This window comes from Furipterus horrens, unplaced genomic scaffold, assembly GCF_987537825.1.
Source record: "Furipterus horrens unplaced genomic scaffold, mFurHor1.1.pri manual_scaffold_5, whole genome shotgun sequence".
Taxonomy (NCBI): Eukaryota; Metazoa; Chordata; class Mammalia; order Chiroptera; family Furipteridae; genus Furipterus; species Furipterus horrens.
Window position 1 is genome coordinate 32,194,543 of NW_028327175.1, and position 72,089 is coordinate 32,266,631.

The 72,089-nt window shown below is 38.3% G+C and overlaps 1 protein-coding gene across 1 annotated transcript; it reads left to right on the top strand.

Moving 5' to 3' along the window:
* The first annotated feature begins 40,574 nt into the window (after positions 1-40,574).
* EFHC2 (EF-hand domain containing 2) lies at positions 40,575-53,052 on the top strand. The gene is given in 11 exon segments (XM_090279311.1): positions 40,575-40,749; positions 40,752-41,420; positions 41,423-41,660; positions 41,662-42,296; positions 42,299-42,388; positions 42,391-42,449; positions 42,451-42,591; positions 49,336-49,391; positions 49,539-49,790; positions 50,290-50,441; positions 52,928-53,052. Coding segments are annotated over 11 exon segments (2,592 nt in total).
* The last annotated feature ends 19,037 nt before the right edge of the window (positions 53,053-72,089 follow it).

Below are 72,089 nucleotides of genomic sequence, written 5' to 3' on the forward strand. Positions count from 1 at the left end.
AGGTGAGATGATGAAAACACAACTTAGCCATGTATAAAAGCTAAATATTTAAGGAGTTATACTTGTGGTAAAAAGAGGATTGGTAAATTATCACCAGATTATTTCAACACACATGCACACACATGCACCCAAACACACACACACATATTTCTACTGGAAGAATGCAGTGAAATCCATTCTGACTCCCATTTGCCATTGTTCCTAGTTTTTATGAATCACAGGAGGATGGGGCAAGTTATGAACTCAAAGCCCAAATGGTTCATACAACATATTCCATAAACATGAAGAAGCCCCAGCTTTTTTACTTTTTGAAGTTCTCTCATCATTTCTTGCACACAAAGTTTACTCACATATGACCTCATGGTTGATGTAACTATATCCTGGAAGCAATTTTATGTTATTTTTAGAATCAGCACAAAACAATAAAAAAAAGTATTTGGTCTATTAGCTGGTTATAGTCTTTTTAGGGATCAAGCTTTGGACACTATATATATATAGGTGTGAGTTATGGAATTTTCACTCCATGTTAATGAAAAGGTGGGACATGCCCCCCAAATATATTTAGTTCACATGCTTGAATAACATTAATTTTATTAATATATATTTGACATATTTATTCTTCAAGGTGCTATGAATTTGGATGGCAGTGTTTGTACAAAGTAGTTCAATTAAGTTTTTCAAATTATTGACCTCACTATGTTGCATTAGTAGGTCAAGAGGGAGTAGAAGATGACCAGAGGGAGGGAGATCATGATGCAGAAAGGAATTAAGTGAAACAACCATTGTTGACAACCTATTGAGAAGGCTACCAAAGGAAGAACTAAAATGTGAGAGTAGTTTGTGGAATCTTAAAACCATAGGACATACTTACTGGTGATTTTTCAAAAGAAACAGTTCTAATGAGAGCCCATTATTGACATGAATTATGCTGATTAGCATGACCCTAATTTTTGAAGAAAAAGCCACCTCTGGTGTTTAGAACTTAAAGTAGAAACATAGCTGGTGATGGTAAGTGGAACATCTTTTTAACAGCAGTGACCTCTAAAGTATAGTCTTCCCAGTTATAATACTATCTTAGCTAACAACCCCTTGTATGTAGATTCAAGATTCAGAGAACTAATTTTCTCGGTAGTTCAGCTTATAGGAACTAACACACAGCTTGCATTCTATGCACAGTCTTATACAGCAAATTGTTGGGGTGATACGTGGATTCTTCATTGTATGTGAGTATATACAAGGTATTAATTAAAACTCTGGATTGAGCCGCTGAGTGCAGATTTTAAGAGTGGCATTGAGTTATTAGCCACCTTTCTCTATGTGCAGACTTTATAAGAGAGTTGAAACTCACCCAGCAGTGTTGGCACAATGCCTAGATTCCAGGTCTTAACTATTTTGACCAGAATCTTAAACTAAATGAGAAGCTAATATTATTCCTTTATGTGAGCCCCTCCTGACCTCCAAACAAATGTCATAGCAAAGATGATGACGACAGATTAGTACTTACTGTGCACTTTAAAACCTCTGGTTAAAATCTGTCTACTTATGTTTATTTTTAGTTTTTCAAACTGAAGTCTGTGTGCACATTAGTGCATATAAATTATTCTAGTCTTGATATATATTTACCAGGAGATCAAATTAAATCAGCAGATATTCATTTTGTACCCAGTAAGTACAAGGAAGCACTTTCCATGTGGTATGAGAGTATAGGTTATTGTCTGGTAATTTGGCCAAGCAGGCACCCAGAGAAATGTGGCTTGAATAATATTCCTGTCTACTGACCTGGCTAAAACAATAGTGTTTTTCTTAATTGGAGAGTGGAATTAACTACCTGGGTAAGAATTGATTTTAAATTAGTAAGATGTTTTACTACACATGTAGGGTTTTAAAACTGTTGGCCAGATATCTGCTGTGGATAGTAGAGGAAACAGAGAACTTTTTGCTGTTCACCAAGAACACAGAACCCAGCTGGGAAATAGGACAGGCAGAAAATACCCAAACACAAAGCAGTTCACAAAACAAAAGTCATAGAGAAGAATAATACAAACACAGGCACCACTGAAGCAGCCTAGTCAGAGTCACACAATGTCATCGCTCCATAGCCTGGGGACAAGCCATGTTTTTTCTTTGGGAATGGATATTGAAACATGTGCACAGTGACCAGACAGGAGGAGGGTAATGATGGAAAGAAGGGGAAGGAACTAATTATAGGGCATGTATGAATGACCCATGAACATGGACAACAGTGAGGGAACTGACTGTGGGAGTGGGGTCTGGAATGGGCAGGCAGGCAAAGAGGGGAAAATTGGAACAACTGTAATAGAAGAACAATATCAAATCTTAAAAAATAAAACAGAAGAGTGTTTGAAATGTTATTTTTATTCTTTGTGAAGGAATTTTACAACCCCTTTGTTTAGGGTCATGATCCAGTCTTCCTCATGTGGCTCTGCTATGATGTCCTCTCAGTTAACAAAACACTGGCACCCAGAAGCTCCTGACAGGGTACTCCAGACCACTGAGAGTGAAGAGTTTCCTAACTAACAGCAGTTTTCTTTTACAAAAAAATGAATGAAATCATATTGTTAAGTCTTCAAAGGTTATCAAAATATATTCTACTACATTTAAATATTTAAATTCATGTGTCAAAGTATAGAAAATTAGGATTTCTTAACTATGTTTCTATTCCAACTGTCTTGTTCAAATTATTGGTATAAAAAAAGAATGTAGAAGTGTGTTCTTCATATTACCTATGGATAAATTCAAGCTCAAAGATTATATAACTTGCTCATGACCACACAGCTGGAATTTAGAAAGTCTGATTCTTGAGCCTAGACCTGGTTCCAAAATTGTAGCTCTCTCAACTGTAACACAACTTCCTGAACATTAACATCATAATGACAGTTCTCACCCAACTCACATAAAGACTGCATTACACAGTGGTTTTATGTCTTCAAAAGAGTCTTCATTCACTCTGAAGTTTGAATTCTAGTATTTTTACACCAATACTCAGGTTGTCCTTGTATATTTTATTAATCCTAGATACTTTAAATAAATCAGTCTTTACAGGCCAGTCAATATTTTTCCCTTAAAAGGTATTATTTTTTAAACTTCAGGATAAATAGAAAAATATAATTTTTAGAAAACCTAAAGAATTGACACAATTGTTTAAAAATAATAAACATACAGAGTTACGTGAGAAGTTACTGTTTTTCTGACTATTTCCATGGGATAGAGAAATAACACCATTCTTTAATTGTTTGCCTTTTTACTAAGCAACTGGGTTCATGAAAGAACGACTGTAACTTTGTGAAGAAACGAAAGGTTATATACTCTGTTCTTTATTCCTCACACACATCTCCTCCCTTCAATGTTGAAGAGAAGTCTGGGCAACCAGCCTGTACTCAAAGTTACTTTTCTACCAACAGAGAGTTTTTTCCTAAATGAATCACATGTTAAACAGAAGAAATACTCAGAGAAATATTGTCATGTCAGCTCAGTCTGAAAGACAAAGTAGGGCACTACTCATGACTGAACAATATTAGTGACTAGTTTCAGGTAAAAGAGGGTTCAATTATCTTCTTTAATATAAACACATAAGTCTAAAAATTATTATATTATCATTGGTGAATATTTTTAGTGAGTGAAAGCATTATAAAAACAGAAACAAGTCTCCATTCAGCTATTAGAATTATCATTTTTCATTTATTTTTGTATTTTATAAAAATTATTCCCTTTGTTATCACTCACATAGCACTATTGGTATTTTGGCCATGTGATTCTTCTTGGGAGTCTCTGTCTTGTGTGTTTTAAGGTGTTTAGCAGCATTTCATGTCTTCTATTCACTAGGCACCAGGAGTACTGCCATTCCAATTGTTACAATCAAAATTGTCTCCAGATGTTGAAAAGTGTCCCCTCAGATCAAAGTAGCCCCCTCTCTCTGTAATTAAGAACCACAGTGTTAGGTAATACTAGGTTATGATATTGAGCATTCACTCTGCCAGACAGTGTTCTACACACTTAAAAATTAACTCAATAATCAAACAACCTCATGAGATAGGTATAACTGTCATCCCCATTTTATAGAGAAGAAAATTGAGGCGCAAGGAGGTTTGGAATCACAGTTTATAAATGGTGAAGCAGGGCTCAAGCCAAGTATGTCTTACTCTAGGGTCCTAAGTCTTGAACACTACTTAACTTTTCCACCCTGACATTTACAAAATAAAAATCAGAATAAAAAAATGGAGTATAGTCTAGAGATTTCTAACAATTGTAGAAAATAGAGAAATGTAGTACACATATTTGCATGAAGAAGCATTGGAATGGTAGCCGGAAATGAAGCAAGATGGCTGGATGCAGTTGGTTTATACTTGAGGTTTCTCTGAGTATTCCACTTTATACAGCTTTACTATTTAAACCATGCAAATGTATGACCTTAGAAAATTAAAACAAAAAGAAGAGCCCTGGTTGATGTGGCTCAGTGGATTGAGTGCCAGACTATGAACCATAAGGTAGCCGGTTCAATTCCCAGTCAAGGCATAGACCCGCATTGCAGGTCAGGTCCCCAGTTGGAGGTACAAAAAAGGCAACCACACATTGATGTTTTTCTCCCTCTCTTTCTCTGTCCCTTCCCCTCTCTCTAAAACTAAATAAATAAAATATTTAAAAATAAAAAATAATAATAATAAAAAGAAGAAAAAACTAAAATCTTAAAATAAAGCACACTAAAACACACAAAGCCAATAACATGTCAGATTGACATAACCAACCAGGGAAAAGAAGAGTTCCGTATTCCATTTGAATACCATGTCATCTTCAGTGGAACAGATTCTAAGGACAACAAAATAATTAAAAATATTTTAAACCTTACTCATTGGTTTTATTGAATGCATTAGCAATGATATATGGTTTTTCAAATAATTTTATGTATTAGATAAGGCAGAAAACATATACTAACATTAGAAACCAGTTTAAGGAAAAAGAGATGCATACAAATACAAACTAAAAATATTGTCAATTTAAATGCTATTTAGAAATATTTATATATTTCCATGATTTTATTTGCCTTTTACTACTTTTGTACACTGAAATCTCTAGAAGTTATGACACCTAGTAGCAATGAGCACACCTTGTACCTACATCTAAGATTCAAAATCCAATCCCTACTAAATGGATCCAGTGTTTTTTGCAGAAATGGATGATTCTAGATGTGAGGTACACAATATACAAAATGAACCTGGATGTCTTGTTGTGCCAGAAAGACTAAACTTGACATATCAAAACAACATTAAGGCTAGATTGAGCTAGTGACCAACAACAAAACCAGACTGACTTGGCAAGACAATGTATAATAGATACAAGTTATTGTTCTAAAAAGGTATTTGAGACCATGTTACATGAAGAAAGAGTAAAGAGGTAAAGAGTCTCATTTATCCAAATTGGGAAGCTTACACCAAAACGTTGTTGTAAATGTTGATGATTAAAGTAAGACAATTAAGTGTAGATATTGATGACTTTCTTTTCTTCTTTCTCCTGAAAGGAATAATACATCATCCACAGTTGATGAAGGAAAATTCTTCATAAAAGAATGTTATCAAATAGTAGAATTAGAAATTTACTATTTGGTACCCCCCACCCCCCCGCAAAAAAGCAATTGATGTTGCCAAACTTGTCAATGGATACCAAAACCATTTCTTGTGAGTTGCTAATGAAAAAAATGCATTGACCATGGCGAGACCAGTCTGTTATGATCTTCAAGATTGGTGTCACTAATGATGAAACCACCTGGAATTATGTGCCCCCTGTGATTCAATGGGAATCACACAGCTAACAAAGAGTTCTTAACAAAAGTATCTAAGCTGAATCTAATTGAGCCATGGACCATGGCTTCCAGATTATTTTAGAAAATACAGGGGATGGAGGCACAAGTTAAATGACACTCTGTGAAAACAAATAAGAAGGGACACAGGGTGCACCACAGCTGGTTTGTTTCATTAGAAGGTCAATGTTGGGGAGAGAAAATAAGTGAGATTAAAAGGAAGAGTGATGCATAAAACTTGATTGCATCTTTGTTGAAAATGTAACTGTCAGAGAATTAAATAATGATTTTAAAAGTCTGGGGATTGATAGGAAGTAGACAATAAAAAGTTACTGTTAATTTACTCAAATGCAATAATGTGTACTGGTTTAATAAATGCAATAGTTAATAAAAATTTAATAATTATAAAGATTAATATTTTACTTAGACATATTTGTATATACAGATGTTAACATGTTTCCATATTTGCTTTAATAATTAAATATAGGTATTGTATGATAGGCGTTAGGGGTGGTTGTACTATTATTTTAACCTTTATGTATATTAGACTATTTAACTAAATATTATAATGTTAAAGATTACTTAAACAACTCATCATTTTGTGGGGAGAGAAGACTCTGATACCCAAATCCTATATATAATTAGACAGTTTTCTTACCTCTGAGAGTCAAGGAACAGAATCTTTCTCTTAATTCCTCAACAAAATGAAGTGACTAGTGATGGCCCTATATTCTTCATGACACAGACTCTCATGTGACCCATGCCTTTAGAACTTTTAAGCTAGTTCCCACTCTCTATTTCCTTGAACTTTTTTGGCACCAGGCTCAAGTTAGAAACGATTGCACACAATCCCATAAGTGTGTTAGTTCAGCAAGGAAAATAAAGCAACACACTGAAGGTATCTTTGCAGTGGTATGTAGCCAACTAACTCTGGGCATGTGATAGGTAGGATGGAGCACTGAAGAAATTAGCAGAATATTGATCTGGTGACGAATTGGGAGGAAGGTACTTGTGAAGGTTGCCATACATGCAGGACCTAAGGAGTAGCACTAAAGAAATTTCATTCTCTCGGGTTGTGATAAGACATGCCTTCTAGACAGAGATTTGTGCTTTTTGGTCTAATAAATAACAAAACTTATTTGGGGTAGAAGTTCAACATCCAAAGACTATTTCTTCATGGGATTGAAATTAAGTGATAAGATGTTTTGCAAAATGAGGGTGTTGTGGAGGGTTGATATGGTGCGAGGGTAAAAGAGCATCCTGGGAAAAAAATAAGGAGCAAGTCTGCCTGAATCCCACTCAGAGGAAATGCCAACCAAAATGGGCCTCACAGAAGACAGGCAAAGCTGACATGCCTAGAGAACCCAGGGGCACCAGAGAGAGTCTGATATTCCATCCCTGTCTTGGGAGTATAAGTGGGCACTTTTTTTCTCTCAACGCTCATAAAAATAATCAGTAAATTTTTAATTATTCATCCAAGGTTTTAAATGTGGAGATGCTTTGAAGAACCCAAAAAAGAAAACAGAAGTCAGATAACAGATGGTTAGGACAATAACTCATTCTAATACATGACTTACAGTTGTGCCTCTCTTGCTTCCTTGTTGGAAGGACCATGCTTTAGTAGGTTCTGTGTCCTCCTTGGCCATGACAGTGCCTGGAGTACAGTCAGCTATAAACAAAGGCTTGATGAATAAACAGAACATTTTTTTTTTCATGGAGGTGAAGAGTCATGAGACAGCTAATACAAGTAGGGGAGAGGAGAGAAAGAGGGAAGCAGAGAGTGAACTTTAGTGTATTTAACTGTCCTGGATGTCTCCCATAGGTACCCTTGACCCAGCAAGCTAAACTGCACTGAGTGGTGTTTGTCATATCTGTGGTGAGAAAGAAAAGAGAAGGAGGGAGCGGTGAGATAGGAGGAGGAATGGGAGATAAGGAAGGAGACAAAAAGAATGAATGAACAAGAAGAGAAGGAAAAAGGGGGAGTAAAAAGAAAAGAAACCTTTGTGTTTTTAATGAGCCCCAATTTTCATGTGCCATATCCATAATTCAACTTTAACAATGAGATAAAGGGAGACTCAAAAAAACCCAGACTTTATTTATAAAAATAGTGCATTTATTCTTACACCTTCAGTCACCTTCAAAGTATTCTCCATCTGATGCACTACACCTATCAAAATGCTTTTTTCACTGCTCAAAACAGTTTTTGAACTCATCCATTTTGATGCCTTTTAGTGCTTCTGTCATTTTTTGTTTCACTCTTCCACATCAGCAAAACATTTCCCTTTGAGGACTTTTTCATTCAGGATAACAAACAAAAGTCACTAGTTGTGGAGGTGAGATTGGGTGAGTAGGGAGAATAAGGCATGGAGGTGATGCCATTTTTGGTCGAAGGTTGCTGAACACTCAGCATGATGTGGGCAAGTGTGCTCATAAGTCACCCATCATGAAATGGACAAATATGTTGAGTCTTCAAAAAAATTTACTGAAGCTGAATTGCAGCCTCTCACAACACCACCAGCTGACACATTGATACAGATGGGTTTCTAGGACATTCACTTAGCAGGGGAAGCCAGTACCAAAGGGTCCTGCTCTCCAGAGGATAATTCTGATTTTGGGGGGTCCCTCTCTCATATAGGTTGAATAACTTTTATGGATTATGATGATTTTCTTTTAGGTGATGAATATACTAGGCAGAAAAAAAGCCAAACTAAAATTACGCTAAAAATAGTCTTTAAAAAACTCTCCTCTGTAATATCCCTGAACTATACTTTCTTATTTAGAAAATGTAGACATTATTTTTCAGCCTAAATTTTAGAATAATCACAAAATAAAAATTTCAAAATCTTCCCATGTTGTCTACATGAAGAAACTATTTATCAACCTAAAAATGAACTATTCATAAAAATATTATGAATATAAGTACAAGGTCTGCCTGAAAAAAGTTCAGTCATTGTTAATATAAAAAGAGTTTGTGTGACATCAATGTAACCTGGCAGCCAAGGAGAGTGGACTGAAATGTGCATGAGTGAACAATAATGACTTCATGTACTAGTTAGTGGGGGCAGTAGATGAGATTGAGTGATAATGCGTACTGTGTGACCATCAAATTCAAAATGACTGAGCAAGTAAAGCAATGAATCTGCATCAAATTTTGCATTACACTTGAACATTTCTCCATGGAAACATTTTGGATGATTCAGAAGGCTGCAGCTATGGGCAACTAGTGATTGGCAGTTTCATCGTGACAATGCACTTGCTCATTCATCACATCTAGTGCAGAGATTTTTGGTGAAACATCAAAACACCCAGGTGATCCAGCCCCTTTACAGGCCAGATTCGGCACCCTGTTACTTCTTTCTTTTCCCAAAACTAAAATGACCTTTGAAAGGGAAGAGATTTCAGAACATTGTTGAGATTCAGGAAAATACAACGGAGCAGGTGATGACAATTGGGAGAACTATGTGAGGTCCCAAGGTGCCTACTTTGAAGGGGAAGGAGGTGTCATTGTCCAGTGTACAATGTTTCTTGTGTCTTGTGTCTTTTTCAATAAATGTCTCTATTTTTTTATTAAAAATTATTAAAATTTTTACATCCTGATAAGTTGACTAGAATAAAGTTATACTGCAATAAATTAGTACCATATATAAAGATCAATGGCCAAAAACTTTACGTATGAGACCATTTTTTTGCTTGCTTTGTTTTAAACAGTCCCTCTCAATCATCTTTCCTTTTGCCTGTATAACTTTCAGAGGTAAAACTGTGGCACGGATTGACACTAAAAACGTGTAACCTGAAACAGCCCACTCTCTAACTGCATTACGTTGTCTGTAGGACCTATTTCCAAAACCTGTTTTGAGTGTTTAAGATTGCTTTGTAAACATAATGGCTTTAAAAAAAAACAGTGTTTGAATATAGGAAACACTGCCAAGCCCCACCAGCTGAGAATACCTTGCCCCCCTGGAGATTACATCCTATTTGCAAAAGCTCCCCTTTCTCTCATTCTTCACGTGCATTAAGGCATAAAGTTGGAAAGAGGGTGGATGTGGGAGTGCTCGGAAGTGTGTTGAGCTGCACTTGGGCACATGCATATGTGCACCCACATGCATAGCTAGAAGCCAAAGGGGCTCTCAGCAAGCGAACAGGGAGCTGAAGAAGGACAGTTTCCATCCTTGCGTTTCCCATTTTGATATGGCCGCGGTTTTATTTCTGCACATTGACTCGGCCTTTGTAAACATGATAGAGCTTCGATTGTGTTCTATCCAATTAGCCCGACCTGTGCCTTGGTCGTAAAACTTTATGCAAACTACTGCTCACAGGCTTTGCAGTCCAGGGAAACAATGATAGGCTTATAACTCTTGAAGATTTTTTTGGCAAATTGCTAATAAGAGCTTTTTTTGTTTCACAAGACCTTCAGCTGATGGAAAAGTAACAGAAATAAACAAGGGCTGTAGTCTTATACAGGCAGTGATGATGACAGCACCATTAATAACATGGATCATTAAAATTTATAAAAAGCTATTCTTAATATAGGATATAAATACATTTCTCAGGCAGAGCTATGAAATTTATAACATTTTTATTGTCACCAGAGGACCTTCCTACTGCTCTAGCCCTGCCACTGTCTGCCCTCTGTCATAAATCACTGTGTGGTTAATAACCTAGATTACAACTACCAGTTGCATTTACAGAATTAAATATTGACTATGTGAAAATGTTATTACATTTTTACTGATTGGAAGACCACAGAACAGCGCTGCAGGACATGTAGCTAGATAAAAATATCTGTGTAATCTTTGTTGGAAATACAGTTATGGGACACTCAGTAACAACTGACACAGTTTGCAGCAATGAGGAAGGAAGAGAGAAAGTGCTCCCACCTTAATATTACATCAGAAGGAGACCATTCTATTGAAATATTGCACCTTATTTTCAATTAAGGAGGCTCCAGACCAAATGCATGATATAACTACAAACCTCAAATGTTGAAAAGCTATAGTATCCACACAGTAAATTTATTAAAAATATTGTTAGAATTCGAACAAGAATCAGATACTGTATATTATTAAAGTGGACACATCCCAACTTCTGCTGATTTAAAAAGAAACACTGGTTCCTAAAACTCAAAACATTTAATAGTTATTTGTCATTCACTTGGGAAATGACCAGAACAAAAACTATTGTTTCGAAAGAATTTGTTCCTATAATTACGTATATAAGTGGCTAGCATATCGAGAATGTTATTGGATACATCATGAATGTTTGGCAACCCCAGATCTGGCAGCTCAGTCTAATGATGGACATGGTTTTAAGACTGATTACAATTTGGTCAAATGAATCAAAAAATTTCAGAACATCATACACATACACTACACTGAGAATGATAAATGAATGGACAATTAGATATACTTAAAACAAAGAATGAAAATCCCACTGAGTTACCCAAGAATTCAAGTTTCATTTAACCTCTTTTCTTAAATCCAAGGAGGATAATTCACATATAAAAAATGTAACAGCAAGGCTTAATTGCATTGTCTGAGGACTGTATATGTCATCTAGCATTTTTCCTACACTTTTTCAATAACTGTCTTTTTATTTTATTGAAAATACTGAGATTAAGCACTTATTCTGAAAAGACCTTTAAATTGTCACTATGAATAACATGTTTCAATAAATGCATAGACCTAGAAGGTTTATGTATTAATTTATGAAGTTTTCAAATTTACAACCTTGAAAGGAAGCATTAACACATATTATTAAATTAAAGGAAATCGAATGCACCCTACCAAGAATTAGACAATAACCACCTCATAAAATGTAATATTCCAAGTATTTTATAATTAGATACAAAAGAAATTAATGACCTGCACTATATGACAAGTTGGTTACATAACCACACAGAGAAAATAATAATTTCAACCACCTTAGAGTTGACAAAAAAAAATTGACTTATTTTAAGGACAATATTTTTAACTGTACTTGTTTACTAGAATATTTCATAAGAACATATGGAAAGACAAATAAAACAGACCACTCGGTAATGTTATTTTTAGTGGTGATATTGGCATTTCTTGAAAAATTTGAAGCTGTGTGTGTGCGCGCATACTGTAGAACAAAATAAATAATACTATTAATAGTACAGAAACATTGTTTTAGTAAGGAGAAAAGGAACAGAATTATAAAACCAAAAATTAAGTCAAATAATAAATTTTTAATTAGAAATGTTCTCATGAACTCAAGTTTTTTTCATTTTAAGAAATATATATATCTCTTTTTGGTCAAAGATAGGATCATTTAGACTCACAAGGAGAAGACTTCTTCATTTCTTCTCAGTTTTCTTGAAGATTCTCAGAAAGGTTTAAGCCTCGGAAGATGTAAATGAACCAAAAACCTACATTCAACTTTCATTTCTTGTTATTTTACCATATAGGCATATTCTTTGTGAATTTCCTGAACACAGATGGCCTTTCTGGAGTAAGGTCTAGAGGACATAGAATCTCAAGGAAATGGAAGGGTTAAGTATCTGAGAAGTTCTATTAGTCTTTTACTTGAGAGTAAAACTCCAACTCTGTCTGGCTGAAGAGAGAAAAAGGGTAAGAACTCACTAACTCTTGAACTGTGGGTGAGACATTGCCTTGGTTTCTCACAGGCTCCAGTCACCCTCTTCCTTATTTGCATCTCTGCCTTCCAGAGAGTGACCCCACCTTTAGCCCCAGGTGCCCACAAAGTGTATGTTGCAGCCAGCGCTATTCTCCTGTTGGCTTCAGAGTCTCTCAGAATTCAAGCACAGTGTGGTTATGTCTCCTGAAGTCTGTCATGAACACGCTGGTGATAGATTGGAAAACACTGACTGAGTAGGACTCCCACCCAAAGCTCCTCTTCTTCCACAATGCTCACAGTTGGAGAGGATGGTTCCCAGAAGTATAGAGCAGGGTTATTATTCTATAGAGAATATACAAGTAAACCAGAGTTTACTAGAGGAGTCAGCACTGATCATATAGGACAAATGGAAATAGCAAAGCCTATTGTGCAGATTGCTTCTAAGTTCTTTTTTTAGTCCTGTTTTCTCTGATTGGAAAACAGAATTAATTTCATTTGGGCACTAACTTGAGGCCTTTTGAAATTTTATCCCTACAAATTGAAAAGCCTCACAACTTTTGGAAGCAAACAAGAGCAACAAAAAAATCAGAAACACTTCCAAGACTCAAGGTCTTATTAATAAGCTGTACCAATGGTGACTCAAAAATGGAATGCCATAAGCAGGAAGGGAGAATTTATGAAAAGTGTTAAGTCAATGAGTTAGTGATAATCTGTTTGATTTGCTTTTAACAATTACAACCCTTCAATAATTGTGATAATTGTGTTTTTTTGTCTTTCTTTAAATTCAAAGTTAAATTGTTAAATTTAAGTAAAATCCAAAGAAAAATTCTTGAATGGAGTGAAAATGAATAAAACAAGCTCATAAATCAAAATCTCTCTGTCTTTCTTTGTTCTATGTCTCTCCTAAACAAAATATGTCTACTTTTCATCCATCTCCATTAGTAATAATTAAAAAAAGTGATAACTCATAACTTTGCAGGTCAGTACCACAACTACCTTTAGGAAGCCAATAATGTCTTGTCCCTCTGAACTGGTTCTCTTTTACTCTGGATTCAATATGAAAACTAAAGACCAATCTTAAGTGAGGAAAAATGTATTATGTGTATGTATCCATGTATGTATGTATGTATATTCAGGAATCAGCTATTTTCCTTTGAAACCAGATTATCTATTGCCATGTAAAAAAGTCCCTTTTTCAGAAGGGACAACATTTCTTACACCTGGGTTCATATTTTTTCTCCTTAGTGATTTCCTTCTGGACTCCTCTATCTCTTTGCTGTAATCTAGATGTTTATTTTCTAGTCCCTTTCCATATGTCATCCTGGAACATCAAGAGTTGTCTCTGTTTCCCTTTTACATTACACCCCATTTCAAAAGCTGGTTTATCATTTTCTTAATTTTCACTTTTATTTTGTAGAGCATGGCTCCAGGCAACTTTGACTATACTGCATATGAATACTTTTGTTGAGATCTTGATGCCTTAAGTTGCCATTTAGTTATTCTTTACACTTGATGATTAGTAGAGCTGGGTATAGAATTCTATGGAATAAAGAGCTTCACACAGAGGCTTGATCATGTTCATTTTTGATCCACTAAGATCATTTTAGACTATTTCTCCCACCCCATATTATTTTATAATCTTCTCTTCATTCCCAGAGTTCTAAAATTTTATAAAAATGTGTGTTCCTAAAGGTGTTGTTTTTTAATCATTCATTGTATTGAGTGGTCAGTGGAATCTTCATGTAGAATCTGATATAACCTTGTAGTTTCTTTAATTTCCTCATTTTCTATCTTCTGTTTATGTTTTTTTTTTGTCAGATAGTGAAGCTCATGGATTAATCCTCTAATTTTCTCTTTTTTTTCTCCTATTTTCTATCCCTTTGTGTTTTGGTTTACCATATAAAATAGTTCCTCAATAATTTTTCTCATACAGTTATTTCAATTCAAATATACATACGCATATGTATAATTTATATATTACATATAAACATATTTGTATATTATATATAATTTACATATAACATATTTATACATAACATTAATTTCACAGGACATTTTCTTCTTTCTTAAGTGTTTATTTTTTAAAATCTGGTTGCTAGTATATGGATAAAAAGTCTTTGAATGGTCTTCTACTTTTTGCTCTGCCACTGTTTACTACGTTTCTTTCATCTGTTTACTCTGGTATCTGTTTTTCTTTGAATGTCTGGTGCTTTTTGGCTCTCTATTCATGTTTAGGAGCAGGACATGGGAAAGTCTTTCCAGGCTCTGGATGAAAGGTGGAGTCTCTGGTTGGTGGCTTTATTTTGAGGTGATAGAGGTAGATAGGTCTGTTTAACTCGGAATATCCAGATGTCAGGATCTTTATGGTTTTTCTCCGATTTCAACCTGTTATCACAGAGAGAGATCATCAGTAACTTCTGAGGAAGAAAATCTGAATTGGGAAAGCTAAAGAAGAAGAGGCCATGGATTTTCATATTTTGGGATGCAAACTTTCACTTAATCACGAGTTTGGGTACAGTTAATATTATTATTGACCTCTCATCTCCTAGAGAACTATGACCCATGTTATCCTACTCAATGATCCCAGAGATATTCCAGAGAAGAGCTGCGTCTGACTGCACATGGATGGGCAGGAATCTGAAAGGGCAGATGCTCCTTATAAAGGTTGGTCCACTTTTCAGGACCTTGTATACTCTGGCCTTTAGCAGTATCTGGCACCTTCATTGCTTATACCTAACAAGCTTTAAAACAAGAAACAACTAACATCTTTATAGCTTTTTCTTTTCACTCTAAGCAGTTAATTTTCAGTTTTCTTTGGTGAGCTCCATAAGTCACCATTTGTGACAGAGGGTATTTTTTTAAGATGGCCACAATGATATCTCTCATTCCACATGCTCTTCCAGAACTTGGGCATTCTCTGATACTAGGTGGACACTAATTCTCTTATCCTTGAATCTGAATCTTTGTATTAATTCTAGAAAATATTAAAATGTAGCAGAAGTGATTTTGCATGAATTTCATATCTAGAGAAAAAAGAACTAGTATACATTGAATGTATTAAAAAAATATTTGTTGAAGGGAAGAAGGTAGAAAAAATTGCCCACAATGGTCATTAAATTGAAATCTTCAATTCAAATCACATCTTATATAAAACCATAAAAAATGCTTTTTTAAATCAATTAGTAGTTTACTAAGGTTGAATTCACCCTTCTCTTTTATTGTCAATAAAGCCTTTTGGAACACTTTGAAAATTTATCTATGCCTCTGAATTCTATTATCTGACCCAAGATGAGTAAAAACACAAGGCAACTATTCCCTTTAGGTCCCCTAAATATTGCTCTCTACAGAAAAGAGGCACAGCCCAGACACTGAGCATGGGCTCCCCTTGGCCACCTTGACCGATGAGGCAGGATGACTGACTGACATGGCTGAGCCATCTGTATCAATTGTGGACACTGACAGCAGGGAACAGTATGGACTGTGTTTGCTGTTCCGTGATCTGTTTTACAGACTATGCACAGACATGACCTTATATCCAAATATTAACTTACACGCTGGAAGATGTGGCCCATTTTGAATTCTACAAAGTATTTGATTCCAGTAACATATTATGAGGGATTTATGCCCTCTCCTAAAAAAGTGTGCCAAGCAACATGTTTCCTGTTTCATAAAGTTTCATCCTGGTCTCACATTTAATGAAATAGAAAATAAATGACACAGGTCTCCAGCAATACCACACATAAGTGATAAACTAAATAGAGGTAAATAGGAAAGCATACAAACCAGAATAGGTTTAAAAAGAAATTTCATATATTTAGCATTTTAATTAAATATGATTTGATCTACATATGTAACTATGTATATAACCATTCTAATAAACTTCAGAATGCCATCTTTGTGTTATATTTTTTCTGATAACCTAGACTTTATGTATAAAGTCTTTGCTAAGGTTACCTTTACACTTTTAGCTTGCAAAATAAATTTGAACTGATGGGAAAAGAATGTTTTCTTCCCATGTATAATATTAATGCTTTTCTATATAACCTAAAACAGATTGTGTTTTTTAATTTTTTCTTATTTTTTATTTTTGGCTAGGAGAGTTCTGACAATGCTAGTAAACGATCAACACATTTTCTAAAATAAACTGCTCCATCTTGCTCAAATCCCAAAGGTTAAGTCTTTGAAAATTTGAGCTCAAATAAATCATATTTCTATATTAAAAAGAAATGTAAATTTGGCTACGAGAATTTTTCAGGAAAATATTTTTTCACATATACCCATTTAATAATGTTTTACTTACTCCTGCGGCGCACCTGAAACCAAGCTGTATTGACTCCGTCTTTCCCTTGGACCCTTCAGCTGCGAAGAGAGGGGGGGTCTGCTGCATGGGCAACAGCAGACCCTCCATATCACCCTGCTCAGGCTCTGTAGCTTCAGCTTCACTGGAGAGGACACTCCAGCGTCATCGCAAAATGTCGATTCAACACGGGAGGAGACAGATACCGTGTCACTCCCGAGTCGGACTGCACCACCATTCTCGGCAGTGCAGATAGACTCTTAAGAAGCTACACCATCGTCTCTCGAGACGGACGGCTGCTGATGACGACTTACTCTTTTGCTTCCTAGAAGCCCTCAGATATTAGCCTACTTAAATACACCTCAAGGCATATCAAGACATTCATGAATTTATCAGTTTCTAGCTTTAGAGACACTGCTGGTGGGGTTTCATCAAAGAAATAGTCAAGCTAGAGGTAGGATCCAATCAAAGGCCCCTCTCCATCCCCTCAGCAAGCAGGACAACTTCCTAAAAATCATCCTACAGAAATGTTATATGAACATTCAGAAGTAGGGCTCCTTATTTCTCTCTTCTCTCCGAATCCTGGGAGTACCAGTTGTCTCCTTGAAGCCTCTTGACAACTGGAGGGCAAAGATGCAAATCTCTCTAAATTTCAGAAGAAGCATATTTGCCGCCTTAAAAGAGAGAACATAATACGACTTGAAATGAGGCTTTCAAGTCTGACAATTTATGTGCAGTCCTAAATCTCACTGACCACTCGTTCAACTCCTGATGTGGAACTTAAGTCTCTTCGCAGCTGAAAATACAACATGGAAACATGCCAGACCAGAACCCCAGTCCAGGGCGTCCCCATGTTTCTTGATGATTTCCTTGGCAGTTTATGAAAGTCTGAGTTCTGTGAGTATTTCACACAAGAAACAGAGAGAGAGAGAGAGAGAGAGAGAGAGAGAGAGAGAGAGAGAGAGAGAGATGGAGACAGAGAGACAGACAGAGAGACAGAAAGAGAGACTGTGTGGGAAAAGAGAGAAAATCTTGGGACAAAGTAACTGAATGTCTCCTCCCATGCACAGAAACATCTGAGTGCTACAAATAGGATGGCATTCCCCCCGGGACGTATTTGGATGTATTTGGAGAATTTGGTAGTCCAAGAAATGCTTTAGTGTAATAAAAGAACCAAATGAATAAACTTCTGTGTTTTGCTCTATCTTTCGGCAGGAACGGCCTGCTGGAGCCATCTGCAATCACCGATGACAACATGCTGTGTATTCAAAAGGGGCCGCTGAACACAAAGGTGGCTTCACTGGACCCTGCAGCTTGTCTCCTCAGCAGGAGCCCCCACTTTGTTTAAGCTTTTAAACTCTCTCTCAAGGGCAGGAGAGAGCTGATGTTTGGTGCACAAAAGGGACACAGTGTAGTCTAATGTATGCGTCTTTCCTTGGAATCCTAATGGTGCAGTGCTGGGGAGAACTTACACAAACCTTATAGGAATTAAAAAGAGACATTTATTTCATTCAGAGAATGCAGTGACTTCCACTTCTTGTGCTGCTCGGAACCTCCACTTTGAAAGGGTCTTTCATGGTGCAGGAAGAAAGCGTGGGTCTGGGGCTGAGGGGACATTTGGGGGGCCAGCCTGGCCTGCCTAGCAACTCAAACTGCTGAATTTCCCCATCCCTCCTGAATTGATGGGGTTAATATAACCCCACGTACTGCTGTTTGTGTGGCCCCCATAATGAGGCTGTTGTGGGCTTCCTCGGCTCCTGTGTTCCCATTTAGGAATGTGTCATTCCCGGCAGTTTAAAGGGTGAGCAAGTGAAAAGAGCCACAGTCACTTCATTAATGATTTGTAAACAGAATCTTCAGAGCTGCCACCACCTGCGACAGCCCTGGGCTGGAGGGGCTTATGGGATGTTCTGCCCAGAATTGGGGCACAATAGGCACTGCAGAATCAGAAAATGTCTGGGGAAACTTTACACCCTTCCCAATGGTTTCACAGCCAGAAACCCATGTCTTTTTACTTTTGAGAGGTGTTTCAAGAGGAACATCAGAGAGAAGAGGATTTTTTTTTTTTTTAATGAAAATAAAAGCCAATTTTATAATCATGCCAAAGTTCACATCTTGAAAGGCAGAGGGCAAACTGCTATAAAGGGGTGTATACAGAATGGGGTATGTTGGATATTTCCAAACAGCAGCAGACACAGTTATAAGTTTGCTATGCCATGCCTGCGGTCTCCCCGATGAGCTCTGTACTCTCCACTCTGCGCCGTTCTGCGTCACCATGGCTCCCCATAGCTGTGGGCTGCCAAGACCTTGGGCTCATTCTCTTCTGCATGGGAAGGCAAGCTTTCCCTGGTTTGAGGAGGGGTCTAGAAGACAAAAATCACATGCATGCATTTCTCTGACAGTTGCTGATGTTCCAATTTTTTTAATGATGATGTTTTCAGATGTTGTTTCTAAAAGCACAGATACTGCCATTTAAGTGTAGTTAAATTTTATTTCTATTTATTGGAAGCATGTGGTACTATGAGTTTGTCATTTCAGGGTCCCAACTGTCTGTGGAGGGGAGTGCGATCACTGGCTTGTTCCTAGCAGCCCTGTGTGTTTAAGGCGGGGTAGCAGAAACACTCTAGGAACAGGTTGTCCCCATGAAGAAGAACATGCTCACCCACCTTTCCTCAGTTGTGGGCTTTGGAAGAAAAGGGAGAGTGGAAAAGACAAAGCAAGGGAGCTGGAGGGAAAGGCAGGAGAGGAGGATGAGTTGGTCCTGAGGGGAGGCGATACAGCAGACAGACCTGCAGATGGACAGTGAGATTCCAAAAGTGCCAGCAAGTTTGGCCTCTGGTGATGCCCCCATTTCTGCACAGATGGTCACATGTCCCCCCAGGGACAGGCCACAGGGAAGTACAGAACCAGGACATCCACTGTCTCCTTCACTCAATACCCCAGTCATCTTGCACCATGAAGGGCCGACCAGGAGGTATGGCTAATCCTTTCTGTCTTTCCTTCTGCTCCCGTGTGCCCTCCTCAGTCATAGTTGTCCCCAGGCTCTTTCACCTGACTGCAGCACTTAAACCAGCTGCCCAGGATTTAACCTTGAGAAAGGAATGGGAAGTGCTGTCTGACACATGAGATCAGTGTGTGCTCCCTTCTCTCCTGCATCATCGCCTCCATTTAAGTATCCTGGGTCCCCAGTTGTGGATGGCTGGTCATGGGTGAGAATGACTCTGATGACTGGAAGCCTGTTGCTTCCTTTCCCAGTACTCTGCTGGTGCAGGGTGTAGGGGACAAGGCTTCTAGCTGTTCTAGCTGTTGCTTGCCAGTATTCTTTTAAAGCATCCAGAGAAGACCCTCACCTCAACTTTTGTTATTTTTTCCAACAGGTGTCTTTTCTCTAGGACGAACAATTTCTGGCTGATATAATAAGAATAGCCCATTTCTTGAAAGAGGTACTTGGTGCTAGTCATTTGTTCTCTGCTATATAGCCACAGCATGCTACGCTGAGGCTCATTTTTAAGACATGTTAATTCAGACATGATTCATCCATGTGTGCCTGGGTGTGTGTCAGTCCATGTATGTTTGTGTGTGTTCATGCATGTGTGTGTCTGTGTATGTAGGGGGCGTTTAACTTCTAGCAATGTTGGGGATCTACTTATAATTGTTTATTTGGAAGATATATAAAAATACTATGTGTACCAATAGTGTGAGTTTAATACAGATATCATCTTAATAACTAAGATATCTAATATTAACTCAACATTACTAATTTCTCATTGAATTTTCCTTTCATGCATAATCTGAAGATATTCAGCATGCACCTGCCATTGTGATCTAATTTATATTGTGACAAAACATCTGACATTTATTGAACTCTCATCATGCATCAGATATCCTGCTAAGTGCTTCCCCATGAGCTCATCCTTCCCAAACCGTCAAAGACTACATGCTGCCTGGAAGGTTAGAGTGAATTCTGAGGTTGAGCTCCCAGGAAGTCAGCCTGGGGAATTCCAGGGATGCCAAGGCACCCCCTTAGCAATGGAACAGGGGGTCCTTCATATGGCTCCTGGGAGGACTATTGTTCAATGTGCCATCCCTTACAGAGACTACCCTCAACAGGTCTCAGGAGGCTGGGTTGTGCAGGGTCTGCAGCCTGTACCTACAGGTCACAATAGATGTAGGATCCCAAGCTGAGTTACTTCCCCACAGTGTAGGTGGAAGGGGGAGTACACAGAAACTTAGGCAAGTTCCGAAGGGCTCATATTACCATATCTCTGGAATATTTCCCATTTGGTCATTCCTGCATTGATTCATTCATTTGTCATTCTACAAATGCCCTGAGCCAAGCATGTCAGATGTAAAGTCTCTTTGGTTAAATAACTACCCTGTGAGGACACACAGTTTGATCATATGTTGGGGTATCTTCTCAAGGTTGTGAAGCCATAGTAACCTTGGGGCTAAGGGCTTGACTTGGTGCCCTTTGTTGCATTTCTCCACTTGCAATTCCAGGGTTTTGCCAATACATGGCATGGGGTTTTACACAGGTAATGTGAGAAAACACATTTCCTTTGTGACCTGGAAGTAGCCCCAGCTTGACAAACAGGGAACCAGTGGTATCCATATCATTTGCTGTCATCGAAGAAAGAGCAGAGCAACCCTAGAATAACTCTAGAAACAATTAATCCTTCTGAATTGTGATCCATTTTTGACTGAGTTTGGCCTAGAAACAAAGCAGGGACCACTACATAAAGCTCCCCAGGCTGCTTCTGACCATGCAGTGCCACAGCCCTAAAGATTTGGGTTTTTTTCCTTAAAAGACCATGACTTTGGGCATATGACCCTTTCTCCTGTTCCATCAACAACTGTCTTCCAATGTGTGTGCCATAAAATGCAAGTCATCCTGCTCCTTCCAACCACATGGAAATGGAAACATGATGAGGACATGATGTTACCTTTCACAGACTCTTTGCTTGTCTCACTTAGTAAACACACTTGTCCTCTGTCCTCCATCCCGCCTTCTCAGTGCTTACTTATTTCATCCTAAGTGCCCTTCCTGCCGCAGGAGACAACCTCAGCCACCCTGAAAACACACACCCTGCACCATGGACCACATGCTTAAAGCGAGCACTGTAGGCATAGGGTTGCTCTTTGAAGTGTTAGCAATAACTTTCATCTCTTTTAAACTTTCTAGAAATAGAACATAATAGTACATGCTTTAAACAATAATTATTATGGAGTGTTGTTTAGTTGCCTGAGCCTTGGTGCTTGCACCATATAAAGCAAGCAAGTGAGGCACTACCACACACTGCTCTTTCAGAGCTCTCATCCCTTCCCACCTCTCTAACGTCAAGTGTATGTGTGTGTATTTGCATCTGTGTGCATGTTTGTATATTTGTATGTGTTTGTGTGTGCACATGTATATTTGCATGCTTCTATGTTTAATGTGTGTTTGTGTTTTAATCTGTGTGTGTTTGTGTGCATATGTGTGTGCACGTGTATGTGTGTGTGTATGTGTGTGTGATGTAAGGGATTGCTCATTGTTTTCTAAGATACTCACTTTTTTAAAGGCTTCCATTTTTAGAACACCAAATGAAGAGGAGAGAGGATCTTTGGATACATAAAATAGGAACACAGAGACAAGTAGACATAGATGCTTGTAGAAAATATACACAGTATATTCTTACAGTTTCTTTATGTGTTTTTTGGGTCCCAACCTTAACTCAGAGACCTGAGCTACATGTACAGATCTGAATAGCCTGGGACCAGTGCTAATTGTCCTTGTGCCAAGAAAAACAATAAAATGCATTTTCTGCTCAAATTTTATAAGTGTCTGGGTTCTGAAACCTTGCAATTTTGTGGGGAAAGCCCAGCTGCCACTTTTCTTCCTCTGCCTAGGGTAAGAGATGGTCATGTTCAGAGAAGAAGACAGAGTTGGAGCTCATTGAAACCAGGTCTCAGAAGCAGGATAGATTGGGGGCATGGGGATAAGATATAAGTTTAGCCACTGTTGAGTGTTCATGTAATCAGATATTATTTCATTATGAATGTGACATTTGACCTGATACTATGTCATAGAATACAAGAAACTTTCTAGTTCTGTGGAGGTGGTACAATCTCAAGTTCTTACTTGCTCTAAAATTCTGATTCATTTTGGATTTGTAGTCCGTTTTCTCTAGGAAGTGAGGTGTTCTGGTTGAAAGAGCAATAGGTTCAGATATGAAGGGTGGTCATCTGTGCCTGCCTCCTCCACTGAAGTGCTGTGCTGAGGGGACATTGAGTGTTTGGTTGACAATCCCACATGCCTTTCTGTGGCTGAATGAGTCTGTCAGTCATGAGACTCTGCACCCTTACTTCTTGTGAAGAATGGGAGATATGACCCAGCCTTAGACATAACAATGCCCCATCACTCTGACAATAACACCTGAACCAAGGATTCTGCAACTGACCCAGCAAGACCCATATGAGGCTCTCACTAGGATTGACAGTGGTAGGCTCAGGCAATGAGCTTCCCTCTCCATGAGGGTTGGTGAGCAGGATGGATATTCCTTTGTGGCTTCACTGAACAAGCCTATTTGTGCTGAAAAATGATGAGACTAATGCACATAGGTGAGAAATGGAGAAATAAATGAAAAGAGATGAAAAAGGAATTCTGATGAGGACCATTTTAGCTTCTGGATGCAGTCCTAAGTTTGCTTCCATCCCTGGATGTGAACGAATACTGTGTGTGTGTGCATGTGTTTATAAGATTGAAAAACTCCACACTGTACTTAGGTGTAATTTCTCTCACTTTTTGAGAGAATAAACTAAAATACCTCAAATTTTGTCCAACTCTATATTTTTATAAAGTAAATTTATAGAGGGGAAATGGTTAAAAAAATGAGATTCAAAAATAACTGGTTCTGATCACCTAATAATGGACTGTGAAAGCATGAAATTAAAGTATTATGTAACTAGTAAGTACACTATTGGTGTTTGTAGTTATTAAATGCCTCTTCCCTAAGCAAGACATTTACTTCCACAATACTGCATTTACAAATTACTTTTGTCATTTACCATAGTTTCTCCTGCTTTATAGCTACTTATGACATTTATATAACTTACTATTGATAATTTTTTGGAGTGAATAAACTACATTTTAATCATCTTTGTATCACAGCATTTAGCCTTGAGCAATCCTAGCTCAAGTCAACACATCTTCATTGAGTCACCCTTGCTCCTGATGATCCTGGAGGTAACACAGCCTTCTAGTCATCAGAAGTCTATGCTTTCCCCTCACCTTTGCCAAATTCAATTGCAGATTATTCTTGGTTTGGATATTACTGGATGAGAAGGCAAATGCTCATCTTGGACTCCAAAGGCATCTAATATTAGGGAATTTTCCCCAGAATTATTCTTTCTCTCAAGGCAGTTCATGAATTGTTTTAATTGAGTGTGCCATTTCCTTCAGACTTCTATATTCTGTTACCTTGGATACTGCAGATTTACTTTAAATAGTTTAGTGATATTGAAGGTCCTGGCCATCAGCACAAAAGAATTTTGAAGCTCACCTCACCACAACCCTCAAATTTCAGTAAGTCCCTATTAAAATGACATCACAAGAATTATCTTCAAAGTTAACTCCTTAACAATTTGCAAATAGAAGTAGTGCCCTTAGTTTTAATTCATGTTTTAAATCAGACCTCATGTTATACTCAATTATATCTTAAGGACTTATTTGCCAAAGTATTTAGAGCCCAAGGGCTTTCTCTTCTTGAATATAAAGGATTTGATGTCTATAGTTCTTAATAAAGTGGGTAGCAATTATTAATATAGTAATACTTTATTAGTTTAACTGAAACCAGAGATATAAATGTTTCAAGATTTAGACTTATAACATTAAAACCAAATTAAAATAAGTCCAAGAAAAAGTCTGTGAAGTTAATTTGTTGAATTCTACATTTTAAAAGGAGAACTAGTGATTATTGTTACTCCCGGTGGTTAAAAATAAAAAGAACAGTGCTTAAATGTGAATTTCTGGAATTATTAGTCTTTCATTAAATCAAAATACCAAAGCCAGCAAAAATTGTTGTGAGTACAAAATAGAGCTTTGTGCCAGTATTACATGCCACCACGAGGGCCAAGACCCATGCCTGGAACTTGCCAAGCCTGTAGTTCCCCAGTGAATGACGAGAAACCATAATTATGGGATTTCAAATTACAGTGAAAGGAAATTGCACGCTCACCCTTCCTTATGTGTAGGCAATTAGCAAACTATATAAATTTTACTTGGAAGTGAAGGACTTTAAGTCTTTGAAAAACAAAACAGTTCTTGACTGTGTAGTCACTGAGCCTAGAAGAAGTGACTGTGCAAGCTGCTTTATCACTTCGTTCGGCCCTGGCAACAATGTTACTGGGAAAATGTCCTCTTTGCCTCTAATTACTAATTTCACATATGGGTCCTAGGAAGACATGCCTTAGAAAAAGATTGACAGAACTTTCTAAAAAATAAATAAATACATAAATAAATCAAATACTAAATGTCTCCATTTCTTAACATCCTTCCAAGAGGTGAATTAAAATTCTTTGTGGATGGATTAGTACCTAATACAGTATTTGAGGTAAATGGAAAATCACAGATTTTTCCAGCTGAAATGGGCACTGTGGGATTGTTTTTGATGGTTGTGCAAAATCTCCACCAGGTTCTCCACTCAGTCAGCACCTACTTAATGGCCTTTTAAAAATCACAGACATGATTAAGGACATACCTGGCAAGGTGAGGAAGTGCCCATGATCTCTTCCTAGTCATTCCTTAGCTTTCAGTAGGATGTATTTTAATAGGTAGTGTCTACTCCAATAGATAGTGTCTACCTTCCTTATCTCTGGGAGATGTCTCCTCTATTTAAACAGAAATTTTGCCTCTGTGGTGAGTTCTGCATTACCTTTCAGAATGTCTTATAAAACTCAGGCATTACAATGTATTAAATATCAGAAGACCAAAACCAAGTTTTGAGTGACATGAGTAAGATTTTAATATATAAATGTATTTGACTTGTGAAAATATCTGTACTATAAATATTGTTGATTTGTCAAAATAGCTATAACTATCATGACATTTTATACATTCAGGAAAAAAAAGTGTGTGTGTGTGTGTTTGCAGGAACTGGAGCATGTTGGTCAGAGGTAGCCTGACTTTGCTTCTCTCCCCTCTCTGACTATTGAGGATGTTGTTGCTGCTAGAATAAGAACTCTCAAACCCAAACAAATGTCTCAGGAGCAGAAGAGAGTAACTCAGCCTAAATATCTGAGAGGAACTTATGTGGCTGAGATGAAGATGAGTCCCTAGGCAGTTTGGGGAGCTCACTGCACAGATGGCGCACACCAGAGACAGGGAAGGTGCTTACTTCAGGGAAATCACTATGGAATCTCTCAGAAATGTGCCTCCAGGAGCATAGAATTGCACCTGATCTCCTAGACAGTAGCTTCCAGGACTCTTCACCATGGATGTCAACTTCACACCTTTCCCCTTCCTAACTTGTTTTCTCCTCTTGGACATGGTGGAGGCCTGGGGGCCAGCTGTGACCCATGAGATGAAAAGTTAAGATCTATCCACATTAGCCTGTCAAATGGGATTAAGAATCCCCAGCCCATACAATGTTTTCAGGTTATCAGCCTGGACCTGGGACAGTGAGGGCTAGAGTTGATTTTCTAGTGAATAGTGGTCTGAACAGGACCCATGAACACCACACCTTCAGCTGGATCTTGTTTTTCATCTTTCTGTGACCAGAGCTGGTCTCCTTGCTTTTCATAATAAACATTTTCTTATAATTTCTTTACTGGCATCTTCTCAATAGACATGTTTTAAGGTACTGTTACTCATTAATCTAGTCCTGTTTTAGAAATCAACTGAACACCTTCTGAGAAGGTATTGTGTGGATTAACCCTGATTTAGGTGCAGTTATGCTGACTTGTGGGCCAAATTAACACATAGATTTCAGTCCAGCTGCATCTCCAAGTGATCAAGCTCTGAGCATTTGACTGCAGGAGCCGCATCTCTCAGATCCCCCATGGGTCCAGGATTTCCCCAGATTGATCCAAGGGACCAGCAGTGGGAGCTGGAGTGAAAATGTGCCTCACTACTGAGTTGGTTACCCTTCGCAGAGCTGATCACCCTCCCTCTCCCAGCTCTATTCATGTAAATTCTCTCAAATTAATTTTACTTCCATAGATTTGCATTTTGCAGGTCAGGTCTCAGTAGCTGACCTCCTTGTCAACAATCTTATTGTCAGAAAGGTTACACGGAAGAGGGATCCTTCCCAAATCAAACAAACAAACAAACAAACAAATAAGAAAAAGCACAATAATTCTGGAGGCTCATGGAGGAACTTCAGTGAGACCATAACAGAGCCACTGCCATGAGGGCTGATGGCTGCCTGCTAACAACAGGCTACTTCTGTTTTGAAACTGTGAGTTCTCTCTCATGAAAATTTATGGTAAATTTTCCAGCAGTGTAAATGAGTACTCCTAAAAACCCTTCCAGACAGACTAATAAAATGGAAGCTCATTCAAAAAAAGCTCTCTGCTTTCAAGAAAAAAATGATCTACCATTAAAGCTGCTGAGATCCTCTGAAAAAGATGAAGAAAAGAAGCTAATAAATTCTGGAGAAGGACTACTTGTCAGACATGTTAGAGGTGAATGAAATGGACAACTGAAGACATGTGCAAAGCAAGAGTCCCCAGGAGGAGAGAGGAGTGTGTCTGTCAGAAGCCACACCCAACATGGGGGTGGAATAATCACACACAGGAAACAAGTTGAGCACTCTCAGTGTAGGAGGAAAACAAGCTATACTGAATATAAATTAATTCAGGTTTAATGAGAACCGTCACATAGAGTTTTAAGCTGAATAAAATCACCCTACACACTCCTACCCTAATTAATTACTAAAGCAGACACCTATCTTTTCACAGTCAAAAAAGAAGAGGACACATAAAACAGTGTAAAAGACCTTTTCAGGAGAGATGACAGAAATTCATCCTATGTGAAAATCTACTTAAGCATACAAAATACGTATAAACAGATGTGCGTAATATGTCATCATCTACACAACTTTAAACTCCTGTACCCATTGGACTTGCAGATAATATTTTGTCTAATTCAATACCTATGAGTTATTTGTTCTTGTGATGAAATAAATAACAGTGTGACAAATAGCAAAGCAAAACAAATGCAAATCGTAATATTTTGGTATTGGGAAATAGATGAAATAGTCCCAATACCATAAAGAATATTGTGCCAAATTTGCTTAAAGTTTAATGTGCCTTACTTTAACTTAAGAGAAGCAATTTCCCTTTGAAATCTTGCCTAGTCTTGAGGAAATTATTTGCAGATGAGAAGTGGATATAAAGGGGCAATCATGTAGCTATTGTAACTGGTCATCTGGACAAAGATGTTTCTGCTCTATATCCTAGTGGGTGGGGGCAAAGCTAACACACAGGCTATGAGTAGGAGATTGCTGGTTAAGAGGAACATTCAATAAGTACAGATATATTTTTGTCTGTACCATGCTTATGTCATATTTCAAGTTCATACCCACTGGCATTCATGAGAGTCACTAATATTCATTCACTGCTGCACTTCCTTGGAGCCATAGAGACATACCCCTTAGAGCATCACATGTGTGCACAATTCTCAATAAAGACTGAGGTCCAGGAATGTTTTGTGTAGCCAGGAATAAATGTGGGATTTTTATTTAATGCCCAAAGCATTTGTTTTTATTATTGCTGTGTCCAGCTTAACCTGTTTGGACTACAAAAGTGTTATAAAATGCAGTTTCCTTCCCCCACTACATCTCTGCCTGCCCCCTTCCCTCCACACCCAACTCCTTGGTCCCCAGAGTGGTTTCTCTCTGGTTCATAGGACAAGGTCAGTCCAATTCTTTTGAGACTTCTCTCTGCCCTGTGTGCAGCTCCCCAAAGCTCCGGGAGGGAGGAGATTCTCATCGCAAAGCTGCTGCCCCATCAACATTAACATGGATGGGGCAGGTACTGCTGGGCCCTCTCTTCTCCTATTTTTCTCCTTCCTTCTCCCTCTTTTCTCCTCCCAGCCCATCATGCAAACACAGGAAATGTGCTTTCTTAATTCCATATGGGATAGTCCAGTCAATACCTGGTTACTTGCTTTAGTAAGGCTTTCTACCAAAATAATTTCTACTTAAAACTGGGAAAGGTGAGAAAGGGGGAACCAGATGTGGTCATTGGGGAAAAGCCTACCTGGAAAAACTATGGCCCAAGAAGGATTGACACAACCCCAATGTCATAGAGCTGAGACCACTGACCAGCTCCCACAGGCTTGACATAGGTGTCTAAGACTCTTGCAAGGTAGGGCTAGATGAGTGCCTTAGCATAAACATTAGAAATATCTGGTTCCAGCTCCAGGCTCTGCTGCTGGCTGAGTGGCCTTAGACAGGTTATCTAACCATCCTGAGCTCATCCATAAACTAAGGACAATGATATCTCCTAGTGTAATTACAAAGGTACAGTATCTAGCCACTGGCTTGAGAGTTCATAGAAGTTTAATACACATAATTTATCATTTTCTTCTCATTGTCAGTTTTTTAAAAAACTCACTGGTTTTCAGAATGGCTGAATTTAAAGGACTTATATCAGCAAATACGGATAATGTGGAGCTGCTCCAAACTCTCCTAGAGCCAGTGAAGATGAGGGTTAGAGCAGTCTACCTTGGAAAACTCTTGTGTACTTCACTACCAAATAAAATTTAACATAAGAGGGTGTTGGAAGTCATCAATTTACTCCGAATGATATACTTGTGGTGGTTTAAAATATGTTTACAATTCTTTGACACACTTCTTTTTAAGAAGTAGAAGAGGTTCATTTCTAGCCCCTTGAGTATGGACTGGACTTAGTGATTCGCTTTTAATTAATGAAGTGTCACTTCTAAGGTTTAAAAACTGTAGCTTCTACCTTACTGTTTCTGTTTCTTTTTGTCTTTGTTCCTTCCTCTCTTAAAGCACTGGCTTTGGAAGAAGTCATAAGGGCATTCACAGCCTAGAGTGAGGTCCATGTGATCAGAAGTTCAAGTTCACAGGAAGAGCCTGAGAGAACCTGGGGCCTTAGAACAGTCCTGGGCTTGAGATTGAAAAGGGATCCTTCCCTAATTCAGATGACGCTGCAGCCTCAGCCAACCACTCAAAAGTTTTATGGCAACTTTTAGACAGACCTTGAGCCAGTCATCCAACTAAATTGGCTCCAGATCGCTGACCCACGGAAATAGTGAATCAATGTATGTTGTTTTGAGTTGGAAAGTTTAGGAGTATTTTATCATGCATCTATGACAAACTAATACAATATGTATAGATGTGCACTTTAGGACCTATGTAAAAATGTCCATGGTATCACCATTTGTAATTTTCCAGACTCTAAATGGCCCATGTTCATAAATAGTAGGATAAACAAACAGGCTGGGGTGTACCAATTCATGTATTCCATACACCAGCAAAAATAAGCTGAGTGTAGCTATGTGCATCATCATGGATAAATCTCACAATGTAAGACTGAGTAAAGAAGTCAGAACAAATAAGTCTATAATGCTTAGTTTTTTCATGTGAAGTGCCCTCCCAACAAGAAAATTTTACCTGTGCTACCAGAAGACGAGAATAAAATTAGTTAACAACTCTAGACCTAAATTGTACACATTGTAAATACATATCTGATAATACCTAAAACAGAAGTCAGCAAACTCCTTCTGTGGAGGGGTGAAATATCATTATTTTAAGTTTTGTTAGGTCTGAGGTATCTGTCATAAGTACTCAACTCTTACATCCTCCTAACACAAAAACAGCCTCAGGAAATACATAATAGATGGGCCTGACTGTGTCCAAAAAAGACTTTGTTTACAAAACAGGTGGCAGACCGATCTGTGGCCCAAGGGCCAGAGTTTATGAACATCTGCTCTACAAATAACAATTCTAAGTAGTGTGACCATTTAAAAGTGCAATAATATACTAGAAATTCCAGAGGGATGCCAGAATGAAAATAAAACAATACTTCAGTTTTATGTTTTTCCATATCTAAGAGAGCGAGAGATTGAGATTTCAAAATACTCGTGAAGGTCTTCCAACTCAGATTCAGCTAGAAAACGTCAGCCTTGCCCAGGTGCCCAGGACCCAGCCTGATAATACTGATCAAGAAAGTCAGCTCAACTGAACAGCACCATTGGGCTGCTGCTTGACATTTTTATTTCTGGATTATAACACTAGCTTCAACATTAGTTTCTCATTCCAAAGTTACCATATAATAACACCAAAATAAAACTATAGATGTCTTCTTTTCATCTTGAAATAAATGTGAACTTTCAAAAATAGAGCTCATAGCACCTTCAAACACTCCTTTGTAGAGGAATTATGATTAGTATAATTACCAAACTATCAATAGATAGATAATCTATCACAATTGCAAACATACATATGACTTGTAAAACTCCAAGGGAAAATAAAACATGTAAAACAAATTCAAAAAACAAAATCACCTGTCTTCATTTCTTAGTGAAACAAAATAAAACAAGCAACATCTAGAAAGTATATGGCACTTAAACACCTTGTCGCCTCTTCACCCCAGTAGGGAAGGTGTACGATATCTGAGCTCATCTGGAAAGGATCTGGTGTGCCTTGTCTGGTGGTGGAGGAGCCAAGGGTTGTGGAATTTGCCCTCCACCAGTGACAGCAGTATACACTCTCACTTGTTCCATATCTTCTGAACATAAATTTCATTTGGTGAAAGTATACATGCTCTCTGGAGCCACAAGTTATCCCTGGGTCTATATACCCAGATAGTTTTAAAGGTATTGACTCCCAAATGAAGTCTGAAATAGGCAAATTTCATTAAAACCAAAATTGGCCGATAAATGTTGCCTAACTATGGATGAAAAGAGCAAAGCATTACAGTCACCAACACAATCTAAGTGTGATTTACCTTAGTTTGAGAAGAATGGCTGTAAATAGTCATTTGTACTTTTGGCAAAATGTATCCAAAGACAAACTGTCATTGTCACATACCCTGATGGTGGGCTATGGCTGTAGAAACCTATCAAAAGAAACCAACAAACCATAATTTAACAATCCAGTGACCACACTGAATGATGCTAATTTTGCAATAATTTAATGCCTGCCTCACAATATTATATTTTAAAATTTAAGATGTATTTTAGAATCTATGTCCCAAATGGATTCTAAAATGGCTGCAATTTTTAAAAAAACTAATGTTTGCTAGGCCTTGGGCAGTGGGCAAAGAAATGGTAGTATCTTCGGTCGCTAGTCATTGGCTAGCCAAGTATGAATTGAACTGTACTTCCCTGCCTCCTCTGGGGATATACGTGCACTAGATAGGGTGCCAGGGTAAAGGTTAACAATTTTGATTCTACTGTAATCAAGTAACTTCAAAAAAGTCACAGTATAATTAAGCACAGTTCCAAGTAGTTACTTTGTACCCCCAAAACTGCCTGTTTCACAATAGGTCAGGAAAGTAAAGACAAGAGAAATTGCCAGGTTTTTTTTTTTTTTTTGGTTAAACCACAGAATATTCACAGCTACAAAGTTTTCCATCTAATTCATGTGCTGTGAAGACTACCAGCCAGAAACCAAACATTCTTCTATCTAAGCTCTCAGCTGACGTTCAAAAGAAAGTTTCTCTCTAAGTTAATAATTCAATTAAGGGGAAAAAAGGCAAATGCAAAAAACAGGCAAAACTTGGTATTCTTCAACATGTCTCCAACTCAAACAGTCAGTAATCAGGATGGCAAGTGTAGTTAGGAAAGCCGATTTGATCATGACATGCGATGAACATGAGCCACTGGGAAAAAGAGTTTGAATTATCATTAGGTTCTGAGAGCAATTATGCTTATATGCCAAGTGGAGTTTTGATGCTGAAGAATAATCTGTGTTAATATACAGACAGATGTGATGCTCCATTAGCCCAGTGAGGAAGTTGTAGGTACTCTCCATGGAAATACCAACTTGGGCATCTTTCTGGCTCCCAGAAGGTCAGGATCCTGCTGCCCATCTGCCCCATATTTTACAGGGAAGGCAGTTATTTCACTGAGCAGAAGAATGAAAAGGGTTGGAACACCACTCCTTTTCAAACATATTTTATTTATGTGTGACATCCTTATCAGAATGTATTTCACATACCACCCTGAGTGATTAAGATTGGTGGAGAATACATTTAACATTCAGCAATTCTGTAGTGTGTGTGCATGTGTGTGTGATGTAACTTTAAGTTGTATTAAAAACATATTTCAGGTCATATTTAAAAATTCTCAAGGGCTCCCAGCCAATGAAGGCATAGGTAGACACGTTGCATGTCTCTCACAATTAAAAAGGAATTTATAACCACTTCAAAACTAAAAAACCCAGAAGATCCAGAAAATCAAGCTACATAAAAGTTCAACAAACAAAGAAATAAAGAAGAAATATTCAGCCAAAAAGGTAGGAGGAGTGGATCTGGGAAGGAGAGAAGGAGGTGCAGTGTTGTGGCAGTGGCTACTGGGATGGCACTTGGCTGCGGCAGCTGATGGCACAGCTAATGGCAAACAGCAGTGGCTGGTGGCAGTGGCAGTGGCACAGACACTGTAGCTGGGGTAAAAAGTGCAGTCATACATTTTAAACCTGGGAAGAAATCCCAGCCCCAAACCAGACCTATCCCAGCCCAAGACCAGAACATACAGCTCACAGTTCCAGTACTGGGGAAGATAGAGCCACACTGTTTATGACTGTGAAACCCATGGGGGTTGGGGGCAGAGGAAGAAACTGCTGGTCTCTCAACAGAGGCAGCTTGTTTAGTATGGGAAGGGGGAGAAGTGCCTGGAAAAAGAGCGAGTGTGCGACAAGCAGCACTGTTCCCTCTCAGATGCCTCCACCACATACCGGACCACAACATGGTGAAACAAGTTACCAGTACAGTGAACACCTAAGGCTCTGCCCCTTACAATGTAACAAGTGTGACAGCTATACCTAAGTCACAGAGGTAAACACAGAAAGCTGTCAAGATGAGGAGACAGAGAAGTACAGTCCAAAAGAGGGGACATATCAAGGTTCCATGTGGGAGAACTAAGTGACAAGGAGATAGCCAACCTAACAGACAAGGAGAGAGTCAAATTAATAGACATACAGTTTAAAGCATTGGTGATAAAGATGCTCACAGACTTGACAGAAAAGATTAAGCATGACAGAGAAGAAATGAAGACTATAATAAGTGAAATGAAGGAAAATCCACATGAAACTAGTGGTGAAGGAAAGGAAATCAGGGTTCAGGTCAACAATTGGGAACATGAGGAAGAAATAAACAGTCAAACAGTACAGAAGAAGGAAATAAGAATTGAAAAAAATGAGGAGAGGCTTAGAAACCTCTGGGATCACATTAAATATGCCAACACCCAAATCATAAGGGTGCCAGAAGGAGAAGAGGAAGGGCAAGAAATTGAAAAATTATGTAGAAAAATAATGAAGGAAAACTTCCCTAATTGGAGAAGGAAGTAGAGACACAGGTCCAGGAAGCACAGGAGTCCCAAACAAACTAGACTCTGGGAGGACAACACCAGGATACATTGTAATTAAAATGCTAAAGGTTAAGAATAAAGAAAGAATCTTAAAAGCGGTAAGAGAAAAGAAGAGTTACCTACAAAAGGGTACCTGTAAGACTATCAGCTGATTTCTCAAAAGAAACTCTGAAGGCAAGAAGGAACTGGCAGGAAATATTCACAGTGATGAGAGGCAGATAAAGTGCTTCATAGACAAGGTAAAGCTAAAGGAGGACATCATTACTAAGCCATTATTATATAAAATGTTAAAGGGACTTATTTAAGAAAAAGAAGATCAAAACTATGAACATTAAAATGACATCAAAATTACAACTGTCAACAACAGAATCTAAAATATAAAAACAAAAGCAAACTAAGCAGACAACCAGAGTGGAAAGAGAATCTCAGGTATGGGGACCATATGGAGGAGTGTCAGTTGGGAGGAGGAAAGAAGGAAAAGAAGGGAAATGCTGCAGGAATTAAGAAGCATAGTAGAAGGGATCAGAATAGACAATGGGCATGATCTGGGAGGAGGAAAGAAGGAAAAGAAGGGAAATGCTGCAGGAATTAAGAAGCATAGTAGAAGGGATCAGAATAGACAATGGGCATGATAAGAATAGTACAGGAAATGGTAAAGTCAGAGAACTTATATGCATGAACCATGGACATGAACTAAGAGGAATGAGACTGCTGGAGGGAGGGAGTTGCTGGGCAGAGGGGAGCAAAGAGAGAAGAAATTGGGACAACTGTAATAGCATAATCAAACATGCAAAAAGAAAAATAAAACACTCAACTAGAGGTAATTGAGAGAAAAGTATATTTGAATGTTGAATGCAATATAATGAATAAGTTAGTTTAGGTAGATTTCAATTAAGTGATTGATAAAATGAAGAAATATAAGAGCTAGTTTACCTTTGGGCAATAGAAAATCTCATAGTCTTCTGGTGGAAAAGAAAATAGAATAATGGCGTCCTTACAATTTAGTCATTTTGCTCTCTTTTGTTGTGGATTTACTGTGAAAATGGAAGAAACAGGTAAATCTTGAAAGAATGTCATATTAAATCCTCTAAAATGGAACACATGTTACTCTAATTCAGGAGAGAGATGTCCAATTGTTTATCTGTGTCTGTGTTTCTTTGAATGTTGCTCTGTCAATATTTTTAACATGTACTATTATTTAACTAATATTTGTCCATCATTTTACAAAGCTCATTTCAGAAGAGAGGATGGTCAAGTGAAAGCATATCATGTAACTTCCATGTTTTCAACAACTATCATTATAATCACATAGTCAAACAAATTATAGCTTTCAAACCAAACTTCCCAACAATGATAGCTACTAAATTTTGCTCACTGACTAGATCTAACCCAGGAACTCCCTTACCACAGAGGGGATCTCTTAACTCTTGCCTGGCCTGTGTTAGAGGTAACCCTGGACTAGCCTCCTCCTGCCCTCCACTCCTACCAGAGACCCCTTCCTATTTCTTTCACTAGACCCTGAGGTCCTAGGGTAGGAATGGTGCTTTTTAAATCTCAAGACCCTATTTTCTGACTAGATCATGAGAGGTTCTCTATGTTTATTGGGGTAAATGGCTTATGGAATTAATTTTTTATTAGGGAAAATTAATTATATTTAGACTTTAAAATCTCAGACTATGAAATGACAGTTTAGGACTACAGTCCCCTTGACCTAGCACAGATAATGGAGATAATGAAAGGAAATTCAAGTGTGAGGGAAAGGGAGAAAACATGTAGAAAAAGTATAAATGACTGATGATGATGTCCACATGTGTGTGATGATTCAACCCACCAAAAATAGTGTGAGTATTCACATGGCTGAGTGTACACCTTGACATGGCTGAGCTTTGATTAATCAAATTAAGTAAAATGAAGACAGTCTTATATGGTTGAATATAGGCTGATAAAAAAAAAAGCCAAGTGGAAAAAAATTATGAAATAAATTAATAAAGGAAAGAAAGAAAGGGGGAGAGAAAGGAAGGGAGGGAGGAGGAAGAAAAGAAGGATGAAAAGGGGAAAAATAAAAATACAAAAATGTAAGAGAAGTTTGAAAAAAAAAAAAAAAGACAATCACCATTCTGACCACACTTTTAACAAAGGTCCCGGAGCACACTGGGGAAAACTGGGAGAGGGGAAAAGTGGATGTGGGCAGTGGAACATCTTATTAGAAGTGGGGTCCATTTTTGTTTCTGGGAGAAATTTCTTCCAGAAGTAGTGGAGTATCATTTCCTAAGTCATTTCCTCCTCTGCTGCATAGAGACTATTTCTGCTGCTATGAAAGTCTCAGCTTGCCTGCTTCAAAAGGCAGAACTGATCTATCGCATTAAATAAAGTCGAAACAGGGCAGTGTTAGTTACTGATGCTACTAGACAACATCTAGCTGTGTTGGCTCCTCAAGAAATATTAGACGAGGACCTAAAGGTAGCATAGATGTTTATGGGGTCTCAGGGTGGAAGCTCTATATTTTAGACCTAATCTTGTGAGTCTCAAAAGACCACATGAACTTGGACAATTTGCCCAAGGATCGTATACGTAGTACACATGGAACTTATGAAGAGTGTGGAATAAAATATTTACTTGGTATAAACCGCCCAGTATCATGTACTGTGCTTATTAAAAAGTGGCTCAAGCGTCACATATCAATATTAAATATGTAAATTGTATGATGCCAATCAGCCCAGGAGAGAGACTGGCAGTTGTCTATAAACACGGAAACAATGTTTAATTGAGCAGTTGTGAGTATAGACACAACTTCTGAATGTGAGATAAATGTTTCTGAATTTATGTCTGCAGGAATGCTTTGCAGGACAGCTCTTAGCATATTCCCAGTAGACTGTCACCCTTGCTCTCTCCTGGTTCCTGTTTGGCATCAGGAGCAGCCTTTGAGTCTCCTCCACCATCAACTACACAGGCACAGGGCATTTAATGGACAGCGCATCGATTTGAATTCGGGTTGAACTTAACAGAAGCCTCCATACAGTTTCATCTTGGCCCTTGCTTATGTAGCAAATGTATAGTCACCCTGTGGGGCTCTGCTATAAATGAAGGGATACAGAAAGGCTGGATGGTGGGGACTAAGCCTTTAAAGTCACTGTCTGAGTAGTGTGAGGTATTGTTTTCAGCAGTTGCATGCTGTGTGACATGCCACCTTACTTTCAAGGATATTAGTGCATTCGTAAACATTTAAATGCAAGTCATTGTCATCTTGTTAGACCAATGACCTTTCAAACTCAGCATGATTTATTAACCTTTAGTATTTTCATCCTCATAATATAAGTGATTTCTTAAAAACAAAACAAACCACCATTACCTTCTCTCCTCTTTCTTCTTCCCACAGAAGTTCCCTTCAAAGGTGGAGTCCAAAAATGGGATTTGCTGTGTCAGAGAAATAAAACCAGGAAGTATCTCTTTGTACAAAAGCTTTGTGCTACCTCTAGGGGACCCCAGAGGAGTCACCTGGGGAAAAAAAAAAAAAAAAAACACACACACACACACACAAAATGCCATTTCTTCACTTAGCAAAGACAAAGATTGTGCCTAAGAAGGTCCACATCAAAAGGCATTGGATTACTAATCAGGCTAATGATCTGATAGTCAAATCCCTAAATCCGAAATCACCATTGTGTTCCCACCCTGGACCACTTATTGAAGTCCTTTTGGCCTTTGGCTATTGAAATCAAGCCCCTCACACAGCAGCCCCACCCTCACCCCCCCACCTCCAGAGAAAGAGGCATTTGTTATTCTACTTCATTCAAAGGCTATTCCTGAAAAGCTTCCTGGCTTTAGTTTCTCCTTTTCTACTTAAAAAGAAAGAAAGAGAGAAAGAAAGAAAGAAAAGAAAGAAGAAGAAAAAAGAAAAAGAAAAAAAGCCAGGCTGAGTTAAATGGATTAATCATCTTTCAGTATAAAGGGTGAGAAGAAAGTCAGAGTCCGGTCTTGATCCCTCTGGAGTGGCTGGGCTGCAGCTTTTCAGATGCGCATATCTCTTTAATGACTTAATCACCTAATTAGCTGGCTTGTAGAGACAATGCTGGGCTGGCCCCTACTTCCACTTAACTTCAAGTAATTAAGTAAGGATTCTAAAGAGAGAAGTGTCCCTTGGACTGTAAGATTCTGGAGATAAAACACTGGGGGAAAAAAAAATTGAGCAGGAAATGTGAAGTGACTTATTTTAAATCCTCTCTGAAACTGTAGGCAGACGAGCAGGCAGGCACTTGTGCCCACAGACTCTCCCCAGTCATGGGTTTTTCCCTTTCCGCTGCAATCGTTTCTATTTTTTTGATAGTTTGCTTTCATATTAAAGATTTCATAATTGCTTTTCTTACTCTCCCCCAAACACAACTCTCTCCACACATGTTATAAAAAGTGAGATTATATTGGTCAGGACTGTGAAGTTACAAGGGATAATTCCTGTGCTGAGGACATGAAGATTCTAAGTATACGAACTGTCCTGGATGTGACTCGAGGTTCCCCACCTTTCCACACTGAGCATTGCAGAGGGAAAAATTCACGTAAAATTGGGGTGAAGGGAACTCCAGGGTGAAGTCTATCATGCCATCCAGGTAGGGACTCTTCCGTAAAAGGTCATCTCCTGACAGTAATCAAAAGTGAAGGTTTAAATGCAACAAGTGGTTAAACAAGGAAGAATAAAGTAAATCTCTACCAGAATGTTGCACCTTCAGGCTCCTTTCCAGCACAGACCTACAAATCATTGAGTGTCTCTAAGCAACTTGGAGATTGTCCCTGGCTCAATCTGTCCTAATCACCATGGAAAGAGAAAGCCAGGGCATTCTGAGAGAGGAAGCTGAGCACAGGTATGTATGGGGCTTTCTTTGTTCATGGCCATGAACAGAGGAAGTGAACACCACATAGCTCTAATTTCCTTTATTATCCCAATGAATGCCAATGGGCATTCAGTCTATCAGAGAGTAAGGGTCATTTTCTACTCACTTGAGACAAGCAGTATCCCAGACTTTCCAGATTATATAAAAATTGTGTTGTGACCAGATCCTGTATTGTTGCTCCCACACTTTGTATTTCAAAAGATCATCCTTAAACAGAAACATTCAGGGCCTTCAAGTCACAACAATTCAGCTCCCCAGGGCCATATTGTTCCCGCCCCTTTCCTTTTCAGCTGCCATCAGAAGCATGTACCCTGGGAGTTCAGGCTCAGGAAAGTGGGGCCTACAAACACTCTGAGCTCCAAATCCTGACTATTAATCTGATGTTGACATCGAACTCTGCAGAGGCTAGCAGTTGTATTTAAATGCAGAGAAAGACACTGAAGGAAACAGTCATTAAAGAAGAAAAACCACCTCTACATGGAAAAAGAGACCTCAATCTCCATCTGATTACAGAGCCAGTTGGGCAGATACTTCAATGACTCAAGAAACAAAGATGTGTCCACTTACTGGTCAAGAGAGCCATTTCACCATGAAACCAGGCATTCCACATGGGACCCCACTGGGAAGGGCATACTAAGAATATTCATGTGACTTTAGAAATGTCACTGATTCTTTTACTCAAATGAGTGTTGAAAAGAAAGTCAGAATCCTCAAGTCCCAAGCAAACATTAATAGATCAAACCAATCTTAAAAACAAAACATAATTGAGCCACTACGAATATTGGCTGCTAAAAGCTCACACCTGCTTTCTTTTCTGGGAACTGCTGACTGACAGTTGCTGCCTTGCCCCCAGATGTCTTAGAAGTTACACATCCTTCTGGGGACAGCCCTTGGCCAATGACTGACAGATGTGTGAATAATAACAGCCCATCCTCCTTGTCCCTGGACAGGACAAAATCTATGGTGCAATTTTTGCTCAAAAGTTTCTTGTGGGATCAGACTGAGGCTAGGCTGACCTTAAGCCATATCTTGTTCTAGTTCCTTCCCCAGCTACCCTGCTTCCCTCATTCCACTATAGGTTTCTCCTGAGAACATTCCCTTTGTAGGTCATCTGCACAAGAGTCCCTGTCTCAGCCTCTGTTTCTAGGGAAGGTTCATCTAAAACAAATGAGGGAATCAACAATTCATCAATTGTACTGGTGACTGGTGTCGATGCTTCCTTATCCACCAAAAGTAACTCTGAGCTGGAGAGATAGGAAGGGAAAAAGAGAAAGATCAATGTAAGAGACAAGCCTCAATTGGTTGCCTCCTCAATGCACCGGACCAGGGATCATACTCATCTGCACTGAGACCAGAAGTTGATTCTAGGACCCCTTGCAGACACCAAAATCCATTGATGTTCAGGTCTACTCTATAATGTGGCCTAGAACAATGCATATAGTTAGCACTATGCATCCATGGATTCCCAAACACAGATCAGAAATAGCACAGGTGGGAAAGGATAAGTTCCACAGAATGCTGGTGATTGGAGATAAACCAGGAATAGATGAACAGCCTCTCAGACAAAGGATGAAGCCCAAATACAGTGTATTTCCTAAAGGAATGGGAAATACAGCACCATCCTGGGAAGATTTGATAAACAGGTATTATCTTTTGATGCCTATGTAGAAGATGAAGTACATGATAAAAGACAAGAGAACTATAGAATAAGATGTTATAAATTTTTCTTCTATCTTGAAGATGGCACAATTCAGGTAAATGAACCAGAAGTGAAAAATAGCAGACTGCCTCAAGGGACTTCTATCCGGCATCATCGGATTCCTCTCCCACCTCCTGATGATGATCAGTTTTATATTGTGTATCATTTCAATGTCAACATAGACATTGTCTTTTATGGCCAGACATTCAAGATTTATGATGCATTCACAAAAAACTTTTTGAAGAATATAGGAGTCAAATTAAAACCCCCGGGACAGTGTCCAGAAGATCGTTACATAAAGATTAGGAGAGAGGTACTAGACTCCATGGAGCCCTTACATCCCTATGAATCATTTGACGTCCTGAAACAGTTCCTCGAGTATCATGGGAAGGTTTTGTGTTTCTTCTGCCTGTGAGATGACTCAACATCATTGTTTGGGGACCGTAGACTACTCAACTTGCATTACTTTCTGTCTGATGATACTATCGAAATCAAAGAATCTCAGCCCCACAACTCAAGTCAGCATCCTTGGTCATTGTTCCTCCAGAGGGGAAAGCTGCCCAAATATGGCCCACCTGGACTCTACCAACCAGGCAAGTAGTTGTGCTCAATGTGTATAGTGGCTTTAGAGTGAGCTGAGTGCATGGCTACCTGTTGGATAAATACAAGCTAGGAAAATTAGAACAAGAGTTTTACAAGGATAGCGACCTCTCTATGGGAACCACCATAAATGTCTGGGGAAGAAAAATGCTCCTTTGTGGCTGTGATGAATATACAAGGACTTATTATAAGACTAAATATGGAATTGAGAAATTACCTCAATTTCAAGCAAGGAAGGAAATTTCCACCTTATACTGGCTTTGGTTCTGAAGAAGATTCTCTTTGCTCTTGCATAGGCCTTGTGCCCAGAGTTCACCCTAATCCAGAAGACCTCAGGAAGTTCATTGAAAAAGATAACTATGGCGACAGAAGCAATATACTCTGGTTCTTTGTAAAACTAATTACACACAAATGTGCCAACAAGAAAAGGCTGTTCGTTATTTCATATTTTCTCAGCAATAACACAATTTCAGTGTTTGAACCCATAGAGAGGAATTCAGGGCATGCTGGTGGATTGTTCATGAAAAGGATGTGTGTTAAGAGGCCTGGACAAGAAATGTTTAAAAGTGAATTCTCAGAATATATCCAGCCTGAGGAGCTGTATATTAGAGCCAAAGTGAACTTGAATGGCTACCTATTTCTTTTACTCAATGCTGATGAGTATATCTTAAAATTCATGGAGAAGAATTCAGATAGGTTTCCATTTAGCAACCTTGAACTTGCCCTACAAAAGCTTAAAGATGAAAAATCAAAATCCAGAGAGATCAAGCAGGTATTTGGGGCTGCTGACTGTAAGCTTACAAAGATGGTGGATTATAATACATTCAGAGACATACTGATGAGTATAACTGTTGGGAAACTCACAGTTCAAGAAGTATAACTATTATATGTCACTATATGGTACCTGAGGAACCATATTCAGATGTGAATGTCACAATTGCAATGGCCCATGAACAGTTCAAAAAAATATATTTGAGAATTTTGAAAGACTCATTTCTTGCTGTGTATATGAAGATCAAGAACAAAAAAAAAAAAATATTACCCAGGAAAGACATCAAAAGACTGTGCAAGTCCTCTAGATTACCTTTGACTGATTATCTTCTAGAATCCTTATTGTCCATAGAGAGGAGAAGGGAGGGAGGAAGAGAGGGGGACAAACAGCGACATGTGAGAAGAACATCAGTCGGTTGCCTTCCCTCATGCCCAAACTGGGGACCTGGCCTGCAACCCAGGCATGTGCCCTGACTGGGAATCAAACCGGCAATGCTTTGGTTTGAAGGCCAGAGCTCAATCAATTGAGCAACACCAGCTGGATTGTTTGATTTTTTGGTGTTGAGCTTTATAAGTTCTTTATGGATTTGGATATTAACTCCTTGTCAGATATATCGGCAAACATGTTCTCCCATTTCGTGGGTTTTTTTTTTTTTTTTTTTGGCTTGTTTATGGTGTTCTTTGCTGTGCAGAGACTTTTTGGTTTGATGTAGTTCCATTTACTTATTTTTTTTCTTTTTTTCTCCTGCAAGAGGAGATATATCAGATAAAATATTGAAATGTTTGGGATTTTGCTGCCTGTGTTTTCTTCGAGGATTTTTATGGTTTCGTGTCTGACATCTGAGTCTTTGGTCCATTTTGGGTTTGTTCCCGTGTGTAGTGTGGAAAGGTGGTCTAGTTATATTTTCCTGCATGTGTCTGTTCAGTTTCCCCAACACCATTTATTGAATAAACTATATTTAGCTCCCTCCCCCCAGAAAACCCATAATTGAATGACTTTTCTGTTTTCTAAAAGACCAGTTATCACCAATAATACAGTCATAGCTGAAGTACAACTTAGTGACTATATAGACACACTTTGGGTGCACATATTAATATGATATCTATAAAACACAGGTCCTAAGATATTTGAATATATTCTCTCTGATATTTCCAACACAGGGAAGTAATTAAAAATATATATTATATATTATATATTATATATATATATATATATTGCAAGAAATAACCCTTTTCTTCAAATTTTGTCCTAGAACTATTCTAGCGTGTAAAAGACATATAGAAAATTTGATGTTGCTTATTTAATTTTTCAGGAAGAACAAGGAGGAAACATTTTTTTTGTTACCAACACATACAAACATCACAACTTTTTTTTTTTACATGAACTTATTTTGGTTCCAGGCAACATAAATAAAGCCATGATATTACTTGGCAAAGCAGAAAACTCAACCGTGTTTCCAGTTGATAGAATATTGCCACTTTCTATAAATCTAAAATTATTCTAATTATTTTAAAATATTAAATGTTAAAAAAAAAACAAAAAAAACAAAAAATAAAACTTTACTCTGCACAAAATTAAACTCTCATATCAAGGACTGGCCAGCCACTCTAGTTGCAGCTGGATACTATCTCTTCACTGGTGCCATGGGACCCTCTGTTTTTACTGGGCAGTTCCAATTTGCCTGTGCCAGTGTTTCAGTGTTGCCATTAAACAATGTATGTGTGTGTGTTGTCTTTGACCAGCCACTGCTACTTTCTCAACACCCCTTCCAAATGCATCTCATATATAGCTGTTCTCATTCTAGCTCTTAAACGCATTCCAGTCAGGCTCCACCCACATGAATGAACCTTGTCAAGGTCATGCTTTCCAGGCCAATGGGGAAACATAACTCTGTCCATGTGAACATGTCAAGTGCATTATTTAAAAAAAAAAAAAAAAAAAAGTCATTATACACTTCTGGGCTGTGCTGTCTCCCACCAGGACTCTACATGGACTCCTGACTGGATGGAAAGCTTCCATGCTTGTCTGGCTCCTCCCAGACACCACCAAAATTGATACTTCCCTAAGCAGCTGAGAGGTATTTTATGTATACAGATTATATCACATTTTTTTACCTCCTAAAACATTCTTATGTTTCCTGCTGCTTTTAGGCTGAACTCAAGAGTCTCAGTCCCCTTATGACCTATCTCTAAACCCCGGTCTCAGCAGAAACCCTTACTCACCACTCTAGTGGTCCTGACCACCTTAGTATTTAGCCTTTGGCCCTGTTTTTTTTTTTTTTTTTTCCCCTTCAGTTGTAAATGCCTTCCTCCTGTCACTCCCTGAAAGATGACAACTTATTATTATAGTTCTCAGATCAAATATCACCCCCTTCTCTGATGTACCCTTGACCACACCATCTAATGTGACTCACCAATTTTTCTCTCTTTTCTCACCTGCTCCTTTCTTCATCTCCTTCTCAGATGATATATGTCCCAAGAAAGACAGGTCTGTCTTGTTCCCAGCTGTATTCCCAGTGTTAGGTAGAATATTTAGAAGATATAAAAAAAATGTATAGGTAGTCCTTAAGTGAACAAATCCTTTTCTTCATTCTGATATTCTTAATGTGTTTAAACAATGTTTATCAGTCACTCTCTAGCATCTTAAAATTGTCAATTTATGTTACCTTCATTAACAACTCTTTCATTACAAGAGAAGTGCTGAAGTTTTCCTCACAAGATTAATGGGAATCTTCTAATGATCAAATCTCACAACTTCTCTCAGCCCTTCTAACTTAGGGTGTTCTTTTGTAAACCTCAAAACCTCTACAATAATGACTCAAACTCTCTTTCAAATCCCAATCTCAAAATTTTAACCACATGCTTGGGAATCTACACCCAGAAACAAAACTATACCTTGGAGTTGAAATATCCCAAACACAACTCAACAAGTTAATCTTCCATACCAGTTTCTCCTGATTCCATTCCTTATCCTGCAAATCTCAGGGGCCTAGCTCTATATTTGACTACCCTAGAGCCACTGATTGACTGTCCTTTTGTCTGGTTTACACTTTACTACACCAATCACCTCTGCCACCATCTTATTTGGACTATTGCAATGATCTTCTAATTCAACCCACTCCAGTCCATTCAAAACACTATTTCCAAATGACTTCCTTAACATTGAATAGTAGGGATAATTATTTTTGTCTCATAAATTTCTCAATACCTTTACATTCCCTATGTTAGCAAGTGCATATTTCTTAACAACTACAAGCCTAACTGGCTGATCGTTAACTGTTATTCAATCTTTTTGGAACCCTGTCCACTCATTTCTGTATTAGGATACACTAGAACACTCACCAACCTCCACACATGCATCTGCTGCTCTACCACAAAATGTTCCTCCTGGAAGCAAGGACATCTTATCCTTGAAGAAGCAAGACAGAAATATGAATGTATGTCCTTTATGAAGCTTTTCCTTTCTCCAGGCCAATGTGAATCCTCAACCCTTAGGATTCCAATAATGTACTTTAATCTATCTTCTGTAGATAATTTGTTTGTTCATATTTTACCATTTCTGCTAGATCTCAGTAATCTTGAAATGAGAAAAGTATACCTCCACTGTCTTCACTGTCCCAGGAGTTCAACTCATCTATGCTAATATGGATCAAATTCACACCAGGGACTACTTCCTGTTGATACCCAATATTTGATGCAAAATAGACATATAAATGCTGATTTCTGTGTGTTTTTTTTTTAAATTATATGTGTATACATGTTGCTTGTCTCACTCCATTGTAGCAATGATTGTCGGTTTCTTTGAAAAATATTTTAGCAGAAGAGTAGGTGATAGAAGATTATAATTTTTTTTATTTTAACTTGCTATTTTTTAGAAATTGAACACAGTCTACACCTTTGAAGCAAGAGGGATTTTGGAACAGAGTCTTAATAAGTGATTATATTTGCTGTTGAAATTATCTTAACACCAACCAGGACTATGAGGAGGACTCCTAGGGCTTGTCACATATGAGGGGGGACCCCTCAAAAATCAGTATTATCTTCTGGAGTTTGCACTCCTTGTAGTACAGGTTTCCTCTGCTAGGTGAGCATTCTAGGAACACACCTGTATCAGTGTAACAACTGGCATTGTTGTGAGAGGCTATAGTTCAGCTTCAGTGAATTTTTTTTTTTTTTTTTTTTTTTTTTTTTGTGAAGACACTTTCAGTGTACTTGCCCACTTCGTGACAGGTGATTTACAGCAACACTTGCCCACACCGTGCTGAGTGTTCAGCAGTGTTGACCAAAAACAGCATGACCCATCCCCTACCCCACCATCCTCAGTCACCTGATCCTGTCCCCCCACCAAGTGACTTTTGTTTATTTCCCTGGATGAAAATATCCTCAAAGGGAAATATTTCTGGTAAAAGAAAAACAGCAGAAGCACTAAAAGGCATCAAAATCAAAGAATTCAAAAAGAGTTTTGAGCAGTGAAAAAAACATCTTAATAGAGGTATTGCATCAAATGGAGAATACTTTGAAGGTGAGTGAAATTTAAGATGCAAGAATAAATACACAAATTTTAATAAATTATGTCCAGTGTTTTTTTAGCCCTCCCTTGTAATTCAAATTGAGAGGTAAGTCAGCATCTATCAACCCAACTATGTCATAAGGCACCAGATGAAATTTATCTACAGATGTGGTTGTAGTGTCATCTCTTTTGTCTAAATGTGGAGAAATTACTGTGTCCTTTGTGTTCCATTAACACTTAGAAGGACGTTTTCATCCTTGAGTTCTATAGGACACCATAAATTGGCTTAAAAACAAGGGTGCAGCTGAATAAGCTTTAAGATGAAAATGTATCTAAAGGGATTAAGGTAACATATTGCTGTTCAGAAGGATAAGGAATCTGATCTCAGATTTAAATAGAATCTGTATTGGTAGCTAAATTCTTCCCAGTCCCCAAAGACCTGAAGGAGGCTTGGCTAGACCAGGGTAACTAAATGAAGTTTTTCTTCTGTGAAGTGCTAGTGGTGACACGGAAGAAACCTGTCCTCCTTTGTTGCCTATTGAAGCCCCTCAAAGCGGGCAGGCCTACACTTGTTTGGAAAGGCTAATACCCGATGTGAAACGAGGGGCATGCCTATTGCACTTGTCACCAGTGGCTCTATTAGAAACATTCAATGCTTTTCCAGAGCTACATGGTGCGTGATGTAATTCCATTTTCTCCATGACTGCAGGAAAGGGGAATCAGGTAATTAAATGTGAGAAACAGGGGGCCAGACTGGGGAGCCCTTTCTGCTCAGTTAGCTTTCCCAATGCAGCTGCCCAGCTGTGGCCGCCCAGGGCGGGCCTGGGAGGACAGTGGGGGTCACACAAAGGCTCCAGGCTGCCAGAGTGCAGACGGCGGGTCGTCAGGATCTAGTAAGCCAGCCATGTCCTGCTCAAGTGTCACTACTTCCCATCAACTTGAAAAGATCCAGCGGGTGGGATGTTCCGTCACAGCTACATGCTTTCTGCCCTGAGGATGCATTGTCTGGGGGCAGATTGAGGGCCCCTAGGGTGTGGTTAGACCCAAAAGTGGACAAGAAAAACTGCAAGAAAAGGTGGGGGTAGAGGAACAGAAGAGTAACTGCCCAAACAAGTGAGTCCTTTCAAATAAAGAGTTGACATGCTGCTGTGGATTCACCTTTTTCATAGCATTTTATATAATTTCTGTGGTCTTAAGTGTCAGGTCTACATTTTTAGGTGAAAATAGTCTGGAAACTCTGCTGAAGGTGTTAAAAAAAAAAAACAGGTCCTGGAATTTAGACCTCCAGAATTACTATATAAGAGGAAACCACATAGTGAACTTCAGGAATTATGAGCAACTTGGGGAACTTGACCTTCCCAGTGAGGAACCCACAGTGAAGCTGATGAAACTAGAGTGGCCCAAAAGAGCAAAATGAAACTTTTGTTTCAACAGATGGCTTATGAAGGCCCATCACCTGTTGGGTTTGGTTTGGTTGGGTTTTAATACACTTAACTATGTATGACATTTCAATTTAGTTTTTACAGATTTTAATACATTTTTATACTGTACTCTTCTGCAGATAATTTAAGTCCCAGGGTTTCCTTATAATAAGAGCTCTGGTGGGAAAAGAAAAATATTCTCATTTATGTGTAAATTTTGTTAACAGTGAAATTTGCATAATCATATTCTCCCAATGTTTTTGTTTTTAAGGTGGAATTTTGAAATTTTATAAGTGATCAACTATATTTCTTGAACAAAGGTTATTAAACCAGAATGTGATGTGACTTAATTTTTATTTTGAAATCAAATGCTTACAGAGATGGTTCAAAATGATGAGGAGGAAATTGGGCCCTTGAGTAACACATGAGTTAAGTTTAAACACATTTGCATCAAAAAGAGCACAGCACAATTTTACATTGTTTAGTTATATGGAAATGGAATCACAGTGCCCCCCACTCTCCTTCAGGAACAACCAGGTAAGGGAAGGACTGTAAGTAGGTGCTGGATGTGCTGGCAGGTTTTGGGGTGCCAGTGCCATTACTTAAGCAGCAGCAGTTTTACAGAGGCATCCTGGCCTATTCTTTCCTCTCTGTGCGCGCATACTTTGCTAAACAGCCTCCCCCTCCTGCTGGCCTTGAGGCACAAGGCAGGGGAAATGAGCATCTCTACCTGTGGAATCCTTGCTGTACAGCTACAGGCAGGTAAGCCCCTTGTCCCTGTCTTGGACATTCCTTTGCTGCCACACTCACCCACAGACCTGCCTGTGTTGCTTTGTCTGTTTGGACGTCCCTATCTCCCTCCAGATAGTCAATCTGAGGGTCAGAGATAGACACTTTGTATCCAGGGCCCAGGTCTTCAAGGTCACCAAAATGTCTGTAGACAAAGTTAGCTACTGCTTCCCCTTTACTAATGGGACTGTGGTGAATATCCTCATGCTAAACCCTGAAAACAGTCAGGAAGAGTGAAAACAGGAGAATTATTTGGGGATCATCAGTTTCAGAGGTAACATTTTGAATCTGGACTCTATAGTCATTGATTATCCTTCCTAGGTTCACTTAGACTTTATTTCAATAGAGATATAAAAGGTAATTTATTTCAGGTAACGTGTTTAAAGCCTACTCTGCTTTCTTTCACACCATTTTTCAAAGTGGAGGATCCGAGGCTGTGGTTCCCCCTGTGGTGATGATCAGGTGTCAGAATCCAGGTGGGCTGCCTCCCTCGCACCAGTCCACCTGCCCTGCGTGTGAGGAGAGCACCTTTGTGCAAGGCTGGAATTCACAGCTGCCACAGAGCAACCATTTTTAAAAGACAAACAGGCTTGCTTTCTGATACTGTTAATACAAAATGTCAGCTGGGAGCTTGATTTTAAGATTGAATACAATTACTTGTTCCTGTCTGACTTGACACTTCACAACTGGGAGCCAAATTTGGTGGAGAAAACCAAATTTCGTGCCGTCCAGCCTGACATGAAGTCAGAGTGGTTTGTTTATGAAATCCGTTGGAAATGTGCAGTTCTTGTGTTCAGCTGTCAGACACCGGAAGCTCAGGTTCACCTGGCGGAGCTCCCAGAACCGAACAACAGAGGAAGTGTAGCTGAGAGCAGGTAGTGTGGTTCCCCCGACCCAAGGATTTATGAATATTTATAATCTCCCCACTCTTTTTCAAAACTGCCAGAAAATGATGTGATTTCATCCTCTGACATGGAAACATGAAGCACCATGGGTTGTGAATCCATAGGTTTCTATTTAGGAGAGCAGCCAAAAATGATACCTCTAGAGACCCTGCACTGTCTCTCCCCCTTATAAAAAGTACCGTGTTTCCTAGTATAGGAACGTTGGCTTGACAAAGGCTTGTGAGAGGAGTACCCACCACTTATTCTTTTTTTTTTTTTAATTCTTTTTTCTTTTGAAGTGGGAGTGAATTTAGTTGTTCTCAATATAAAGTAATAAAATCATACTCTGCCTCTGGTGATAAGGGATAGACAGGGGTTTTATTCCACAGATTAAGCAGTGAACTATTTCTTTTAAACAGGTTTTCTTTCTAGCTACCTATTTGAAAGGAGATTGAAGCCGAAAACCTTATGAAACCCACTGTTGTCTTAGAGTAGTTGGACCAGCACTGGACAAATACCAGCCTGGGAAAGATGCCCTCACATGCTGTGAACAGGATGTCACTCCTGCTGTGACTGGGAATACTGTGTACTCACATGCCATTGTCCTAAGCATCAGTGAGGACAGGAACAAAAGGACTATTGGTAATGGCTGAATGGAGTTAAGCCACCTGGCTTACACGAGGGGACATGAAATCATAGAAAGGATTAAAACCAAGGAGAGGGTGTTTGGAACTTATAGAGGATTCTGTTTTCCGTGTCTATGTCAGTCTGTATTCTCTTGCGTAGAACATTGCAAAACATGTGAGCAAAAGGATAAGAGGCCAGATCTCCCCTCCTCTCAAGAAATATAGGAAGAAGCATGGAAATCATCCAGTGATGGCAGGTCTCTGTATTAAAAACACACACACACACTTGTCCAGCATGCTGTGGGCAGAGGCCCCCATGGTATTTCCCTTCTCTCCACCCCCTACCTTATCTGCACATTTGCAGCATGTAGGGCTGTGATGAGCACAGCTAGACGAGCACTCTGAGGTGAGGGAAGAGTGACACACAGTAGGATACTCGGAGGCTGGCCCATTGGTGATCAGCCCGTGCAGTGACGGAAAAGGCCTCTGATTTATGACACCTCAGGCTGTCACCTGTGGTTTTATCACCTATTAAAGAAATAAAAAAACAAGAAGCTTAAATGTTGATTCAACCTAGCCATATTATTAAAAGACAGATGTGGAATAAAAATGGGATACTTTAAAGTAAGAATAATTTATGGTTAAAAACCCCAAATCAAATACTTCCTTGGTACTGATCTGCATACTACTAACCTTAGTAGTCAATTACAATTTAGACATCCAAATATATTCACTTCTTAATTCAAGAACTTTATTACTTTATAATGAGGTTAGTTATGCCCTGATAAAGCAATGTCATTTGTGAGTATAATGAAAAGTTGAGGAAAAAGAAATAAATATGGCCTAGCAAGAGTTTGTTTATATATATATATATATATTTTTTTAATTTCTTAAAATGACTATCTCCATTTACTGCAAGGCAAAATAGAACTCGAAATACATATTTGTCAAGATCCCACTTCACTGGGGGTATTTGGAAGACAGTTTACTAAACATATTCACTTGATGGAGAAAGAAAGAGTTATATTTACATAGCTAATAAAAGCAAAGTCCTCACCCTTCTCCTCCCCTCAAAGGCCCTTCCAAATAGAGTCACAGGTGTCACAGATGAAGTGTTTTCTCTCCACTGTGAGAGCAACACAGGACGCTATTGAGTCACTGTCCTTTCACAGGTGTCCAATGGGATCGACCACTGACGAGGAAGTGACTGAGAAGAACTTGCTTCAGTTGGTACTGTATGAATTGTGGAATCAATGAAAGCTGAGACTAACTTTAATGTCTGTGCTTGTTTGCACTAGTATTTAAATATATTTAAATATATTTACATAATTGCTTGTATCTGTTTTAATCTACATCTTCATCTTCACGTCTATCACTCTACTTACTGTCCATCTTTTCAAAGTTGCTATTTTTCTCTTAGAATAAATACTTGCACCTCAAACTTTCACTTCCTGCCCATATAATTCAATGGTTTAAGAGATTTTTTTTAAATCCATACTTTCTCAAATAAGGATTAGGCCATATTGATAAGCTGTCATGCCTTGAAATCTATACCAGCATTAAAATAATTCTAACTTAAAATTCTGCACAAATGGCATTAAAAATTTAGAAATTATGTAGGTCTGCCTGATGAGAATATTTAGGTTGTTTCAACTGATAACCTGTGGTGTGTTTATTTTCATTAGATTCTCTGATGTCAATTTAATTAAAAGGAAAAAAAAATGGAACCTATTCTCTGGCTTGTATGTTTGTTTTTATAAGTGGATCTTAACAGGAAGTCTAGAAATATAAATTCTAGCCAGATGACTTTACTTTGGAACTGACATACACTTGGAATTTAATACATTGAACTTTAATACATTGAACTTTAATGGTGATTTTTGATTATCCATATTAATCTTTATGTGTCTATATAAAAAAAGTTCCTCTTTCTTAGCCCTCACTTAGTATTATCATGATTCCTTTTCCTGTTCCATCTTCTACCCTTCTGAGCTGATTGCCAAAATCTCTCAAAATAATATCTTTAAATATCCATTAGAGATAGTTTTCACTGACCCAGACATATTTGGAGAGGAATAAAAACATATATTGAAATTCTCTTCTGTGAGGTTGAGCTGTTGTTTTCTGGAAGGAAAGTCAGTCTTTAACACTGGACCAATGCCACTGTTCCTGATTAATCCCAGGTCTGTCTGTGTCGTGACTGATGCGTATGGAGAAACATCCCGCATATCAACAAGGTAGCCTGCATCTATTCCTTCATTTGGCTCAGATTCCTGAATTCATTATCAGCAGTTGTCAGGCTACTTTAGAATCACAACTCTTACATTTTGAATTGGTCGCAAAGATTCTAATGGATATTCATCAAAGCAATTCTTAGGCCCATGTTGTCTTCAATATCAGGGTTGTTTAATCAGCAACCAGAGAGACCTAGAAAGCCACGGATTCTGTCTGAAAACCTAGAATCTATTTGCATTGATTACCACTCTCCCTCTCCTTTTACAGTGCCCCCTGCATTTGGAAGAGTGGATCACCAGGAAGAGAGAAAGCATGTGCTCATCTTTATACACCAAATAGGAGCCAGTCCTGTGGGGCATGAGAGTGAGAGGAGCAAGTGCGAGTTCATGTGACCACTAGGGGGCAGAACTGTTGCCCCTGTGAGGGCTCAGACCATCAGTCCTCAGAAGTACATCTTGGTAAAGCAATTTCGGGCAAAGTATTCTATTTCATTCAAAAACACATACTAATAGGAAAACTCATTATCCATTATTGGGAAACGTCTCCTTGTAATGGTGACTTCTTAAGAAAAATGAGAAACACCATCTATATTCAGAAACACAAATTGTCATATAATGTAACATTTTCAGAAGGAACAAATAACCAGTGTATGAATGAAGCTACATTTAGTGTTAATTTTTAAGCCAAATCCATTTATAGACATCAAGAAGCTCTGCTCTTGATGTGGAAAAGCTGATCATGGAGGAGAGTTATCCTTGTCCTTTGAGCAAAGAATGCTGTTGCCAGCTACTTGCTGCCAAGACACAACTTGCTTTATTTTGGGGACCCCCAATGTGTCTAGACAAACATCTGAGCTTTCTGAAGTGAGGGAGTTTGCACAAGGTTTGCTGGTTAGGGGAGCCCACTTAATGGTTACCTCATTGTCTACATGTAGCATCTGTTGACATTAGTAATGTAATTGCAGTGATAATAAGCTCATTGACTTAGTGTGTAGGGAATAATCAGTCAGGACATCACATTTGTCTTGCTTTACTTGACAGCCCATCTTCCGCATTAAATAGACAATGTGGGTGCAGGCCATTGTCTCAAAGAAATGAAGCAGCACAAACCTTTCTGTCCTTTCCTTCCCTCCCCCAGCCCCATCTCCCTCTTCCTCCCTAAGGGCAGAAGGGAGAAACACTTGCTACATCTCACTGTTACTGGTCAAGGATCATTTTCAAAAGGAGTATAGACATGGCATCTCCAGGTCCGGCTTGTTCTGTCTTAGAGCATCCGCGTGCGCCTGCTGACAGGTTTAACTTCCCCTTTTGATTAAAGAAAGACCAGCAAGAAGCAAAGGCTGGAGAAAAATTTCAGTTTTAAGAAGGATGGACTGAAACTGACAGGAGAGGAAGTTTGTTGTGCTGGGTCAGCCGCCAGATGCCTTGTATTTTCCCTCAAGAACCCGGCTGGGGAAAAAAATAATGAAAACTCTCTTTACCAGGGTGAAGAATTATATTTTATGACAGGCAACTCTGCTTACAGTTGGATCTTCCCTTTGATAAACAAGAGTTAGATATGAGAAGGTGAAATTCAAACAAATGCTACAGAAAACATTGATATTTCTTTTTTTTTTTTTCCTTCTCTTCAACTTCATCTGAGCTGATTTCTCATCCACTGATGTAGACTGTCAGCCTCCCAACAGCTGGCATTTTAGGCCCTATGGGAATTCAGGGATCTGCCCACATCACCTGCCTGTAGGCTTCAGGGTGTAGAATTTTCTGTCGTGTGTTTTCACGTGGTGACTTCAAGAACTATGAATCTAAATCTACTTTTCTTAGCACTAATCAGTTCAGACCTCAAATCTATTTCATCTAAGTCTGATCCTCATCAAGTTCATCACTCTGTCCATTGCTGCTTTCTCGCTGTCTCAAAAATATACACAGGGTGAGAGAAAACAATGGAGATGAGAAATAAGACCCTCATCTTTACAATTATTAATTGACCAAGCTGCTCGACTCCCTATGACAGGAGACACACTGAAAGACACGTTACTATTTGTCTGTTTGTTTCCAACCCAGCTGCAGAATGATGGAGCTGCCGCCTCACAGCTGATCAGAAGGCCACACTCTGCCAGCCAGACAGCTGGCCCTTTCTGCCAATTCAAAACCAAGGGAAACTTTTTAATCAGTTCTATTTCCTACTGTCTACAACAAGTAGATATTTTGACAGCAACCAAATATAAGTAATCCTAAAATCATAGAAATAGCTGCAGCTATTAATACAGATATAAATATATACACACATGTGTGTATACATGTGTGTTAATGCATGTATATGCAGGAATACATTGTTTAAAATGTCAATATAGTAGGTTTATATCCCATATCATGAATGTATCATGAATAGTGCCATAAATGCTATTAGAATCTGAAATTTTACCCTGAATTCCATAAAGTAAATCCCTGAAAGACATATTCAGAAGGATGCCTATGTCCGACAGGCCACTTTGGATCTTAGGAATGTACAAGATAAGACTGAAACAACTGAGATCCTGGGCCACACCAATCCCCTGAGGTAGAGACCAGGCTCCTCTGACTCTGGAAAAACACGTTGCTGACATTGTCACTGGCTTTGTTTCACCCCTCACAGTAGGAATCATCTACTTCCTAGAGTGGGGAAGGCAATCTAGTGGCTTTAAGTAATTTTGGGCATACAACTCAAGGCATGAAACCTGCTTCATCTACCAGTAGAAGTGATTCTGCACACTAAGGAAAAAAAATAGAACAATAACAACAACAAAAGAAGCATACTATATTTTCAATATGATCCACTTTCCATAAACAACTTTTAAACATAAATTAAAACTTGAATATTTTTCTGAAAATTTTAAGAGTCAAAATTGAGAGTCAATTTTGAAAGTCATGAACTTTAAGATTGCCATGGGAAGAGGTAGTAATTAGAACATGTGAATACCTTAAGTTCTTACAATATTGGTCAATTTTTTTGTATATTAACAGTATGGTTTCCTATTTAGATCATTTTCCACCCTAATAAGGGAGAAGACCTAAATATTATATTTAATAGTTCAACATAATTTATCAATTAGATGCATGTCATGTTTTCTTATAGTATTATAAACACAAGGTGATATAGGTCAGACTTTCAATAACAAATACATGTCTTTCACAATAAAACAACAAATACTGAATTAAAAAAAATAAAGAGCATATACTCTTTATCTACTGATTTAATATTTGCATAATTTTCAGAGGAGAATGGTATTATAATGATAGAGACAATGACCGGTCCTACACAAAGCCTGTGATGTCAGTTGTTGAGTGTTCAGACAAACCACATAAGGATCTTACCTTAAGACCTTGAATGAATAAAAAAATTGCCAAAATAATGGACTATATATTAGGTTTAACTAATCCAAACACAAAATAAATATTAAAGCAAATAGTGAGAATAATGGCAAAAAGGAGCTTGTAATTCACTGCTTAATTTCTTGCCTTTATGTAATATATCCTTTAACTAAAGTGTTAAATGCATGTGAAGTTATTGCAAAAGTACTACCATGTACCTGGGATATTGGTAACAGGTGTCTGTTATAAGTTTTAATTAACTTTTATACACACACAAATATGTTAAAGCCAATAAGGTAAAAGGTCTTTTAACTTTAAAAATTTACCACATATAAAAAACAGAGAGCCAGTTATAATTTAATTATAACTATTAGCAGTGTTGGGTCACTACTGCTATTATTATAGCAAAATACATTTTCTAAAACCCTTAGGTCTTTAAAGATATACACGGCTGTAGTCTGACACTTAATCTGGACACTTACTATTTTTTGTGTGTGTGATTGATATAACTACGGATTCTGGAAGAGTGGGGGCAGGGAAAGAATACATTCCTTGTTTCATTTTGTCATTAGGTGATATTTCTTTGATGGGATCAAGACCAGGGCAGGGTCCAAAAAGCTACCCTTTCTGAATTTCAGAGCCTGAGAGGAGCGCTTTGAACTGAACTGAAACACAGGCCCTTCATGAGGCTCTGGGGAGCACAAGAATGCCTGTAACGGTGGGGTTAATGGGCAGGATCCCATGATACCAGTTTTGGATCTTACCCACCACTTAGCAAAGGCAAATAGGCCACTGTTGCTGCCTCTTCCTCCTCCTCTTCATTTTTTTCCTTCTTCTTTTCTTTCTCTTTCTTTTATAATCTATTTTTGTTATTTATCATCTTTGTACTCTAGTACCTCAACAAAGGTTTCCACAAACAAAATTCACACAGATACAAAACACAGCTCTAATATCACTGTCCTCCAACTACGAAAAATGAAAAATTACATCAGAGCTAGAAATCAAGCTGACTCCTTTTGTAAAGAGGGAACCAGTAATGGTAGCCAAAATGAGCAGTTGAGCTACATGAGAACATAAAGCTCACACATTGGATTGCTGATTTTCTCCAAGCCATAAAACATGGCCTAGAGGAGGATTTCTGCAGTCCTAAGAGACTCCCAGAATTACCATAGCTTTTAGCAATTTAAATTTTGAGGAAGACAAAACCTGAGATGGAGCAAAACAGTCCTGGGATCCCAGATACCAACATCTAGAACCATGTCTAACATCTAGTCCCTGGGTACCTGGAACCGTGGGCAGTAGTTTGTTGAATAAATAATGCATCAGAGAGGCCTCAGAATTCTCAAAAATTACAGCATGATCAGTTCCTAAGAAGGAATAAAGAAAAGGGAAACTCTGTTAGTAACTTCAGGCTGAAGTAGATGCATTAGACCTGTCTTAATTAAGAAGTGGCTTAATTCAAGAAAATTAGAACCTGTTGCTTTCTCAGATTTTATTTCAATACATTTTGAAAACACTCATTAATGAGTATAAAGCCCAACATGACTTTTATTTAATATAATTATAACCAAAATTATTCAAAACTCTGCTAATATCAACACAGACATAGATATCATCAATATGAATATTCTTTTTGAAGTAGATAGAGGATTAAAACTAAAATTGGACAATTTTGGAAGAAATCCCTGTTGGGATCCTTACTACATACATGACTTTAGGCAGTTTGCTTACTTCTCTGCATCTCACTGTCATCTATAAAATAAGGAAGAAGTAGATATTATTCCCAAGGTTTCCCATTTAGGCATTAACTCATATTTCAATTGCATTTATTAACTATTTGTCACTGATTGCTTACTATGTTCTAGGAACTTTGTTTGAACTGTATGGTTAATATACATAAAACTACCTTGTACAGAGCCAGAGCAGGTAACAATAAGAAGTGGACTTTTGATGCTGTTATTGTTTAAGATTTAGTTCTTATCTATCTTCATTTATACTTAATGTATTGAAAAACAAAACAACTTTGATAAAGTGTGAAAGTGATACAAACTTGTTTTAATAAGAATAATACCTTAAAAATCCAAATAAATGGCTATTCATTTTCTTTTTAATATTTCCTGACCATCTTGGGATAGCTGGCTTTGTGATGTACCAGCCTTTATTAGAAAGAAGTTTAGAATAAAAATCTAACTTAAGTGCAAACTTTTCCAAAGGAAAAGTGGAATTGGAGAACATCAATGACAGGTGTAAAGATGAAAGACTTTGAAGGAGAAGACCATATAAGAAATAATTTCATGAGCAAGAACTTTTCCAATACCATTTACACTGTAATCATCTTGGCCATTTAATCAAGGTTTTAAAAGTCCAAATTAAAAAAAAAAAAAAAAAAAAATGACTGCACTGTTGTTGGACTAAATCTAAGACCAGTTGGGGGTGGGATTGTAGGTTGCTCAGGCTTTGAATAGCTAGATGAAGAGAAAAACTAAGGACTCCAAAATCAACAAGAGGGTCATTCTTTTACCACCTTCACAAAGAAAACCCAAATCCAAGAGGACTGAATTAGTTTCTTTTACTTAAATCAGTCATCAATACATCGTATATTACCTGCCACAGATGAGGGTTTCTTTACAGGTTCTCTACTTTAGAGTAATGGGAAAAGCCGAGTGCATCCATTGGCACTGAATTTGAATAAATGGGAAGTAAGAGTGGAGGTGCCCATAGCTCTCTGTATTAGCACTTCTCTGCAACAGCTCTTGGGGCCTTGAGCATGCTTGCTTCTGTAGGCTTGGCTTCAAGGAAAGGTGACTCAAATATTGTGTAGCAGATGTTCAGATAACTAAACAGAGCAGGATTGATGAGACTGCAATCCAGGTCCTCCTAAGTACTGGCTTTGAGTGCTTGCTTCCACTCCCTTGAGCTTTAGCGCCTTCACAAGCAGAATGATCTTGTTCACTACCCTCCAGGTGTGCTGAGCATTAAATAAATTGATGCTAATCCCACTACCGTGTCCAGTCAGCAGTTTGCTTCCTTTCTCTTTCCTGTCTCATCTAGAGTTCAGCCAGTCTGTTTTTCCATAGTTCAGCCTTGAATGTTTTCTTCAAGCAACTTAATGCTATTTTCTATCCTTCAATGCCTAGAATTTTATTCAAAAAGAACCTTGAGGATTATTTTGGGTGGTTAGTGAGACTAATAAAATGCTTGGCAGGTGGTTGAATATTGTGGTGAGCTAATGTCTCAAAAGTCTTTCAAGGGGGTAAAATAATCCCCAAGAATATTCAGTGTTTAAAATAAGCACCAGCAAAAAGTATGTCTGTAGAAATTGTATCTGACCCTCTGATTATACAATCTGATTACAAATTTGGACATATCAATTATAAAATGGACTTGACATTATTAAAAGTGGGTTTTTTTCCTACATATCTAAATTGACTGTTTTTTTATTCATTTCTTGGCAATAAAATTTAGGTAATGAGAATACGCTTGTAAAAAAGGGCTGGCTGGAACTATTGGATAGTAAAATTTTATTCAGACTCATTACAAAGTTTTAAAATAAAGGGCATTCAACTTTAACATTTATTGAGTAGACACTTTTTTTTGGAAGGTAAAACAGCCTCTTTAGGCAAACAAAACAAACAGAAAACAAATTTTTCCTTTATAAATTGTGTCTAAAACAATCAAGACAAAAAGATTCTGGGAGCAGAAATCTCATTGTGTGTAGTTACTTTTTTTTTTTTTTTTTTTTTTTTTAATACATTATCTGTGTATTGTATTGTGTGTTTACCACTCAAAGTCATCTCCTTCTATCACCATTGATCCCCCTCTGTCCTCTGCTATCTTCCCCAGCCTCCCTCTTTTCCTCTGGTGATCACCATGCTGATGTCAGTGTCTGTGAGTTTTGTTTTTGTTATTGTTGTTTAATCTTTCACCCTTTTCACCCAGTCTCCCAAAACCGCTCCCCTCTGACAGTTGTCAATCTGTTCTCTGTATCTGAGTCTGTCTCTGTTTTGCTTGTTAGTTTATTTTGTTTGTTTGATGCTTGTAAAACTGAAGTCATATAGTATTTGTCTATCTGACTGGTTTGTTTCACTTAGCATAATACTCTCGAGGCCAACCTGTGCTGTCTCAAAATGTAAGATTTTTTCCTTTTCTCTTTTTCTTCCTTTCTTTCCTTCTTTCTTTCTTTCTTTCTTTCTTTCTTTCTTTCTTTCTTTCTTTCTTTCTTTCTTTCTTTCTTTCTTTCTTTCTCTCTTTTTTCTTTCTTTCTTTCTTTCTTTCTTCTTCTTCTTTATTTTTATTTTATTTTATTTTATTTTTTTTTTACAGTGGAGTAGTATTCCATTGTGTAAAAGTACCAAGCTGTTTTATTCATTGATCTACTGAAGGGCATTTGGGCTGTTTTCATATCTTGGTAATCATAAATAACACTGCAACACAAGGGTGCATATATTCTTTCAAATTATTGTTTTGGGTTTCTTCAGATATATTCTCATAAGTGAAATTACTGAGTCATAAGGCCATTTCATTTTTAATTTTTTGAGGTAACTCCATACTGTTTTTCACAGTGACTGCACCAGTCTGCATTCCCACCAAAAGGGCATGAGAGATCCCTTTTCTTCATAGCTTGCCAACATTGGTTGTTGATTTGTTGATGTTAGCCATTCTGACAAGTATAAGGTGACATTTCATTGTGGTTTTAATTTGCATTTCTCTGGTGTTAGTGATGTTGAGCATCTTTTCATATGTCTATTGACTGTATGTCTTCTTTGCCCATTTTTAAATTGGATTGTTTGGCATTTTTTGGCATTGAGCTGCATAAGTTCCTTATACATTTGGATATTAATACTTTATCAGATGTATTATTGGTGAATATATTCTCTTATTCAATGGCTTTTCTTTTTATTTTGTTGATGGTTTCTTTTGCTATGCAAAAACTTTTTAGTTTGACATAGTCTTTTTTGTTTATTTTTTTTCTTTTGTTTTCCTTGCCAAAGGAGATATATAAAAACAAAATACTGCTACAAGAAATGTTTGAGATTTAACTCCCTATATTTTCTTCTGGGATTTTTATGGTTTTGAGTCAGGTTACTACTTGTTAAAGGTGGAATTGTAGGAGTCTAGAGAAACCCCAGAGATTACCATAGCCATTTCACTTTCTCTGTAAAGCAGTGCAGCCCCAGAGAGAGAGTCACTGACCACAACTCTCAGCTGGTTAGTAGAAAGCAGAGGAGAATCACAAGGCAGTGACTTTATTCTCAATCTAGATGTTTTCCAATAAGGTGAACACCCAGTGTAAATTGTCATGTGGTAGACCATAGATCACAGAATTAACTCTATGTACCAGCACTCCATGGAAGGTGTTCTGTGCAGTGTTGTGTGGTGGGACATAGAGATGGAAGGGCAGGCATGATGTCCCTTCTGCCAAATTTATCTGTCCCAGTGTAACTGTAGATAGTTAACTAATTAATAAGGAAAGGGGAGCAAAGGAATTTAGATATTAAGTTGAATAAACAGGGGGACATAAGCCTGTCTGCTTTACCAGGAAGCTACAACTTCACACCCCAGGGGATTACAGCATTGCTCTGCCAAGGGAATTAATACTCCTCCCTTACTCCCACCAGTATGACCAGATTGTTGGGGGCATGTCAGTCTAACTAGGGGATATAAATGTATCAAAAGCCCATTAAAGCTTGGGAAGTTGATTGGTTCTTTTGAGAAAGCACCTGGTCCATCCTAAAACCGAGCTAATCTAATATAATCGCAGGGAAACAAAGAAGGGCTCTCTCACTCTCTCTCTCCCCTGACCCCCACATGCCCTGTTTGTTCACACATTCTCTCTCCCTGGCAGCAGGCAACCGTGTGGATCTAGCAGCTACCAGGACCTGCAGCGATGGCATGGGCTCTGAAGGAGCACTTGCTTTTGTTTTAGTATTGCTGAGGACATGGTTGGACTTTTTTCATGGTGGAATGGACAGAGATGGAACATTGGAAACCCAGGGGCAGCTTCTATATCCACCTGAATAAACCATTTTGCCACACCACAATCTCCTGTGTGTGAGTCCTTGGAAGGCTTTCCTCAAGATCCTGTGAAAGAGCCTAATTTCCACAGACAACATTAGAATCTGCTTGTCTTGATCTCTGTGGTCATTCAAAATCTATAAGGGCAGCTCCTCAGAATGACGTTCTCAAAACGGGTCCCCTTGCCAGCCAGTCACCTTTACTGCTCATCCTGCATGTGTCTGAGAGCATCAGGTCCATTGTTTTAGTTTATTGGTATTTGGTCTGTGCCCCCATGGGTTGTCTCCATCTCAGGCCCAAGAATAGCAGGGGCTTGCCTGTCTTCTCCACTCTTTCCTCAGCAGTGCTCAGCACATGGTGGCTTCTCAAGAAATAATTGGTGAATTTCTCAAGTATTTAAGACAGGTTGGTTCCTAGGTTATGCCTCAATAGAAGGCTTTTGCACATGAGAAAATACTGTCTCCTAAGTGTGACAATGACTGCAATTTAAAGTGCCATTGGTTTAAGAGTTTTGCATAATGTGATTATGAACACATCCAGGATCACATTCAAAACTGCAGAAATTAGACACTGATGCTGCCAAGGGAACCTTTTTTTTTAAAGCTGAATATCTTAACTCTCCCCAGACATTTTTTATTCCTGGGTTTATCCAGTGATGGATTCCAATGACACCAAGCCCAGTTTTTATTGTTGTTGTTGCTGTTTCACTTAGTGGAAAAAAAAAAAAAAACATACAACTGAGATGTTATTATGCAAACACTTTCTTTTAATAATGATACAACATGAATGTTTTCTTATAATTCCACTTCTCATAAAGTTGCAAGTATTTTGAGCTCTGTATTTAGAATGACTTTAAAGAGTAAAATCCAACACCAATAATTGTGTTAGTTTTAAAATCAATTTTGGTGGTATTTTAACTAAAAGCTTCCTCAACAGGTATATCCAGAACAGCATTTTCCCACTTGGGACCAATGGCATTGAGCTCCTGTGTATGAGAGTCAAAAAGAGTGAAATTGGTTGAGTTCTCAACTACAGCATTTCTTTCTACTACATGTCTTACTAAGGGCTTTTGTTGTTATTATTTTAATATTATTTCTGAGTATCAGCATTAAATTCAATAGTAGTGAAATCCACTCAAACTTAGTGGCTGGGATTTTCTTTTGTGTTCTCTCTCATGGCAACACCTGTAGATTCTTAAAGCGGCAGCCGGTTACATGCTACAATCCTGAGTTCCAGTAAATGTAGTCACGTTGGGGGTGGGGTGGGGGCTTAGGGAAATACTCTCACCTCAGCTGAAGGTCCCACTTTAATATTTTCTGAGCAGATTCACTCAATAATGTGCTGATGAAAACATACTCTACATTAAAGTTTTGCTGGTTTTCAAAGCTTATTTAATATAAAAACATTTTCTTAGAAACAGAAGTAAATTGAAAGTTTGACCTTGATTGGACAATCCCAGTTAAAGCAGAAATTTTCTATGTTATCAATTAAGTCGGGATAGTATATCTGAACTTTTTTTTTTCTACTGAGATTTTCAATCCCACCAATACATATACCACAGACACAAACACACATACTCACACATACATTCACACAAACACACACACACACTCACACATTATCGCTGCCTTATGTTCAAGCAGCAAGTAGGCAAATTGCTGGGGTGAAAAGTGACCAAAAAATAAAAAAATAAAATTTAAAATTAAAGTATCTCCAAACAAAGGCACAAGATTTGAAGGAGCATTTTGCAATTACGAGCAAGCCTCATCCTTCCAGGGCTTGTCTGATAGATGAGGTTTCTCCAGGTTGGGGCCAGGAAAGAACTGACAGTTTTGTCCCGTTATCCTCACAGGTCCCATGTCCCATGTCCTGAAGATGTGCCTTCACTCATCCATCCTGGCCTCTGCCACTGATTCCTAGGTCAGTGAATGTGCCAGGTGATCCCCAGGCAAAGCAGCATTAGAGAGCATTTGGAAAGAAAATGGACTGCCCTTGCTAATTCCATTCTATCATCCTTCTAGCACCCTTTTGTGTGCTATATCCTCCTGGTCTTGCTTGTAGGGTTAGACTGACTCTCCTATTCCAATCCCACATGAAACAGATCTTTCATTTACGTTCCCATATGCCTCTCTCTGTACAAACAAGCCCTACTTCCATTCACAGACTCAGGGTCCTGTCATCCTAGCTCCCACCTTAGCCTGTGACTTAGGACTTCCCACTGCCTCATCTGGACCCACAGGAAGTGACTTGAAACCTTGGATTTAGGAGCTGCTGGGTGTTCCTTCCAGCCCTGCACCTGGACTATAACATCCATTCTGAGGTCATGGTCCCTCTCAGTCAGAACCTCTCTTTTCAGTTAAATGCAGTGAACCCAGACACGTCCCTATCACTAGGATTTGTTTTATAAATGTTCCTTTTATGCCCACATTTGATACCTCTCTGAATTATCTCCATTGGTTTTTTTGTTTGTTTGTTTGTTTGTTTGTTTGTTTTGGTTGTTATAATTCTACCCAATTGCTTTTCTCACTCAACGTTATCATATTTAGTGTCTTTTTACACCTAATCCCAAACCTTTGGCATTTCTGCCTTTGGATTCATTCAAACCCTAACTGAATTCATAATGGCCTTATACTGATGTCTTTCCCCCTCCCCCAGATTTTCTATTTCTGTTAGAAAAGATCATCTCTCCATACACAAATGCTCAAACTTTGTGGGTATCCTTGACTCTCCCACTCTTCCTCCCTGGGAATACTCCACAGTGACCTGCTACTGCATTATTTCTGCCCTATCTCAGTGCAGCCGCGGGGCTCCCTCCTAGACCAAGGACATTGCTTCTTTCCAATCTCCCTATCTCAGATCTCTACCTGTCCTACTCCATCCTGCACACATATGGACAATTAGTTTTCTTAAAATGTATGTGTGATTATGTTATATGCAACTCAGAACTAATGTTGGCTGCCTTTGTTTCTTAATAAATTGAGATCATATCACTTCATCCTGAATCCAAAACCCAGGAACCAACTTGCCATACACCAACTTTCTCTGCTCCAGCTTCTGCCCCTTGGTCCTCAGCAGGACTGAGCTGTTCCATTCTGTGCATCTGCCCAAAACTGCTGCTTCCAGATTCCTGCTACATGGTTCCCCCAATTAAGGGTGGTATGAAGGGGATACCTCCATCCTCTCCCACTGTAGCATAGGTGGTTGAGTTAGAAGGCTGCACTCTCAAATGTGTATAATCAGTGCTGTCAGTTATCAAATTTACTACCTGTGGGCCACATATCAAACACTCTACCTGTATTATTCCATGTAATTCTTACAATAGACTTACAAAGTAAGCATTCTTTCCAATTGACAGATGAGGAAACCAAGCCTTAGATAGCGTGAACATTGAATATAAGGTTACAGAATCTGTGAAAGGCACTTGAAGGATATCATATAAATTACTTAACAAAAATGAATTTGTATTAAATCTGTACAGAATAGAAAAACTGATGCAATTTGTAATTCATACTGAGATGAATTGTTCCAGAAAAAGAAACTTCAAACTATCTGATGTGAAAATGGCACATAGAGGAGAGAGGAAAGCTTGCACAAGCTCTTCTGCTTCCTCATCCACCAATATCTGCACTACCCTGGGCCTCCCTGAGGGTGCCCTTCCCTGGAACTGCTCTCCTAAGGAAAAGAATTGTGTCATGATTTCTGATATAGAAATCAAAGTCTTATGTTTAGTCACCATCTTCCTGATTTCTCCTAAAATGCTGAGCACTCAGCAGGTACCAAACCTCTTTCCTTCCTTTTTCTGTGATTTCTGCAACTTGCATTTATAAACCTACCTTGTCTTTTTCTGGTCTTCTTCTAATGTTCTCTAACTTCTCTTTATTTCTTCTTCTCATCAACCCAGGAGACCTTCCACTCCCCAAAGCCCTGAGCCAGCACCTCTCTCTGTGCTAGTAACAGAAAGTCATCATGTTTGCTCATACCATTCATCTAAGGTTCAGACATGCAAGATCTGTCCAAAAAGTCCAGAAATTGTTAATATAATGAGACTGGTTTGTAAAACATCAATGTAACCTGGCAGCCAAGATGAGTGAACAATGATGACTTCACTGTACTAGTCAGTGGGGGTGGTAGTCACCATTGAGTAGGAATGTGTACTGTGTGGTCATTGCATTAAACATGACTGAGTGAGTAGAGCAGTGGATCTGGATCAAATTTTGTGTGAAGCTTGAACATTCCTCCATGGAAACTATTCAGATGATTCAGAAGGCTGCAACTACAGGCAACTGGTGATTAGCAGCTTCATCACTACAACACACCTGCTCATACATCATGTCTCCTGCAGAGTTTTTTTTGGAAAAAAATCAAATCATCCAGGTGACTCAGCCCTGCTACCTCCCCAGATTTTGTGCCCTGTGACTTCTGGCTTTTCGGTAAACTAAAATCACCTTTGAAACAGCAGAGATTTCAGACCATCAATGGGGCAGCTGATGGCAAGTGGGAGAACTGTGTGTGGTTCCAAGGTGCCTACTTTGAAGGGGAATAATGCATCATTGTCCTATACACAGTATTTCTTGTATCTTCTTCAATAAATGTCTTTATTTTTTTGTATTACATGGCTATATACACCTGGACAGAGCTCATACATTGCCAAATTCCTACTGGATATTTCCAAGTGATCACCCTGGAAAGACCAGGAAACCTACTTACATGCAGAGCCTGGTCTGCATTCTATATTTAGGGTTTGAGTTAATAAAAACACATCTCCCCTTGTCTCTCAAGAGATACAGTTCAGAACCGAGTCTCTAACCAGAGTGTGGTTCTTAAAATTGCACAAATAGACTGTATTTCCCAAGACTGTGCTTTGAGCATAGTTGGCACCTTCTGGCATTTTCCCACCTACCCTCCGCCCCCACCAGTTCCTGCTTCGCCTTGAAGACCACACAGGTCTTTAGAAACCTTCACTGCTTTCTTGGCTCTCAAAGCCTTCTGCTCATTTTTCTCCAGAGAATCACTGCAGTTCATTTGAATTTTAGGTTTGCATGTGTGTCTCTGACACAAGATCACGAATGTCTTGAAAGCATAAACTTTGTTTTATGTATTTATGTATTCTGATTTCCTCCATAAATTAGTGTCTGGAGTCAAAAAGAAGCTTAATAAAAGCTAGTTGAATTACTTTTATTAAGTGCATTAACTGCAATAAATGCAATGATGAATGAAGACAAATGAAATTTTAAGAAGAGAAGATTTTCCTTAAGTCTTCATCTGACTAGTAAAATTAACAGAAAAATAAAAACCAATGAATAGGGTAAATATATGACACTAAAAGGAACAATATATGAAATTGAAGGAACTAGTTGAAAGATGATTACAAATTAGGAACAGTTTCTTAGATTGATAATAATAAAATTAATTTGGGAAATACAAAAATGCTTAACTTTAAATTATTGGAAGACAATTATGGTATTTCTATCCCCTCAAACAGACCATATTCAAGATTGAACATTTGCAATAATTTATGTTCTTAATTATAATTGAATAAAAGATTTAAAAGTTTATATGTGAAGTCCATTTGCAAGAGTGATAGTTTAAACATTTTTTATTGTGGTAAGGTATTCAGCATTTGTCAGTGACCCAAGATAATTGTATTAAGAAAACAGATGTTTTTCAAATTGCGAAAGGGTGAATACCGTGAAATAAAATAGTTCTTTATTTTATTTTAAAGTAAATAAATTGACAAGTGGCATCACTATTTATGACTGTTTATGACTGTAGAAACAGAAGCTGAATTACACTTGAAACAGTTAGTTAATCAAGAAGGGTTGAGTAGGGCCATTTTTTTGCAATCTTGTAGATCAAGAATTTTTTTTGTATCTCCAAGTAATGTTTTATTTTTTATTAATCATTTTTTATTGTTATTCTGTTACAGTTGTTCCAATTTTTCCCGTTTGCCCTCCTCCACCTATCCCATCCCACCCCCACAGTCAATCCCCACAATGTTGTCCACGTCCATGAGTCATTCATACATATTCTTTAACTATCCCTTCTCCAGTCTTTTTCAGAGCTTGACCTCTTTATTGACATTTGGTAATTGGGGTGTGAAGAGGTAAAACAGTGAATCTATTGGTACAAGAAAACATGCACATTTCATGATAGAACAGACCATGTCCAAGTATATATATCAGTTATGCATTTGTAGATATTTTATTATACATGGGTATTACATTTAAAAATATATCTGGCATCAAGGATAAGAAAGTTACCTTTGTAGACAAAGGAACAAAAGTCAACACTGAAGTTATACAAGGTGAGAATGCATTATTTACTTTGTATAATAAGAGATCTTTGAGAGGCTACAAGGAAGATATCAGAAACTTACGTGCCAGATGTGCAAAGGCCAAATACCTCAGCAGGAGCAGAATCCAGTCCATGGGAAACTCCCAGTAGTGCTTTTGGGTCACTTCTGCAGGAAGCATTTATTGACTAACTATTAAGTGTCAGACATTAATTTAGGTACTGTGGGTGGCATTATAATAAAATGCATCTGTGCTCTAAAAGTTCTAGGTTAAAATGAATGAATGAATAAATCATTAATAAATTACAATACTTTCATAATTATGCAGAAGGCTCAATATTGGGAACAGATTTGAAATTACACCCAACTGAAATATAACAGTGATCCTTAACACTTACTTAGCATTTACTATCTGTCAGGCACTAAGCTTCACCCACTCATTTTTTTTAACTCAATTGTTCACAAGGACCCTGGCCTCAAATGTAGGGACTGTGAAATGCAGGATATAACTTGATTAGCTCAAGTTCCCAGGAACAGAAGTGGTGGGTCACAAGCCAATTTAGGCAGTATGAGTCTTTCAGGTTGACTATTGGCCCATGTCTATTACCTTGGGGAAGATACTTTCTGTTTCTGAACCTCGGTTCTCAGATCTGTGAAATGGTAGGAGCATCTCACTTCTGACAGATGGGAGTGATGTGTAAAGCAGAGGTGAAAGTCCCAGCCCTGCATGTTTCACCTGAATTTATTTTTGTAAATTCCTTCATGTTTCCCATAATCCCAAGCAGATTTTACGATATGATGAAATCAAACAAATTATGAAGTTCCAGTTGTATGGATTAACAGTTGACAAACTAAAAATCATCATCATAATAATTATACATAATAACAAAAAAGACTGACACTTTTTATTTAATTTATGTGATTTATTCTTGTAATTATCATGAGGCAGATGTTTCTGTCCCTTCAAAAAAAAAAAGAAAGAAAATGACAAATTTGAGAGAATAAAATAGGAGTTACTTCCCAGTCACAATATCTGTGGGATGTGTGATATGAGGCCCCACACAGCAGGTTTATTCAACATTTTAGCAACTAGCTCTATTAGATACTATAATGCTCTGTACGTGAAGGCATTTTATTTCATGAAAGAATCTCTTACCTGGAGATACATAGACTAACATAAGCAATCTGGATATTATTGAACAAGAATAAGATAGGAACAGATGGCCTAGGGGCCAGCAGAACTAGTCCCCATGCCCACCTATGTATCCTATGATTAATTGGTTGTGTTCCTCTTTTGGTGAGTTGCATTCAAAAGCAGCTTCTATTATTAAAATGACATAGATCATTCTGGTTTACTTTTATAGCAATATTAAAAGTTTACTTTCAGAGTCTTTTAAATATATGCAGTTGGGAAGAGGAGAAGACCCATGTGACTAACTGCAATAATTTCTTATAAGCTAATGGTTAATCATTCTGAAAATAAAATATGCATCACAAAAAGAAAAAAACAGATATAATAAGTCAAAACTGGTAAAGCTCAGTTTTTTCAGTAACATTCTATTGCATTAATATGACTGGTTTCTGCAGCATTTCTTATGTACGCAGGGATGCAGAGCACAGAATTCTCTCTGACTTCTTTATTCCAGAGGTCAGGTTCTCCCTTTACCAGATAGGACCTAGTCGCATTTCTTTAAAGCATTGTTGATGCCCAGCAGAAATTTATGCAATGATAGAAATGTTCTATTTTTGTGCCATCCAGTACAGTAGCCACTAGCCACATGCAGCTAATAGGCATATAATGAACTATTTTTTTTAATTGGGGTAAAATATACATAATCTAAAAGATATCATTTTAACTCTTTGTATTGAACAGCTCAGTGGCATTAAGGACATTAGTCATTCTTATGCAACCATCACCGCCATCCATCTCCAGAAATTTTTCAACTCATAAAACTGGAACTCTTTACCCACTAAACAATGAATCTAGGTATCGCATATAAGTGAAATTGTACAATACATATTCTTTTGTGATTGGCTTATTTCATTCAGCACAATGTCCTCAAGCTTCTTTCATGTTATAGCATGTGTCAGAATTTCCTTCCTTTCTCTTCCTTTTAAAAGCCAAATAATATTTCATTATTTGTACATATACTTATCACCTCTTGTTTATTCATTCATCTGCCCATGGATACTTCAATTGCTTCTACCTTTTGGCTGCTGTGAATAATTCTGCCATGAATATGAGTGTGTATATATCGTCGTCGGCAGCCGTCCGTCTGGAGAGACGATGGTGTAGCTTCTTCAGAGTCTATCTGCACCGCCAAGAATGGCTGTGCAGTCCGACTCGGGAGTGACATGGTATCTGTCTCCTCCCGTGTTGAATCGACATCTTGCGATGACGCTGAAGCTACAGAGCCTGGGCAGGGTAATATGGAGGGTCTGCTGTTGCCCATGCAGCAGACCCCCCCTCTCTTCGCAGCTGAAGGGTCCAAGGGAAAGACGGAGTCGATACAGCTTGGGTTGGGGGGGGTGAGGAAATAAAATGTTATATTCATTTGATTTTAATTAAAAATATATGTAAATAGCCACATGTGGCTAGTGACTACCATAATGGACAGCAATCTCAAATGTTTAGCTGGACCACAGAGGAGCTCCTCTGAGTTTTCAGTTGGTCAACTCTCATCTTAAGTGTTACAGAGGGAAATAGAAAGGTGGGGATAGGCTAGCATCTTTACTCCGGAACTAGTCTCCCCTTAATTTAGTTGATTTTACTGAAATTTTAGAAAGAATAGAAATTATGACCATTGTGGACGTGCATAATGTTGTCACTAGTGTGAGGAAACACATGCTTGTTTTTAACTTCTGTGCCACCTGAATCCTCAGAAACCTCAGCTCAGGGCCTGCCCTGTTTCTGTTGAATGAAATGCCTGCAACTGCTCCACCATTAGGATCAATATCCCGACCATTATGTTGGCAAAGAGGCAGCAAATCACATTTACGTGGATTGTCAGACTCATTATTATAAGCAGATGGCAGCTCATGCACTACAATGCAGGCCTGAAAAGACTGACATTATTTCAAATTAAAATCTATAATGCTAATACGCATCTCCAAGTCTTTGTGCGGGCGTGAGTGCATTCATCTTCTAAATCATTTGCTGATGTTCATGCTGCTCTGGCTGTTTTCACATGAGTGGAGCTAAAAGGACGGCTTTTAACCGAGAATGGTTAACATTTATTCATACCGACTGATAAAAGCTAACATGCAATTTTCTTTACTAGTAACCCCCTAATAGGAATTAATGGACATTTTAAAGAGAAATTTCAAGTTCAGGGGACCCAGAAAGAAATACTCAAATAAAGGCAAAACAATGCCATGCCCTCTGCCTAACACAGCTCCATCAGGTCTTTACATGCATTTCAAGGCTGTAGAAAGTCTTCTTTGGCTACCGGGGACATGGAAAGTACCAGAAAGTAGAAGTATTAACAGCAGAGTCATAGTTTACAAAAAGGTTTTATAAAAGATTCTGGAATTTGTACTTTCAAATTGAAAAAAAAAAAAGATGGAAAGTTCTTATGAGAAGATCAGTTGTTGTTTTGTAACTCCTCTGCAAAAAGCAACCTTTTATGCTTTCAAAGACTACATATTTTCTAAACATATACCCATGTGTGTTATCTTTTTCTTGGGAAGTAATACCTGTCTGAGAAAGTGATTTTTGTTCACAGGGCATTTGAGCAGATCAAAGGTTAATTACTGATGTTTTTTTGTTATTTAG